This window comes from Gambusia affinis, linkage group LG08, assembly GCF_019740435.1.
Source record: "Gambusia affinis linkage group LG08, SWU_Gaff_1.0, whole genome shotgun sequence".
Lineage (NCBI taxonomy): Eukaryota > Metazoa > Chordata > Actinopteri > Cyprinodontiformes > Poeciliidae > Gambusia > Gambusia affinis.
Window position 1 is genome coordinate 30,179,169 of NC_057875.1, and position 72,089 is coordinate 30,251,257.

At 40.4% G+C, this 72,089-nt stretch overlaps 2 protein-coding genes and 2 long non-coding RNA genes across 5 annotated transcripts; 2 read left to right on the forward strand and 2 right to left on the reverse strand.

Moving 5' to 3' along the window:
- Positions 1–392: 392 nt before the first annotated feature.
- LOC122836085 lies at positions 393–3,399 on the reverse strand. The gene is made up of 3 exons (XR_006371401.1): positions 3,347–3,399; positions 1,812–1,944; positions 393–477 (listed from the first exon to the last, which is right to left on the reverse strand). It is a non-coding gene; the product is annotated as an uncharacterized LOC122836085 (long non-coding RNA).
- A 16,727-nt stretch (positions 3,400–20,126) lies between these two features.
- Positions 20,127–37,018, reverse strand: tes (testis derived transcript (3 LIM domains)). Its single transcript, XM_044125757.1, has 7 exons — positions 36,830–37,018; positions 33,549–33,634; positions 30,621–31,101; positions 26,921–27,460; positions 23,900–24,115; positions 23,642–23,800; positions 20,127–20,864 (listed from the first exon to the last, which is right to left on the reverse strand). The coding sequence occupies exons 1-7, from the start codon at positions 36,854–36,856 to the stop codon at positions 20,673–20,675; spliced, it is 1,701 nt and encodes a 566-aa protein (XP_043981692.1). The 5' UTR covers positions 36,857–37,018; the 3' UTR covers positions 20,127–20,672.
- Positions 37,019–41,903: 4,885 nt separating this feature from the next.
- On the forward strand, positions 41,904–48,743 carry cpa5 (carboxypeptidase A5). The gene is made up of 11 exons (XM_044125758.1): positions 41,904–42,009; positions 43,273–43,354; positions 43,466–43,600; positions 43,691–43,795; positions 43,899–44,000; positions 44,970–45,071; positions 45,157–45,267; positions 45,366–45,456; positions 46,558–46,757; positions 48,153–48,237; positions 48,438–48,743. The coding sequence occupies exons 1-11, from the start codon at positions 41,918–41,920 to the stop codon at positions 48,623–48,625; spliced, it is 1,293 nt and encodes a 430-aa protein (XP_043981693.1). The 5' UTR covers positions 41,904–41,917; the 3' UTR covers positions 48,626–48,743.
- Positions 48,744–60,941: 12,198 nt separating this feature from the next.
- On the forward strand, positions 60,942–66,803 carry LOC122836088. Of its 2 annotated transcripts, none has more exons than XR_006371403.1 (4): positions 60,942–61,011; positions 61,284–61,407; positions 62,288–62,491; positions 66,389–66,803. It is a non-coding gene; the product is annotated as an uncharacterized LOC122836088 (long non-coding RNA). The 2 variants fall into 2 exon arrangements; XR_006371402.1 differs by lacking the exon at positions 66,389–66,803 and adding an exon at positions 63,463–64,976.
- Positions 66,804–72,089: the final 5,286 nt, after the last annotated feature.

A 72,089-nucleotide genomic window follows, 5' to 3' on the forward strand; every position in this document is an offset into this window, starting at 1 on the left:
TTTGGTCTCTCTGGTGTCAGCAAACCTGCCTACATATTCCTGTCAACCAAACTGCCTGGTGGTAGGTGAGTCCTACAGGCTACTTAGGTGTACTGCAGGTTGGGATTTCTTTAGTTAGCATGGTAAATGTGCTACCAGACTGATGGTAGGGTCTGTGCCTAACTACCTTAGCTTCTGCTCTTCCTGCCCCGTTGTCTTCCTTTCTCATTATTGTCGTTTTGTACTGGTATCCCTTTGCAGAATGCTGGTCCAGTCCAGACTTGTTTTCCTATCAGTGGATCCAGAATAAAGGAATGAAGCACCAGCAAAGATGTCTCATTATTCCAACAACTCTTGAAGATTCATCTCTGTAGAAAACACATTCTCTCCTTGATGAGGAGAGCTACATGCCATTTGTGTGCTGATCTCCATGACGATGGAATTCATCTCCATGACGATGGAATTCATCTCCATGACGATGGAATTCTGTCTCTGTTTCTGGAGGGAAACAGAGACAGAAATGTTTCTGGATCCCTCCTCACGTTTGTTCCTTGAGACAGTCCAGTCTCAGACAATACCTTTGATTTCATGCTTGGTGTTTGACCTCTGACCTACACTGCCAACTGTGGGGCCTAGACATTTGTGAGCCTGTCCAGGTCCAGTCCAATCAGCTAAATTCACCACAAAGTGACTCTGTTTAATTGTAGAAACATCTCAGGGAGGATGAGTGGAAACAGATTGATTTTGAACTGCTTTGGCAAAAGACTTAAATAAATGTGATTTATTGATTGTCTGTTTTTAATAAATTTGCAAAAACCTCAAAATATTTTTTCCACATTGTCATAATGGGATATTTGAGGCTATAGGCTATAGGATTCATTTCATTTAATACAATTTAGAATATAATATCTATGGTCATCTATAGTCACGAGCTTTGGGTCATGACCGACAAAACGAGATCGTGGATACAAGTGGCAGAAATGGGTTTTCTCCGTAGGGTGTCTGGGCTCTCCCTTAGAGATAGGGTGAGAAGCTCAGTCATCCGGGAGGGACTCAGAGTAGAGCCGCTGCTCCTTCACATCGAGAGGGGCCAGTTGAGGTGGCTCGGCCATCTGGTCAGGATGCCTCCTGGACGCCTCCCTGGTGAGGTGTTCCTGGCACGTCCTACCGGGAGGAGACCCTGGGGAAGACCCAGGACACGCTGGAGGGACTATGTCTCTCTGCTGGCCTGGGAACGCCTTGGGATTCCTCCGGAGGAGCTGGTGGAAGTGGCTGGGGAGAGGAAAGTCTGGACCTCCCTTCTAAAGCTGCTACCCCCACGACCCGACCCCGGATAAGAGGAAGAAGATGGATGGATGGATGGATATAATATAATATAACAACATATGAAGAAAGTGAAGCACAGTGAAGACTTTCTGTATTCCCTGTAGATCAGGTTTCAGGTTGAACTACAAAATTTTTCTATATTATCTGTCATTTTTAGTTAAAGCAACTGTAAAGGACTCTGAATATTAATAAATGGGGAAGACAAAATGTATTTTTGATCCTCTCCATCTTTTCACTCTTATCTCATCTCAGAAATCCAAAACACTCAGAGGAACCAATTAGATCCATTTGCCATTTCTAGAAATACAAATAATGTCAAAAAGAAGACAAATAAATCTCTAAATAAAATGAATGCAGACAACTTTTTGTGCCAGGAAAATTGAACAACTAAGCAAGGACTAATAAAGTCATTACAACACTTGACGAAGATGAATTCCTATCATTTCATTTCCCTGCAAACACCTGATATGGGATGAAGCTCTGCATATTTGTGTTATTTGACTCACTGAATGTGAATCCAGCAGTTATCCATCAGTGGAGACAACCTCAGAGTTTCTTCTTCCCTCAAACGGGAGATGTGTGGATTTTGGCAGTTGGATGGGCGAGAGCCTCATTGAAGGTCAAAGAGCAAACAGAAAACTACAGTGATGAGGTGACGGAGAGTGGAGAAATTAAAAGTCAGATTTGAGTTTGGAGTGTTTATTTTTGGGGAGTTTTATTTTGAGTGGAAGACTTAAAAGCTAGAAATGGTTTTATTGTGTGATATCAGGGAATAAACACCACACAAAATACCCACTTTTATAGAGCTGCTCCCCCTGATGCCGATCAGTTCATTAGGGTTAAACTATTAGCTTCAGTTGCTTCATATTTGTTCTGTTCATTTCTATACAAAGAGTAAGATATGGCATGCATTATGCTGGTTTTAAAGTCAGTGAACATTTTTCCCTCAAGACCAAATGATTTTTATTAAAAAGTACTATCCTGTCATTATTATTATTTCTCTTTTTTTCACTAAAACGTCCAGTTTAACCAACCACCAGATAAAGTCTGCCTCTTTTCTGCAGTGAAATCTTTCCCAATTAGTTGCATTTTGTTGTCAACCATCTGTACAAACAGGTTTCTACTAAACCAAATTCACCAGTTTGCGTTCTAGAGCAGCTCCACCCACAAAGAGTAATCTGTGTTTTTGATAATTATTATTGTTATTTCTAACAGCTAACATGGAGTCACAGATATCATGTCTGTCAGTAAAATAAGCTCAGACTGCAGACTCCCGTTTTGTGGATGTGAAAGATGATTTGCCTAATTAACAAACTAAGAATCTGACACTGTCCATGCCTAGTTATGAAAAACGTATATTACTATAACTCCACATCCTGAACAAGTGGAGATGGACAACTAGTTTGCTTTCTTTTTTCTTTGAACATAACATTGATATCTAAATCATTCAGTTGAGTAATATTGATTGAACTTTATTTAATGAAGTTCAAATTTAAATTCAAGTCTAGCCTGGGGTTTGTGTTTCCACCAAGAACAGTTTGGAGACTTGGATTTGTTCAGGTCTCATACTATAATTCCCATAATGCATTCAGATTAGCTTTGACCTAGCAGCTTCAGAAGTCAAGTACTAATTCAGATTCTGTTCTGTTGCAAACACAAACACTGAAGTCTGGAGGGGATTTTTCTTATTGTATCCATAAGAAGAAAACTAATAACAGATTTTTTTTAATAAAATGGAAAATAGAATGCTTCTAGCATTTTTCACTCATACTCCTATTTAAGATTCAGTCCAACTGAAATATCAGCATAGCATACTGAATTTTAACCTGCACAGCCATTTATTTTTTAAGTCTAATGTGTTGCTATATGATCCTTAATGCAGTTATTTTCCATCTTTTGTGGCCTTCCACTTGCAGTTCAAGTCTTAAGATTCAAAATCTTTGATGTGGTTTGACACAGCTGATCTTAACAGACTGAAAAATGTGATTGGGTTTGTCTGTTAATGTTAGATTTTGTAGTACTTTGTGGTTTCTGAGCAAACCTCAAGGCTCCACTCTTGAGTCACTCTTCTTCAGCACCATGAGCTCCATTTCTAAAAAAATTGTTAGAGTGTTTGTTAATGACAAACCAAGACAAAAATCACTTATCTTTACTGCAGCTTACCCATTAAGGTTAAATATTACTTTGAACGTCTTGATTATCATGACTTAGCCTTTGTTTTTTTAAATTTCTTCCTTTTCATGTGATATTTATGTAACCTGGTAGTATTTCTCTTTTGTTATATTTACACAAAATGTCTTTGTCACGTTAAGACTGGAAGCCCCTCCTTTTTATTTCTTCTTCTGTGGTATGGACCTTACTAAGCTCCGCCCACAACCGACCCACGTGACCGCAAGTCTCACAAACAAAGCCTCGCGGCGCATTGTTTCTATGTAAACATGACTTGATTGCTACATAATTTCTATGGGATTTTCACAATATATCAGCTACTAGAATGGACAGAGGAACTAACAAGTTCATGTCATCATCTGGGAGGAGGTTACTGGTTTCTCAGTCACAAGCTGGTTGCAAACCTGAGGCCAGCAGGTGTCAGTCAGTTACGGTATTTCTGAAATTTGGTTAGATGACCTCAATATGAGAAGCTACAGAGATGATAGGAGGACCCAAAGATCTCTGTAAAGGTAAAGGCCAATCTTCTGAAGTTGGGATATAATTCATTTAATTTCACATAATTATTGTGGTAGAAGCCACTTTGTTTGTTAAAATTTTATGAAATATATTTGTTCTATTTGATGTTTGTTGTGAATGATGTATACTTAAACGAACGAGGTAATCAGTCCAACGGTTAGAAGCTACAGAGGCTGTAATGAGCCACAGCAAAGGTAAACAAAGGTAAAATAACCTTTGTTTACCTTTCTAAATGTAAACAAAGGTGAACAGGTGATCAACTCAAAACCACTCCTACCTTTTTACTCTCTCTCTTTGTAGTTTAAGCACACTTGTTACCGTGGCAACTGCCTGCGCCCCGCAAGACGAGCAAAGATTACGTTAAAAACAGAACATTCAGTCCGTTACCATATCAAGTTTATTTCTGGATTATTAATCGTTGCTTCTCTGAACACAGCGATGGTTGATTGACCAGCTGTACTTGGTGCTAGAGAGGCTAACAGGAGGAACAGTTTAGTCCAAAGCCTTTGCTGCTAAAATCAAATCTTTAGTGTATGTCAGATACACATTGCATATTGATCTGTTTAGCTAACATAAGACTGTGTAGCAGACAGGCTATAAGGTGTAGAAGTTGTATCAGTGCTGCCATTATGCTGTACTTAACTAACAGAACCGTGTGTTTGTGTGCATGTGACCACGTAGAATGGGCATCAGCCAATGAAAAGTGGCCTCTGAGGTAAGGTCCATTGTCTTTAAATTATTCGCGCCCTTTAGCCCCTCCCCTTTTGTCATGTCGTCCTGCCGGGGAGGTGTGTGCTGTTTATTTTTCTTGTAAATACATCCAGCTTATTTCTAGATCTATTAAGTTCATTGTTGTCATCAAAATTACAATATATGGATCCATTCGGCATTTAAGTGAACCTACAATCGCAGAATAGCAGGAGTTTTCTGTTTGTTATTCTCGTCAAAATTAAACCGAGAAACCAGAAATCCTGTCACAGCCTAATTTATAAATAAAACCAGGACAAAGCAGAAAAGATCCATTTACATTTATATTGTTACTGTTGTTATTCTGATGTATTTTGCATGTATGTCCTTTCTCTATTCCTTTAGATTCAAGTAAAGAACTACATTAAGCTAGAAAAATACACTTGCCTTGACATGTCTGGAACAAATGCGACTTCTTTAAGAGTAAAAAATGAAATGTAGTCCCTGATTGTAAGAACAAATCCCCATCTATTAACCTTTATGGTTGTACTAAGATAAGCCTCCATTATTTTAACCTCCCTTTCCTCTCACTGTGACAGTCCAATAGTGCTAGCTGAGATCCTCACTTGGGAAAAGACAAGAGTTTAATAAAAGGAGCCGACATTCAGATTTTATGACCATACAAGGCAACTTCACATTCCTGCCTCGGCCATTTACAAGCTCTTAAACCGGAGCTCGGTACTTGCCAAAACACTGGGAAGGAATTCTTATCACGGTGAAGTAAGGAAGACGTTTACTTATTTCCTTTTGACTATATGAAGGGAGTTATTGAACGTATGATAAGCAGGAGAAGGAGGAGTGAGTGTAGGGAAAAGGTTAATGTGATTAATGATGGTGGAAAGAAGAGGAACCGACAGTTACAAGTCAGGAATGAGACGTTTCCTTGGAAAGGCCCTCTGACCCTCACAGCTCTTTGGATCAAGTGGGAAAGTGTTTAGATAATGATACTAATCTCACAGGTTGCAGATTTTCTCCCTAAAATGTTGATCTTAAATTAACCTTAATCTGCGTTTCCTGCCATAAACGTCTAACCTCTCCTTTGCTCTTGTCAGCAGTGTTCATTTTACTAGTAGTGGCTCTTTTTGAAGACGTGTTTATCATTTCTTTTCAGGTTTTGAGGTCAGAGAGTCAATCAGTGTTTGCTTAAAGAAACTTTAAGCATTAAGCTCCCTGCAGCTCTGCTCACACAACCAGACATCTTCAGAGTCATAGTGCTGTTTCAAGCAGTAAGGTCAAATTTGCGTGTGTGATATTTTCCACTGTGCTGTTCAGCTCTGCCTGGCACTGAAATGGAATCCCCTCATTAAAACCAGATGACGAATCCCAACACAAAAAGCATTAAGTGTATGTAGGCGTGTGTGTGTGCGTGTGTGTGTGTGTGTATGGTGGTGGTGGGGGGTTGGGGGGGCGCAACTGAAATGTGTGCAGCGTGCAACCACTGCCTGTTTGACCAAATACAAACCAGTACTGACAGATATTACACACCCACACACACAGTTGGAGCATTTGTAATCCCAGCATTAATGTGGTGAATCAAAGCTGAGCATTACTTTTTTTAAATCAATAGGTTGAGAAAGAGTAACAAGAAATTTCTTACTGACTTGTGCCAGTTACCGGTTGTATCTTCTACTACTTCCTTTAGGGCCTCTGCCTTCAAATCCAGCATAAAGAGTATCTGGTCAGCTGGTCAGTACACTTTGGACACTCAAGAAGCTCAGGAACTCTTTTCTTTCTAAAAATGAAGGTGTCAGAAATCCACACAAAAACACCTTAGGACCAAACCTTTCAAGTAAATTTTTGTAAAATCATTTAAAATGGTTTATTTGCACATTTTTTAAAGGGGCAGCATTGTGTGAATTCAACATTTTTGAGCTTTACATCCTTTTATAATGTTATTCCCTCATTAAACAAAATACCCAGAGTGTTGCCATGATTCTTCCATTCAGGTTTGAGAAATCTTTTAATCTCCAATAGCAACCATTCAGCTGTGCTAAACGCCTGGTTGGACCCAGTGCTGCTTTCGAGATGCAGCTCCTCCTCAGAGCTGCAGTTTCAAAGCTCCTGAGCTTCAGTGTCTCAGAGCAGCCCTCCCCTGAGCCTCCCCCACTCAGCTCCTTCAAACTAGTCAGCAGCAATTAGCAAATAATTGGTGGAACTGTTCATCTGCTGAGCTCATTATCAATCAATCAATCAAATCTTTATTTGTATAGCACATTTCAGCAGCAAGGCATTTCAAAGAGCTTTACATCAAATCAAACACAAAAACACAATGCAACATAGAATCAACAATCAAAACACAACATCAAGTCAGATTCCGTCAATAAATTTGTTATTGATCACATTTCAAAACCAACTCTAAACAAGTGGGTTTTTAGTTGAGATTTAAAGGAAGTCAGTGTTTCAGCTGTTTTACAGTTTTCTGGAAGTTTGTTCCAGATTTGTGGTGCATAGATGCTGAATGCTGCTTCTCCTCGTTTGGTTCTGGTTCTGGGGATGCAGAGCAGAACCAGAACCAGAAGACCTGAGAGTTCTGGAAGGTTGATACAACAGCAGCAGATCTTTAATGTATTGTGGTGCTAAACCATTCAGTGATTTATAAACTAACAACAATATTTTAAAGTCTATTCTTTGAGCTACAGGGAGCCAGTGGAGAGACTTTAAAACTGGTGTTATGTGCTCTATCTTCCTGGTTTTAGTGAGAACTCCAGCAGCAGCATTCTGGATCAGCTGCAGCTGTTTGATTGATTTGTTGGACAAACCTGTGAAGACGCTGTTGCAATAATCAATGTGACTGAAGATAAAGGCATGGATGAGTTTCTCTAGATCTGGCTGAGACATTAGTCCTTTAATCCTGGAAATGTTTTTCAGGTGATAGAAGGCCGACTTTGTAACTGTCTTTATGTGGCTCTAAAATGTTCAGGTCAGAGTCCATCACTACTCCCAGGTTTCAGGCTGATCACTGATTTTTTGTTGTAATAACTGAAGCTGTGCACTGACTCTAGATCGTTCCTCTTTAGGTCCAAAAATAATAACTTCATTATAGTAGTTATTCCTCAGAGTGACACTGGTAAAAACATTAACAGGTTAACAGAGGAGTCATGTTGTGATGACTTCCTGAAGACAGAGTTTCAGAAAGAGCAGGAGCTTCTTAAAGAGACAGAGGTCTAATTTTAAGGTGGTAAATGACAAAGTCAAATTTATTTTAAGTCATATTTGACATATACAGCATTTTCACAGAAATGGAAGTAAAGTTACTTGATAAAACGACACAATGTGCCTGAAAAATACATAATACTGCCCCATTAAATGAGAGTATGCTTTTGTACAGTGTTTTTTTCTTATGCTATAAATTTGCTCTTACTAAGAATAGAAAACTGCAGTCTCTCCTTAAAAGCCATGCCCATTGGTCAGCGTTCATGCACGCTGTCCGCCTGCTGCACAGATGTTACTCCTGGCTCTTGCTGTTTGTACAGACATTAGCATTAAAGCTTTCTCAACTCTGACACGTTATACAAGTAACAAACACTAAACACACCTCATGCAAATACATCCTGCTGTGTGTCAGTTGTTATTACAGCATGGAGTATTTGTGAAAGAGGCTTTAAGTTCAGTTTATTTTTGTTCTGCAGTTTTATTCCTCTGACAAAATAAACATGAAAAGTTGTTTTTATAAGGTTGTGGCAGTACAAGTTAAGTGTTGTTATCTTTAAGTCCAATGTCTTCTCTGTTCTAAAAAACAAAATCTATTTTTATGTAAAGCAGCCTTCTGGATGTGCAAATGGAAATGAGTCTTACACAGAAAGTAATGGTGCTCTCAGGACAAGATGCTGTTCTGTTACAGTAAATGAAATATTGGACGTTGACATTTATTGTTTGAAAATAAATTGATGCATATAAAACATGTATGCTCCATTTTTTCCCCTTTTGTTCTAATGGGAAAATGTTGTGTAATAACCAACCATTGAAGCTTTTTAAATCATCATTTTCAGAGTGCCCTTTAATTCAGAGAGAGCAACATGTCATCATGTCAAGCCGTAACCTTGAGCTGAGCACTAAGTACCTCTGTGAGAATCCAGCTGCAGTATTTTCCAGTCTGCAGCCCAGAGAGGAGGACGAGGAGGAGGAGGAGGAGGGTTAACAATGGGAGGAAATGGAAACTTCTAATAAGAAGTTTGGCTGAGCTTCACATGAAGCGTCAGTTCAGGTTTTGTTTCTGGAAACTTATTGACCTGAATAAGCTTTTTTGTAAAACACAGCATTAAAAAAACTGTTGTCTCTTTGCTGTTTGTCTCAATAATCACAACTTCTGTGAGGTTTAGATGCAATGACGTTTTAAAATAAAAAAAGGATTAGCCCCTTTACAGATTATTTTAGATTTTTTACATTTGGGACGAACTGGCAGCTGGGCTTTGTACATTGGAATTTTCTGCCCAAAATTAGCATCTGTTCCATACGTTTCTCCAGCTGAACAGAAGCAAAACTGAAGTTCTAGACTCAACACACGGCTTCAGTTATTCAGTTATTAGTGATGAAAACGAAAGTTACGACTGTAACTATGGTTCTATTTCATCCCTACTGACTGCCAGAGGCGGTGCTTAAGGCACTGGGTGACGATTACCAACAGAGTCCTGAGGAATCACACACAGAAAAGAAACAACCCTGAAAACATGCCCACCTCACTGGGATGATGATGAGCGCTGGGATATGATCGCCTCCAATGGGTGAAATGCGGCCAAGTTAACCCTGTAAAACCTGTCAAAGGTATTTGGGGATGACCAGGAGGCTGCTGCACATACAGCCTCCAGAGTGACCTCAGTCAGCGACCCATGACACAGTAATGCACCTGGTGGAATGGCACCGTACACCAGCAGGGGGTTGGTGGCCCTGTGGAACGTACACTTGTTCTACCATGTCCACAATTCAACATGCAAGACACTGTTTGGAAAGGGCCTTCCTCTGGCGGGGTCCTGTGTAGCAAACAAACAGACTATCAGACTGCTGCAGAGAAGCTGTGAGTCTGACATATGCTTCCAATTCCCAAACAGGGCAGAGAGGCTCATCAGGCCCACCTGTATTAAAACGAACAAGCTGGAGGGGCACAGAGTGGCTCGCAGATGAGGCCACCTTAGGGAGAAACGTTACTTCAGGCCAAAGAGTAGCGCCAGAACCAGCTGGGTTCCAACGGCAACATGAACAGACAACGCATGTAATTCACCCACCAGCTTCACTGAAGACATGGTGAGGAGAAAAGCTGTCTTTTTTTGACATCACTCAAGGTTCACCTCTGCCAAGGGTTCAAACGGAGGAGATCCCAGGGCAGTGAGGACGAGAGAGAGGCCCACACAGGCACGACAGGGAGTGTGGGAGGGTGCAGACGTCCTGTCGCGCCTCTCACAAACAAACATCCTTGTTACAGCCTATCGTTTCTCCACTCACCGCCGTATGCCAGCAAGAGATGACAGCAACATAAACTTTCAGAGTGGATGGAGATAAGGCCTGAGAAAGCAGTGCTTGAAGGAAGGTTAAAATAACAGAAATAGGACAGTGTACAAGATCCTGATGTCCAGCATAACACCAGCTGCTAAAAACCTTCCACTTATGGATGCACCAGTCGTGTGGAAGGGCCCCTGGCATTAGTCATTGTATGTCTCCGTCATACTCTGAGAAGGAAACGTTGGGCCCCGTAGCAGCCAAACCCAGAGTTGGAGGCAACTGGGACTGGGATGCAGAATCTGACCCCCCCAGCTGTGACAGAAGGTCCTTCCTGTGGGGAAGAGGCATCAGAGAGCTGCAACAGAGCCTGTGCAGCAGTGGAAACCAGGTTCTCCCTGGCCACCGGGGAGCCACTAGAAGAACTCGATGCCCCTCCTGAAGGACCCTCAGGAGTGTTGGACCTATTGGGGGAAGCGGCGGAAAGGCATAGAGCAACACTCTCGTGCCAGTGCGTCCTGACCCAGAGGACTGACACTGTCTGCCAGGGAGAACCAAAGCGGGCAATGTGTCGTCTCTTCGGACACAAATAGGTCCACAGCTGCTTTGCCGTACCTCTCCCAAATGAACCCCACTACCTCCGAGTGGAGCCTCCACTCCCCAGGTGGTGGAGGTCCCCGAGACAGAACATCGGCCGGAACATTCTGCACAGCTGGAATGTGGGCTGCCTTTAGGGGGCAGAGGGGCTGCCCAGGTTAAGAGCTTCTGGGTCAGCCTCAGCAATGTTATTGACCATGTTCCCCTTGATGGTTGATATGAAAAACCACTAAAGTATTGTATGACCACATCAGGACATTCCTTCTGCGCAGGTCTGGGAGGAAATGTTGCAATGCCTGCTGCACAGCCTCCAACTCCAAGGTGTTGATGTGCTGCAGTTTAAAGTCTAAACCTAACCCCTAACCCAAAAACAGAGAATTGCTGTTTTAGGGTTGTGGGTGCATGTGTGTGTGCGTGTGTGTGACCGTTCAATATCAGGTATGGAGACATAGACCCAGTATGTCCCAGTCTTAACAGAGCTGATCTCTAAAAACAAGATTCTGCACAACAAAACAGCAACGAATTACAGAAGATAAAAACAGAAACTCTCCAATGAGGCTGTAAAACATCACAGCTCAGATATGCAGACCGACAGCATTTCCATCATGCCTAACTGAAGCAAATATTACCAGCTGCAAGATGGAAGCGTCAACTGCCTTATCATTTAATGCAAACAGTAGCCAGGAGACCAAACAGTCTCTTGTTAGGTTTGGTCCATAAAATATTAAAGTAACAGGCAGTACAGAAAAATCATTCTGCTTCTGGATGCAGGTTGACTTTTTCTGCTTTTTGTCCTTTGACTTGGTGAGTTTTTTTTTTTTTTTTTTGAAGCGGTCAGTTTTAATGGAAATCTTTTCTCTTTGCGCCACCTTTAGTCTGTCACACCTTCATCTGATCACGCTGAAGCTCCGCCCTCCTCAGGACTGCCTGATGTCACTGTGGACGTGTTTGTGTAAAATATGTCTGCTGATGTTCACAGGGTCGCTACTGAGAAAGAAACTTTTCTGTCATAAAACGTTTGTGAAAGTGTTGTTAGACAGGAATTTTCTCATGGAAAAAATAAGATTGAAAATAGTTATCCATTAAAACATGAATTAAGCGCCAAGCATATCATTAGAATTTCATGTTCTTTTTATTTAAACTAAATCCATTTCATTTTGGTAAAATCTCAGCATAAAAGACTGTTTTTTGGGGTCTTTTAGCTTAGAAGAAATTAACTATCTGTTAAATGTACTTTCTCATAGTACAGTAGGAGAATCATAGAATTGGAGCAATCTGTTTCAATCAAAATATTCCTTTTAAAAATCTCCCATTGTAGTTTATCTGATTAGTAGTAAACATTTTTTTTCTAAATCAAACTCTTATGTTTTTGTGTCCTTTGCCTTACATCTTTTGTTCCTCTAAATCAGGGGTCCCCAAACTGGGTCCCTGAGGGCCCGCCTCCTGCATGTTTTAGTTTCTCCCTGATTTAATGTACCTGGATCCAATGATGGCTCGTTAGGAGGCCTAAGAAGAACATTGACCTGCTGAAATGGTTCTTACTACCACCAGGGAGGATGACGGCCCTCGAGGACCCACTTTGGGGACCCCTGTTATAAATCATTAAAAAACAGATTTGAAAATAACCAGTGAAGAGAACAATTTGATTCATGTGGCTAAACAGATTTTTCAGCCACACGTCGTTTTGTAGCACAATCAAGTAACTATGTTACCTCCAGTTGTTATAAAAATGATTGATATATCAAACATGATTTGACTTTGTAATTCAATGTCTGAAAATCAGGCTTCTGTCTCTTTAAGAAACTCTTACTTTTTCTGAAACTCTGCCTTCAGAAAATCATCTCAGCTTGGCTCCTCTATTAAGCCTCCAGGTTTTTACCAGCGTTACATTGAGAAGCAGTATCTGTCCAGTCCCACCAGGTGTTTGCTAATTGCTGCTGGCTAGTCTGAAGGAGCTGAGAGAGGACGTTCATCTTTACACTCATACTTTACTCTATTTTCACGTCCCTTCCACAACTCTTTATGAAAGTCTCTACAAAGACTTCAGTAGTTCAACTATTGATTTTCCACACATTTAGTGATTTATGGATTTCCTCAAAATGAAAAAAAACAAAACATCTGTTTTACAACCAGAAATCCTGTCTTTTGATTGCATGCTTTCCATTTTAAAGAGAAAACCTTATATAGGTCAAGATGAGGAGCAACCGGGTTGGTGAGCCGCCTTCCTTCATGCAGCTTGTTTGGCTGAGATGAACATGATCATTCCTGTTGGCTGCTGGATCACAGCCTGCAATACCATGTTGGATTTATTGTGACATTCCATAAAACTGAATCATTCCCGCTCACTGACTCTTTGCTTGGAGGGAGGATGTGGGTGGTGAGGTGTCTGTGCTCCAGAGGCATTCATAACGGTGGAGTAAGAAGGTGTTTCTGCTCGTTTTCACCCAGGATGTCAGGAAGAAAGCTGGAAGCGTAGAGTTCGACTCTTCATTCAAAAATTCTACTTTCTTATGATGCTTCTGTCTTTTTTTATGATCATTCCTTTTTATGAGTCACGTTTAATGTTTCAGGTCATTTAATGAATGTTAAAATCAGATAAACACTTTTTAAACAATGGTTCCATTTATTAAAGGGAAAAAATGCCATCCCTACCAACCTGGTCTCATGTGAAAATATAATAGCTGCCCTTGTTAGAATAGAAGTACAAAACAGAAACAAACTGAAGGAATTCATCAAAGCTTGACTTGTAAAAATCACTAAAACCCCCCAAAATGGCCCTTGGATCCAAAATGGCTGACTTCCTGTTTAGGACCCAGATCCAACAGGCTTTTAATTCCATCAAAATAGAAAGAAATAAAACATTTAAATTGGGCCTAATTTTTGTGCAGAGCTTGGTGGATCTCTGGGCATGTTAAGGCCTTCTAAAAAGACAATTCATTTACAGAAAAAAATTATTTGGAAAAATAGAAGCAGCACTTCCACCGGCTTAAAAATGGCATCCATGGAAAAGGTAGAAAACAGTAACCCAGAAGAGAACAAAGGCTCAGTTCACATTTACCAAAAACAGCTTAGTAATTCACAAGATATTCTTGGAAAATGTTTAGTGGACTGAAGAGACAAAATGGAGGTCCACTTATGACATGGTGTATTTAATGGAACAATCAATTCTGCTCTCCATCAATGAATTCAAGACAAAATAGCAAGACAAAGAGCCAAAACACACAAACAAGCCCACCTGTAACTGTAAATATATGTTTTGGAATGGTCCAGTCAAAGTCTGGAGTGGGTGGGGCCAGTGGCCTCCACTGGGATGCTTGCAAGGCTCTTGGCAGAAAATGGGTAGAAAATATGAGAACCAGAAGAAAACGCAAACAATAAATACATGACTGAGCTACCAATGGGAGAGTGGCCCAACAAAAGAACATGATCACAATTTGAGTTCATCTACTGTGGTTATGTGTGTGTGTGTGTGTGTGTTTCTAATGCCTTGTGGGGACACACATGTTTGTGTGTGTGTGTCTGTGAGACACCCAAGAGTGAGCATGACAGATTGTAGGAAAAGGGAGAAGGCTGTAATGGGTGAAAGGAGGAGATGAGTGGATAAATCAACAATGCTGCTCTGTTTAAGAACTTTTTGTCTTTTTCCTGACATATTCATCAAATAGGAGTTGCACCCAAATCTTCACAAAAGACAAAGGTTGGACTTAATCCTTATGTAAACCTAAACTCGCAAGAGATAAGTGGAAACAGATTTTTTTTAATTTTCCAAAATGAAGTGATTAAACAACAAAGACTTTACTGCTTGTACTGCATCTTCTCCCACTGATGTCATTCTACCTGGATTCCATTTCCATGCAGCTTTCTGAAACACCTGACTGACTGATTTCCTATTAGTGTTGATGTCAAGGCTTCGGGAATTTTAAGAATTCCAAATATATTCCAAAATGTTGTTGATCACCTAGGATTTAATTATCAGTTGATTTGAGGAAAAGAATTTTGAAGTAGTTTCATTGTTTCATTATTCATCCACTTTGTGCAATGCAGCTGCACCACACTTACTCACAGCCTCTCAGCTAGTATCAATATCTGCTTTTGCATCAACCATATAATTGCACAACTTTCTATGTCAAGAATAAATTTGCTGAATAAATTAACAGCCCAATTTCTGAAAAACAAACTTTGGCACTAGGATGAGGTGTTTTTATTAATCATATCAAAATAGGTTCATCTCACAAAACTGCAATAGACACTTCTTTCGCATCACATGATCAACCAGATGCTGTCATGAAGACAATGACAGGAAATGGAAGGATGATGGCATGGCATGTTTTTAATAACTCATTGTGTGAACAAGCTCATTCATGTGTGATTTTAATTGAGTTTCTTATTTAACAGAAATACTGGAGTTGCTAATTGGCATTTTTTTTACATTAGCAGAATATTGAAAAAGTGTGCTAACGGTAGCTGCATTTCCATTGACCATAAAATTGTGCAGATTGGAATAATGAAAAGAAATTTGCTTTATGGAAACACTCCAATTTTGAAGAAAAAAAAACACATTCAGTGAAAAGGTTTTTGGGCTCAGATGAGATTGTTTTTTTTTTTTTGGCTGTAACAATATGTGCTCAACAAACGGATGTTAAAGGATATTTTAATTGCATTTCTTATTTAATGGAAACAGGAATTGTAAAAGTGTGTTTTCTCGACATCAGCGGAACATCAATAAAGTTTTGCAAACATTTTTAATGTTTAAACAAATGTAAACATTAAAAATATTTCTTTTAATGTTTAAACAGTTTTCATAAAAGACTTAACACATTGATCTGAAGCTGAAGTTTGAGTCTTCTGCCACTCCAAGAATGTTGTTACACAAACGGGTTCCCCTTATTTCTTAAGATGTACGGAGCTCTAAACTGCAGGACATCTAAATCCAAGCATGAAAACTCGCCAGCATTTATTAGAAAAGTTATTTCAATTGACATCACTGGTTAAACTCCAACTTTAGTCTTTCTAAAGGTTTTGCTCACCATGTCCTGATTTGGTTGCTTAGTGATGCTGTTGTTTTGCAGCAAGAAGGTCCTGGATTCAAATCCTGTCCTTTCTAGATGTTCTTCCTTCCAAACAAGAAAAGATCACCATAATGTTCATTATGCATAAATGACTCAAACAACTGTGATACTAATGCTCATATTTACTCAATGTGCTTTGGGATCTCATTAGAACTGGTGTGAAAAATGACTAATCTGAGTGTACTCCACTAAAATTTTACCTGGTGATGTAAAACTCCACATACCAGCCTGAAAGTAGGCGGAGCCAAATTACTGTTCATAATGTTGTAGAAAATCTTGGGAACAAAAGGAAAAACATGTTCAGTAGCTCCCTGCCTGCCCTGCAGCAGATACCTGCACTAATGTTAGTGTAACAGCAGCAGCTGCTCTCAGATTTTACATTTATCTCTTGCCCGAGTCAATTTCCGCTTGGGGATTAATAAAGTATTCATCATCATCATCATCATGTTACCTCGACTTTCCTGCAAGATCTGGACTTCAACATAAACCCAGACAAACCATGGGATTGGTTTTGAAAATTACATTTTAAAAAAAAAACTCAAAATACGTTCCAGATTAGCTTATCTCTCTTCATAACAATCTGACTCAGTGTTTCCACACTGGCTAGGGTCTGCAGAGATGCTGCCCTAAAGACAAACTGGGATGACTTACATTCTCCAAGTTGATTTGAGCATTTTTGTAATCTTACTGCACAGGATTGTGCAGGGGGGCGGGGAAGGGAACTTGAGCCCCTGCCCATTTTATCCTTGATGCCCCTAGTGCCCTTTTTGAGGGTTTTTTTTAATTTTTTTTTATCTGTGTGTCAGAAGCAACGCAGCTCAAAGCCTCAGTACCACCACCCGGTATATGAATCTACAAAAATAGAACTAGCTAAATATTACAAACAACCTGTTTTCCTCATTTTTTATTCCAGCTTTCAGTCGAACCTCTACACACAAATCCAAAATTCTTGGTTTTAATTGCTAGCAGGAGTTTTTGTTTAAGGATCTGTTTAGAAGTACCACCTGGTACCACCTGCTGACTGTTTGCTCTGCTTCTCCTTATCGTTTCTACCAGCCAGGTTAAAGTCGCTGCTGACGGGATCTGGGCTGGAGGTCAGTGGCTGTAAATAGAAATTACTGCAGAACCTCAAGAGTTAAAGGAAGATTTGGCCCAATTAGAGAATTTAGACTTCACAGAATAAACATCAGAGAAAATATTGTAGTAATTAGAACAGCAGCAAAAAGCCAAACATGCCACAATGAAATGAATCAAAATGTGTCCAAAGCATCGGAGGACTAACAGGGGTCACCGGGGGATTCCAGGTCGATTCCAGGTAAATTCCAGGTAGATTCCAGAGATGTGCATCGCAGCAGCTGCTCATGCAGAGCCGGTCCAAGGTAATATGGGGCCTTAGACAAAACCCCCCCAGTCCTCTGAAATCCGTCCTACTAAGAACCTCAGCATCACTAACATGTTTAAATATCGATAAGGTGAATCTGTGAGAGGGAGACCAGGTTTATTGGCCGAGTTTAAAATCAATCACTGATTATTGGTTATTTGCTGTGATGTATTTGTGAACAAACCTAATTCAAAGACAAAGATTACATCATAATGTAGCCATGGTAACAACAAACTATCAAGATGATTCTTTAAACTTTTACAAAGTAAACCTCCTAGTTAAATCCTAAATGTACTATTTATTTTTCTCAGCTGAATGCATTAAATAAAATTTAGTAACATTGTCATTCTCTATAAATGATGCTACAGGTTTAGATCTATGGCCTGTCTTACAATTTCTAGGGGCCCCTGAGTGTCTGGAGGCCCCTGAATGGCCCCTACCAGCAGCTACTGAGTTTTCTTTGCGTTGATATCCCAGTCTTATAATTCTAGGTCTCAGAGTTGCTAACATCAAACCCCTTTGAGCTTTTTTGAACTATAAATCAGTCTGCAGCCAAGTTGTTCTAGAGGTTAAATAGATATTATTAGGTATTATTAGGGCTTAATTAGTAAAATGGCAGCAAATTAGCTTATTTCATAACTTCATAACCAGAGACTTTCTCTCCTCTGATCTGTTTAACAGCCACAATCTCAGATCAACTCAGACCTTCAGTATTGTCAGCAGCAGAAACAGAAACTTTATATCTGTTGGGGAAAATATAGATTATATTTGCTTTGCGTTCAATTTCTGTGTGGTTTTGGGAACTGATGGTCTGACGGGACCACCCCCAGCTTTGCCATGAGAGGGTTTAGAAAACTTAGAGGATTATTTAGTTTTCAAGGTTAAATCCAGGTTAAAAATGTTCCATTTTATGCAACCTCCAGAAAAAATACAGCACCAGTTTCCACTTTAGATTATAAAGGTGGTTTGAACAAATTCGCTTAGCATGATGCAAATTCCAGTTAAAGAGTCACAATGCAAATTAAACTGCAGGTCATCGACATTCAAGCATAAAACAAATCACATGCAAATCTCACAGTCACAAAAGTCTTCTCCTATATTCTAATCCTGCTACGTTTGCCAAGATCAAAGCCAGCTCTTCTATTAGGTCAAATCAGAGAGCGATGGTGAAAACAGTCAAACTTCCAGCAACATGGAGGCAGGACGACAACAAGGAATGGCAACAGACTGAACTCAGAGCTGGGGAGGCAACTCGCTCTCATCAACTGACAGAGCTGTGGTTGAAAGAGGGGAAATAGCAGAGCACCTTTTAGGTGGCTGGTGTTTCAGACAATGGCCTCCTGAGAGATGGAGCTTCCTTGAATTGTATGCAGCTTCCACATTGTGACATTTTTCCACCTCACCATCATGGTTGCTGCTACCGTGTCTGTCAACGCTCTCCCAGTTGTCAGTCAGGCTACTGTCAAACTCAGTGCACATTGGTGCATCATAAAATGCGCTTTACAAGTTTTAAGCATGAAGAAACAACGCTCTTATGAGAGACATCAACTTTCATTGCAGCTAGATACTATGTCTCCTATAGAAGACCAATAATTTGGATATTACATGCGTATTGAGACCATGTGTATAAAATTTCCAGGAATCCGGCAATGAAAGTTTAATGCTCTATATAGAGCGCCCTCAAGTGGCCTGTAAGCATGAGTGAAGTTGCACCATCCATCCTCTTCAAATTAGACCAAACTGGTGTGAAATGTTTGTTCAGTGAAAATTGTCATTTGTGCCGCTACCATTTTAAAGATATTAATAAATATTTCCAAAGGTCAGACGTCAACCAGACAGTCCAAATTTGCAAGCAAATTTGTTACCAACCATGCTAATAATATTTCAGCTGCACTAACATAGTACAATTAATATCAGTTTTAATTGATATGTTAATGTGGGGTTAAGTGAGGAAACTGGAAAAAAATGTCTTAAAAATTATAACAGCACAAATGAAAATTTTTGCTACACACAGTTGACATCATGTCTTGTTAGGTTTTGGAAATGTGGACCGCCTTGTTTCATGACCTCTGGAAACAATATCCTTGAAATTATAGCAGCACAAATGAAAGTTTTTGCTGCACAAACATTTGACAACTTCACTCAGATGTCACCTGGTTATTATAAATGAAGCAGGTCGGGTTAGCGTTGGTTGGACAGTCTTTTGGACATACAAAGTTGAGTGAATATAGAAAGTCTGCATAGTGTAGCACGAGCTGAAGAACTGGTATTTCTGGGTAGTTGCTGTGACATTTAAACAGCTCTTGGATTAGTTTTACATCAGTGGTATATATGTGTATAAATGGCAATAGTGGTAAATTCTGTTGAAAACCAAATGATAAAATATCACTTATATAGACCTGTGTACACACTGAAAAGGCAAGAGATTTGTTTTGTAATGTCAGGGGCATGTTAGCGGTTAAGGATGATTAAAAATCAATCAAACTTTGGCTATGAGGGCCATTCTTCAACTGAGCACAGTAGTTTTTCTGTAAACATACATTTTCCCCTGTCTGAAATGTGCTGATTGTCTATTATGAGTCTAAGCTTGCTGTAAATCTTAGAATAATGAGTCCTCTAATGTTAAAAGTTATAATGGAAAATCCTCACCGATTCTATTTTGGATAAAACATTAATCAATAAAGATTGTATTCCACTTAGTAAAGAGCCTGCTTTAGTATCTGAAGGTTCAGTAGAACTTTGGATCCCACATGAGACAGTCAAAAGGAGTATTAAAAAAATCCTTAAAGTTTCTATGATTTCCTTAGAATGTTCTTTTGTTAGATTCTCAGTATGTGATTAAGAAAATATCTCTCTTCAAACTGCTGAGGTGAAGGGCTGTTTGCTGTCAGTTGAAGCTACAGAATACATGACTTTATGTTATTTTTATTCTAAGAATAAAACAAATAAACAATGAAACATCAGCACAATGTGGAGCGCTACAGTGCAGAGCGGAGTGTGGGATGACAGCAGACTTGTATTTTTCATGTCACTCATTGTACATGATAATGTGGTTTATAAAAACACTGCAGAATTGATTTAACACCTGTTACATGTGCACTCTAAATCAGAGATGTGGCAGTTCAGCAATGCTTAGAGCCAGAACATGATGCTATTGTCTACATTTTTACCACTTTCTAGCTCAGAGTTGGGAAGATAACGTAAAGTTGAAGTATGTAATGAACAGCTGGTGGTTTGGGGGTAGAATATGTCAAAATAAGGGCATGTAAAAACTGTAAACAAGCTCAGTGCAAGTCAACCCCGACCCCTTACCCTTAATTGAAGACACTCCTGCAGTAGCTTTCTATATTAAAGGGAACAGCCACACTAACATGTTAACCCAACTACAAGCCATCACTTCCTGTTCATCACTGTCCACTGTTGTTCTCTGTGCTCTGGAAGACATGGAGGTCAGTCTATGTCATGACTTTCTTCTTGCACTCCACGGAGCAGAACAGGCAGTTCTTCACTGGCATGAAGCGCTGGCCAATGAGGCACTTGGTGCAACCAGAGCACTTGAAGCAGTCCGGGTCGGCGTGCCAGTGGTGCTCGCCGTAGGAAACTCTCTGAGCCTCAGGCTCCACCGCCTTCTGGCATGAGGCACATTTCTGGGAAGAAGAAGGACATCATGACATCAAATCCCAGTCCTCCTCCTTCAATATTTCACGTATCTGGTCAGATCGCTAGGTCACATGCAAAGGACCCATCCTAATATTTACAAATGAGTATCGGATGGAAACGCATATACACGTTTTAAAAAAGTATTGCAATCATTATGTTACATTAATAGTAATAATAATAACTCCCAGCTGGCAGTAAGAGGTAATTCCCTTTATGTATAGGCTTTACCTTTAACATTTTAACAGTATATTAAATAATATGTCTTATCCAGTAACCTAAAATCAGCTCAATTCTGTTTAGATCATCCAATATACGCATTTCTAAAAGCCACTCTTCTGATTTGCTGAAGTGAATAAGATCCAAACAAATCAGTCAAAACCTCAGAGCTTCCATTCTGCTGAAGGTGGGTTCTGATCTGGGAACAGCTACACTAGCAGCAGAAAGCATGAGGTCTGTCTGGCTCGTTAAGCTGCAACATTCTTTAACATCTTCCTGTTTTTGTTAGTGCTAAAAGCTTTGGCTGATGAGCACAGTGTTGATGTTGTTGTCATGGTGCATGATCTTTCCTTTAATAAACACTTTCATTGATTTTCTACTTCAACTGCCTTATACATTAATGATTTACACATAAATCATTTACAGGTGACCAAGTCTGTAAACAAATGTTAAGCAGTAGAAATACAAACTGATAGCTTCGTGAAGGTCAAATAAACATCTAAAGACATGATTTTATTTAAATATTAACTAAAACTGCCCCTGACTGGAACCACCATAATGGATGGTCTATTTTAAACATCAACAGGCTTCATAAAACACTTTCAGTTCAGTAAAATTGATTTCTAGTCAATGTTTTTTAGATTTAATTGTTTAACTAAAACAAAGTTTACAAAAAGACTCTTTTATTTTATGTTCCTTAAAAGCAATCTGAATCAAACATCTAAGAAAAGCCTGACTGGTTCATTGTAGATTTTTATTTATTTGTTACCCGTCACAAATTTGCATTATCTTGTTCAACACATTGTAGTTCTTGGAATGGCCATTCATGGAGTAGAATCTCCAGATTAAATAATTCCATTTATTTAAAGAGACAGTATTATGCCTTTTCCAGCCATACAGTGCCATTTTATAGCTCTAACAAGTTAACTTCGCTTATTATAAAAATGCTATGTATATCAAATTATGACTAAAAAGACATCTGATTTTGTAATTTATCTTCTTAAATTGGGCCTTGGTCTCAGGTCCAGTTTCTTTCTGAACCGGTGCCTTTGGGAAGTTATTGACTCCATTAACCCTTTAACAACGTTTTTAACAGTGTTTCACTGACAAGTAGCTCCTATAATGAGCTCAGCAGATGCTCAGTTCCAGCAGATATTTACTAATTACTGCTAGCTAGTCTGAAGGAGCTGAGTGGAGGAGTAGTGGGGGAGGGGAAGCTCTGTGAGGTGGATGTTTGGAAGCTGGAGCTCTGAGGAGGAGCTGAGTCTCAAAGGCAAAGCTAGATCCAAGCAGGCATTTTGCACAGCTGAATGGTTGCCATGGAGATTAGATGATTTTTCAACATGATGATGAACATGATGCCCACGGCCCTGTGGTCGATGAATTTGTTGACTGGTGTGATAAAGCTTTTCTCTTATTAAATGTACAGAAAACAAAGGACGTGTATTGATTTTAGACAGAAAACCAATAACACAAATCAAACAGTAATCAAAGGTCAGATAGTGGAGACAGTAGCAAACTAAATATCTGGGGACTATTTTGGATAATAAGTTAAAATTGAATACCTGCCATTCAGAAAACGTACAAAAAAAGGGCCAGCAAAGATTATTTTGTCTAAGGAGGCTCACAAAGTTTCAAGTTGATAAATCATTGATGATCCTATTTTATAGATCGTATATTGAATCTGTGTTGACCTTTTCCCTCCTCGGTTGGTTTGGGAATCTTAGTATTAGACCAAAAAATGCCCTTAGCAGAATAATAGCTGAGTAATATCAATAAGATCTTAGGGGTTGATCAACACTCACTTACAGAACTGTGTAAAAAACAAATCATTAGGAAAACTAAAGTCATTATTGCTGATTCTTCTCATCCTTGACATGCTGAGTTCCAGTTTCTACCTTCTGGCATCAGGCTCAGACTTCCTGGTATAAAAAGTAACAGGTACAAGTTCTCTTTTGTTCCTACAGCAATATCTCTTTTTAATACAGAATAAGGTAGGGGGATTGCACCTGACAGTGTAGTAACTGTTGGCCAATAACGAAACACTGCTGTGTTCCTCCTTTTATGTCTTGATCTTTATTTTATGTGGGTTTTTTTTTTTATCTTTGATACTTTGTCTTTTAGCTTTTTATACTTGCTGCAATATCAATTGCCCAAATTGGGACACGAATAAAGTGAATCTAAATCTGAAACACGCATGAAAGAATCAAGGCAACATGATGACATGATGTAAAGTCACAAAGAGAAAGATTGGAGTCATTTAAAGATAGTAGAAAGACTATGAATATGGTTCCACTTAGACTAGCTGTTACCTCTGCTCTCTATTACAAACCAATTTTATTTAATTAACCATCTGATGTAGATAATGTCTCCATATAACCCACCATAAAAAAAAGCACAAAACATGTTCCAAAGTCCTGCAGTGGAGTGTTAGAGCAGCCATTGACTAAAACTTCCCAGAATTCCCCAGTTCTCTGTGTGTGCATGTGTGTGTTCCAGGTTAAAAATGACAACTTCTCCTGGAACAAAGTCAGGAGGCCAGACTCACCATAGCGTAGTTTTTCATGTAGCAGGGTTTGCAGATGGGTTTGTCGTTCTCCATCACATATGTCTCTCCAGCCAGGATGCAGTCACAGTCGAAACAGCAGAAATGCTTCAAATGCCAGTTCTGTCCCTCCGCCTGAGTGTATTCATTACTGAAGATCAGCTGTGGACACACACACACACGCACGCACACACACACAGGTGTCAGCTCCTTTTAAAGCAAACATACGTTTCCAATCTAAGAGCGATTGGTTGTCATCACCTCATCACAGCCGCCACATCGGGGCTTCTCACTGTCTCCATAGTGACGTCCGCAGTACATCTTGCCTTTCTTCCAGAAGTAAATCATGTCTACCAGCAGTTCACTGCAGGTGCAGCACACAAAGCACGCCGGGTGCCACAATTTGTCGTAGCCGGCCCGATCGGCATAGACGGCCGGCTCGCCCAGCAGCATGGGCTTCTTACAGTGATGGCACGACTTGAAAAGGAAAGGAGAAAAACGGTTGTCAAGGTGATGTAGGACATGAAAAGGAAATATTTCAAAGCTCCTGTAAGTTAAACTCAAGGCTTTACTGTGCTTTATTTTAAATGATTAGAATTTAAATCCCAGACTGGGAGCGTTAACGCAGCCTGTTGACTGTGACAGGTAGCCAATCAGAAAGCACGGATTCTCCTCCTGCTTTCTGAGGGGAAATTACAGAGGGGAATCCCAAACAGCTGACAGGGCGCAACCGAAGTGTCAGATGTTTGTCAACCTGAAGACATAAATAGGTTCTAATGGTTTTCATTCAGTCAGGACGTTACACTGACACTAGAGCCACATGCACTGCAGGTAGATTGTAGTAAAGCATTGATTAATGCCTGGTTTTCAAATTAGTTAACTGAACTGGTAGCCACTATTTTGTGCCCATTGTTGGACACCACACGGTTCCATCGGGTTCGGGTTATACCTAGGATTTCTATCGGCTAATGTTTGGTCTCTCAGGTTTTGAAAATGGGCCGACAGCTCTAAGATGGTGTAGTGTGAACTGGACATTACACTGAGGAAATGAGGAAGGGAGGGTCAGTGGAGAGCAGCGGAGTTGAACCTTTTTTCATTCAGTGTCATCAACAGAAAGAGAAAAAGGCCGGAAGAGACGATAACGCCGATAATTAAAATGAGTTTGACAGTTTTAATTTATTGTGTGATAAATTGATTTGTTGTTTATCACGACAGGCCTAGCAGCAATGTCAAGTTGTTTAACCAAAACTGTCTAATTAAAAGATTTCCTGAACCACTTTTTATTTAATCAGAAATGCAAAAGAAATGAAAGCTAAAAACATGGTTAATAAAATAAACACCTTATGCTGTATAGAACATTTTCCACTTAAAAATATTTCCATCTGCATCATCTGACTAGGGAGGGTCATATTTGAACTTTTCTTCAAATCTGGTCACATACCAAACAAAATCATTCTCAGGCCACATATGGCCCACAGACCACTTCTTGGACATCCCTCTACAATATGTTTACATCCAGAAAAAATAAAAAAATAATTTAAAAAAAGGAAACATGCTTATTCTGATCAATACCGCTTTGATTGTGTCATCTAAACATTTTGCTTCTTATGAGTGTAGCAGTAAAATGAGCACAAACTGCACAGCTGAGTTTGTGGAAGCAGGAGGATCTGACTGACTGTCCATGATGATGAGGTTACTGCTGGGAAGGCTGTCACAGGGAGAGTCACGGCTCCCCCTAGTGTCCAATACGGGAATAACATCAGCATTCTCCAGTGCAATATGTACTGATCACAAGCTTGTATTGATTTTATCGATTAGGATTTCATGTGTACAATCATAATTCTGAAAGCTTTCATTTTCAAAGTCATTTGGAAAATTGCGAAAACATTTTACCAGAGCAGACATGCGTACCAATGTCAGCACCGAGTTTCATACCAATAGGGCGATATTTGTGGCCGTGACAGCGATTAAAAAAATTATTTGGGTTGAAAATGGCACTCAGTTTCTTCACTGTAAGGCGTGGTGCCTCCACTCTAGTTTCCCCCAAAAAAATCAAAAAACTTTGGGTCACTCAGAGACAATTTATGGACAAACCGTAAATAGTATCGATGTGCCGTCTTCACTTTAGAAGAGAAGAGGGACGTATCTACAAAATGAAATTTAAATGACATTTCTAAGTGAATGTATGACGACACAGGAAGACCTCAAAAATAGGGTATTTTTAGGATTTAGTGACTGACTGGCCACATGCACAACAATAGAGCAGCTGGTGAGGTCTTTAGTGTTCTGGGGGTCGTTTTTTACTTTTTTTGTCGCCATGTTAACTCAGAATCCCACTAAAAATAATAGCACCCCTCCCGGGATCAAGCAATAGTAATACAATATTGCTTAAGATAAAGTGGTGACATGACAAAATGTTAAAGTGACAGTTTTACTCCACTGTATTCTATGCAAAAATAGTTAAACTTCTGTGTAATTTTTTATTTATTCAAAATTTAGTTTTAAAAATGTATACATTTTACATCAACATATGTTTTGTGTTATAATACTTGAACAAAGTTGTAGCAAAGACTATACTGATTAAACATGGGTGTTTTTTTTATTTGCTTTGTTTTTTTAAACCAAATGCCCATTACAGAGCATTTACATTTTGGAAATCAAAACATTCTGAATTTGCCTGGCAAGACTTTGTTTCATACCATATAAAAAACATCTTTCAGCCAGACGATGAAAGGTTAGTCAAAAGAGTCTTTAAAAGGAATTTATAGAAAATATTTTTACCTTGGATAATTTGAGGTATGAATGAGCCTGCCACAATACGCAATAAATCAATTAATTGTATAACAAATAAAAACAAAACCAATCATTCCTATTTTCATAATTTACAGTTTTTCTCTTTTCTACCAAAAACTGGAAGATAAAAGTCTTCAGTCTGCTGCTTTGGTCTCAAATAGATCCTTTTAAATGGAGATTTTTTATTATTTTATTTTTTTTACAGACTTCAGAAATCTTCTTGTTTCTACTGTTTTGTTTTTATATTTTTGATATTTAGAATGACTTCCAGCTCCAGTGTTACATGTTAATTAAAATTTAAAGTATGTGGATCTTTCAGAATATTTTTTTGTATTATTATACCATTACATTACTTGAAAATGGTCTCAAAATAACAACATTATTATTTAGCAGACAAGTCATCACCCAGGTAATTTATTACCATAACAGGTGTAAGCATGACAATGCTGTATAACTAAGGAAAATTAAAAACAAAAACAAATTCCTTACAAAATTCTTCTGTGGCAGTCCAGCGTTGATGGCTCCAGCAGTGGCAGTGGTACCCAGGGACCCTCTGCCTGGTCCCAGGCCAGCAGACTGATCGGTCCCTGACCCTGGAGTGGATCCAGATCCTGCTCCAGCTCCAAGTCCTGCAGGTCTAAATCCACCAACAACAGAACCTGCAAGAACTGGTCCAGAATTGGCACCACCAGCTCCAAGGCCTGGTACGTTTCCAGCTGCTACAGGACCAAACCCAGCACTCCCAGGTGGACCTCCAGAACCAGCAGCTGCTGCACCCGCTCCACCTGCCTGAATCTGAGCCACCTCCTCAGGCAGCAGGACATCTCCGACGCCCAAGGCCTCGTCCTTGCATTTACGGACATACTGCTGCATCTGCTTCACCTCCGCCGGGCTCAGGTCGTGGCACTTGGATGGGTCCTGGTCGTGCTCAGGCAGCTGGCGATCCATCTGCTGCCGGCGGTAAGCGGCCCCCTGTGTCCCGGCAACTGGACGCTTCTCAGGTGGGAGCAGTTCAATGTAGCGCACCGCCTGATGGAGGGGAGAAAATTCAAATCTAGCTCAAGTTCAAAATGTCTAAAGAGGGATGATTAGAAGACAGAGCTGGGGGAAGAAATTAAAGAACCAATCAGAGAGACTCTACAAAAACTGTTCTGCCTTGCAGCCCACAGAAAACCACAACATGGCTCTTTCAGATACAACTTTAGACTAAACAAAGAGGAGTAAAAACTGAGTAGGATTCATTAGAACAGCCATTACATTTTAGCTAAATATTCATAATAGAGCAAAACATTTAGGACCCAAAGTAGAAAGAGGTGATTTTGAAAAAACATAAGAAATTTACACATAGAGAAAAAACATAAAATAAACAGACCCAGCAGAGGGGAAACACCGTTTATTAAGCATAGTAAAATGGATTTGAACTAGGGCTGTTGTAAATGAATATTTTAGTAATAGAGTAATCTATCAATTATTCTTACAATTAATTGAGTAATCAGATAAAGAAACATAAAAAACTAAGACATAGGTAAATCTAACATAGCAGCAGTATTACTATTGCATATCAACATCAGTTCACTATTTCATATTTGAGCTTCCCTAACAACAACATTCCTGTAGTTTAGAAAATTAACCTGTAATAATTAGAGCTCACTTTCTAAATTAACCTGAAGAAAAGTTACACAAAAATCTGAAATTATATTTAATTTAATAATAAAGAGGCAGGCTCACAAATACTAAAAAATATCTATACCCAGCTTTTGGTTTATGTATTCATCTTCAGTCAATTTAGTAGATGAGCTCTCACCTTGCCCAGACATTTATAGCTTCTTGTTAGCGACGGGATTTGACACCTTTGTTGGTCACACTCAGAAACTCATCTACCAGCTATGTACTGTCATGGTGAGCTCCGCCACACAATTGTTCACACCAGGATGATATGAAATAAATTTCATCTGTAAGACCACAATTACGTTAATCATCTAATGCGCAGCCGCCCGCCGTGTTCAGTCCATCTGCTCACCTGTATAAATACACCTGCAGGGCTCTTCCTCGCTGTTCGCTCTGAACCGCCACCAGGCAGCAGCTCCAGGAGGAGGAAAGCTGCCGTACTCCAGGCATCGCGTCAGTCATTTTAAGGATGCTTATTGCCAATAAGCAATAGTTGCCAATAAGTTATTGGTCCCCCGAAAATGATGAAGACGTGAGATGAATTATCACGAATGAATAAAATCCTCCCAGGCCGAAATTTAAAACTGGACGTTATGCTGCTAACACTTAGCTTTCGTCAATAACTCAGGCAGAAGTGAGAGCGCTGTGCAACGCAACTGACAACCCGACCGGAACATGGTGCAGTAAATAATAAAATCTAGCTTAACGAAGCTTCGAGGCAGATACATTTTGTTCGAGGAATTTTAATAATCGAGGTACTCGAATCACTCGAAGAATCGTTTCAGCCTTAGCTTTAACAACTGATTAGATTCAACTCCAATTTTTAAGGACATGATTCAATTCTGAAACAATTTCTAATTCAAAAACTAACTTTTCTATTCAAACAGCCAAGAGATTCTGTTTAAATTGTGAGACTGACGATAGCAAAAGATTTCATTGCATTTACTGAAGACAATTCTATAAGGTTTCATACATTATCAAATTCCTAATTTTTACTAACAAAAATAAATTTGTGCATAAAATTCTTTAACTGAAATTATTAGTATCACATCAGCTTAGCTGCCTGGCTTTTTCTTAAATAAAAAAATGTAAAAGAAATATTCAAAATACAATTGTACAAAAAAAAATTTAAGCTGACTGAAATAATTTTTTGAGCATTTTGATTTGATTCAGAATTCCCAGGACTAGGAATTGTGATCTGTCATAGAACTGAATTTATTCATCACCTCAAAAACTGTTTTCCTGCGCTGAAGTAGTGAAAGAAGCAAAGTAATACCTAAAGAGACCACAGAGTGTCGCTGTTGTGCTATAAAAGTTACATTCCGAACCAACCCTACAAAGCAAAACACCATTTAAAAAAAATCCCTACTAACTTTCCATGGTGTTGCTCAAAATGAAATGACTCTTCATTTGATTTCAAATGGAATACCTCCAAGCCAGATGAAGACAAGACAGTTTAACAAGGAACCTCTTTATTTACCGCTTTGAGTCAAATCTAGTCTGCAAATCATTTTAGAATGGCTAGATGAATTACTTGCTGTATGTGAGGAGTTTTCCTATTTTTCTGAATAATGGTGAATAAACCCTATAAAAGGTGGGTGCAAAAAGAGGAATCTTTGGTTGGATCCTCCAGGCAACTTCGAGCCAAGATCGAGACGGACAAAGAACTCTGCAGCTGAAGAAAAGCCGGGGCCACAGATCCGAAGACTGTCCAGCGCATGGGGACCAACCTGTCAGCCCAGCAACATGTGGCTTCAAATCATACTTCTCTCATCAGCTGGGTTCAGACGGATGGAGTATGGCGCACGTCTGAAATAGAAAGTCTTCACATATCATCATCAGGCCAGTTCTGGGGTTCACAACGCCAAACTCCGTCTGTCTCTCTCAAAGGTTCCCTTTTTAGTTCGCAGTGTCAGCATTAGGGATAGGCTAGATGATTGATTTTACTTATTTGATTATTTCTGCTACTAAATTAAGCTGTATTGACCCTTGCAAAAATGCCTTACTAATAAAATATTTTATAGGTTGCTGATAGCCCAAAGCTATACATAAAACATCATCCTTGGGACTCGCCCGAGTCACTAAAACCAATCTGGCTCAGTACCAAGTGCAAGTTGTAATAAAGTGAAAGAGTGACCGTTAACAGGTGAGCTCTGTGAAACTAGTTGGCTGCAGGCTGCTGAGTTTGGCTAATTCACAGGGGGAAGAAGGGTGGGACACCTGGATGGAGGTCGTCAGAAACTAGGCGTATCTTTCTCGTGACCAGCTTTAAACGGACTTTACTTCAGTTCTGGACAGGGTAAATCCCAGCACATTTAGGAAACTCAATTCACCCGTTAGAGAGGTGGAAACACATCTACCTTCTCAGAAGAGGAAGCAGAGAGTGAAAAGTAGAGAGAGAAGGGGGTGGGGGATTGCGCAACAACAGTTCACAATTCTTCAGAGGCCGATAGAAAGACTTTTCAGAAACTGACCCCCTAAATCTAAACAGAAAAAGTTAATGAATGATTCAGAGTCTTACCAGATGCTTGTTGGCCACTGGTGGTGCCCACTCATAGGTGATGGATTTCATTGGAACATCTTTGGGGACTGGAACCACAGTGGCTGCTGTAGCATTGGCAGTGACCGGCACCTTGTTAGCCTTGACTGGAGTGACGGTGAAGTCTGTGGACAGAACCAGAGGCTTCCCCTGGGCTTGTGCTGGAGAGCCAATGGGCACTGGCCCAGGAGAGGTCACAGCAGGCTGTGCGTACGCCACTGTGGGGGAAGGAGGTACCATCGTAGAGGAAGCCATAGGGGGCACTGTGTAAGCAGTGGCAGGGCTGGGCAGAGTGATGGTCACCATGTTCCCTTGGTACCTGGGAATGCCATCTGTCTTCAGTTTGGCTATGAGGCCTGTGTACTTAGTATCTTCAAACAGCTTGCCAACCTTTTTGTTCTCCTCCAAGTTCATCGACACGTTGTGTTCTGCGAGGCCGCACTTACAGTTCCTACAAATTTTCCTGCACAAGAAAATAAGAGTGTTTAGTCATGTTAAAGGCTCCACACACTTCATATGGAGTCCTGCAGATGGCTCTCATTGATGAGTGACGTAAACTGCATCATTTTGTTCGCAGACAGACATTTGCCTTATGAATTTGACACCAAGCCTGGGTCGAACTATTTCAACAAAGATCTTTCTGAAGTGTTGTATGATTGGTCAGAAAATTGTTGCTGTGTTGTATGTGGTATTGCACCCAGACAGCAACACGGTTTTTGTAAGTGTCAGATACACGTTTTGAGGAACGTAAATCTGACACGGTGAGGTATTGTGTACAGTTCAATGATTCTTCCCTAAATAACTACTATCATAATTAGAGATGCACAGGTCTGCATCGGTCCTGATATTGAAAAAGATTCTAGATAGGGTATCAGTGACAATGTGCCCAATCTCTAAGGGCAGACCTATTCAATTTAATGCCATGCTATGAGCTCAAAGTGACTTAATGCTTTTTTGTACATTATATTTAGAATTCCTAATTGCACTTTCTGAACCATTTGTTGCAGCTTATTTTTACATGTTTGACCAAGGCAGTCAAACTATTGTTTTTGTCAGTTTCTAGATTTTTGAAATGTTTATGTAAATATGAACGTCCCAAAATCACATGACAACTGCTTCATACTACACTTCAGGGTTATCTTACTCCTCTGTGATATTGTTCAAATCACAGTGCCTTTAACAAGCCTCAACATAGATATCTCCATTCTTGTAGTCAACTCTGACATCATTTATGACTAGGCATGTTTGAGCTTGAACATACCAAACTTTAGCTGTGAAGAGGAATAATATATCAAATTGAACTGTGTTAGCTTTTTAAATAGTTTGATGAGCAAAGAGCCCCAAAAAAAGTGAACAAACATTTTAACTTGACAAGTCTTGTGACTCAAGAAAAGTAGCTCTAGTTGCTGTGAGAAGTATGCCACAGGCCAATAGTTTTTCTGACGACAAAGTTTGGCGATCCATCCAGGAGTGCTACAGTTTTATGAGCAGTGGTCTCACTCTTTGGGAATGAGTGACTTTAATGGTCTGCACAGTCAGAAGTCCCAGCTAGCAGCCTGGAGGGCTCTTACTGTTTTTAACTTCTTACTGTGGCTGATTTGTAGCTTTAAACAGAAAACCAAATTGAGCTGTTTTCTGGAGTTCAAAATTTACACCAAAACCTTCACTTTTGTTAAAGCTATACTAAGACGACATAAATATCTTAGGGGTGTCTGATTTCCATAGCAACAGGACACAATCAGGCTGTGAATTCCTGGTGCTGCCAGAGCACTTTAATTAAACCAAGGAGCAATGACATCACACTGACTCCATGAATAAAGCCTTTAGTTTTCCTTTTATTATATCTATTAGGCCATGGTGAAATATGCAGCAGTTTATTACCGAGTGACCATAGAAGCATTGGAAAGATGTCTCCCCATCATAAATTCCCATTTCCCACTTTGAGTGCAGACAATAAGTGAGTTGATTTGCATTCATGACTGAAAGTGAACCACATATTCAGAGACTTTACGACTATGCTGTCCATAAAAACAAAATTTTGTCTTATGCATCAACTGCCTAGTAATTAGTGTATGCTGTAAACAATAAAACAAAAACAAATTTAAATCGACAAGTGATCAGAAATGGAAGACTTTTAGATCGACTGGTGTGGACCACATGCTCAGAAAATGATCAATTCAGAGAACATGCCATATTTAGACATCAACTATTCAAGCTAACAAACAACACTCTTCTGAGTGGAAGTGAAGAAGGTGTTTAGGAGAGTCAGATATTTTCTACATTAATGAGGTCTTCAAAAGCCAACCCTGAACAACACAGTGATGAAAAAAGTAATGTCTCTATTTTCAATTGAGATATGTTGGCTCTTCATTCAGACTAATGAAAAAAGAGATAAATAAATAACAGGAAAGCTAAACGTATTACAGCAACGTGCAGATATCCAGCCATTGTACCTCTGGTGTCATGAACTGATAAAATATTTGGGCACAGAGTCAAAGACACAAACAGTGCTGTGGTCACCATGACAATGAAAAAAAAAAAAAAAAAAGCGCACAACCTCCCGCCCCCGATATTTACGTAAAAATATTAAGTGTTATTAGACGGACAAAACTTATTCTGCTGTGTCTTAAACGTTTACACCAACACTCAGTATAAGTAAAACCTTGTTATGCAGTGACTGTTGTCTCACAAACAAGATTCAACATCATTTCGGCTTCCAACTCTGATAATGAAGCAGAAAATATTTAACCAGTTAGCTTTTAAATGGAAATGGGAATCAGCTAAATTTGGTCAGTGATGTAGACATTAGAAATTGTGGCTCTTGAGTGAGAAAGCAGGACATTAAATTCCTCTGCTCACTGTGCTTGCTCTCATCATGTATCACTGTCAACACAAACAGATTGTGCAAACCTCCAGAAGTGCAGCTCAAATCCCTCGCATTTGTCCTTGCATTTTAAGCACGCTGCTCCGGCACCAAACTCATGGCCAAGAGTCACCTGGAAAAGACAGAGAGAAAAAAAACAAAACATCATTAATATTTAGACTTGACTTAATATTAGGTGAATTTAAAATGACTCAAGACAGATTATCTCAATAAGTTTTTAATGGACACAGATGCCAAAATGGACATATTTCTGACATAGCTAGTAATATTTTAAACTGCATTCCCCCTCCTGATGGAGGGTGATGATTTATAATTCAGAGAGGTATTTTGAGATGACATGGAAAAAGTGTCTACTGAAGGCTGACAGTGGATTCTTGGGAGTATCGTTTCTGGAAATGAACATATGGTGCTGATCCTGGAAGAGAGAGGCAACTCTGCAGAGCTCAGGTTGGTAGCGTCCTATTTTTGACCTAAACAAATGTTGATCATGAGCCTTACATTAATGAACAGACCTGCTACAGACTGAAAACTTTATTAGTTACATTTCCCCCTTTTCTCCAGGCTCTAGGACCTTTGACATACCTCAGGAAGTGACAGGATGTTTGCAGCCAAAGAAAAAGAAAAGATCTCAACCCGACTGAAGAAAAACAATCTGAACTTTTATCCCTTTAAACCAATTCTACTCTTAACATCTGTTTTTCTCTTGGAACATGTGTGTCAGCCAATGGTCATATGCACCTCAGCCCATTACTGCTGTTTATTTCCATATATGGGTAACTATTCAATGAAGCTCATCGCCTCATGAGAGCCTAGGTTGCACCCCTGCTGTAGAAGGGATTTTTAACCCAAAAGACACTTGCTGGTGAGGAATGCAGACATGAGACTGTTTGCAACAATGGCTTCCTCCTCATAGGAGAGTTCGAGCAACAGCTGCAAAAACTGCAATTAGATTTAAAACTGTCAACAGACCACTGGATCTAAGAGAGACTGAATTGTACTTATGAGCTTCAGATCCAAGCAAAACTTGCAGAAGACCAAACTATCGGGTCAAAACATGTGGTGGTCTAAATATTTATCTGAGCACGGTGAAAATGAGGAGCTGTTGGAAGGGTGTGTATGCATCTGCATCCCCATGCTTTGTTTAATGAGTGACTCTGCATGAGGCTAGGCTCACAGGGTGATTCACTCTAGAAATGATTTACTCCACCAGCAGTAGAAATGATCACAAAGTGTATAACTGAGGGTCACTGGTACCGTGTTTATACTGCTGCCGATGAGTCACGTTCCTCCAACACAGCGGTCTCTTTTTCCGTCCACTTGACAATGCTGTGCCTCTTTATGTTGCTCCATCACATAAAATCCCAACACACACACACAAACCCACGCACACACATGGAACAAGAACTGGGAATACTTTTGGAAGGCACTGGGAATCTCAGCTTGTGTAGCAACAGTAATGTGTAACACTCAAACTACATCATATAGTATCTTTGTATTCAAACTAGTTTCATTAAGGGATGGATGGACGATATTGACGGACGTTTGGTCAATATCTGATATGCCGACGTACTAAAACTCATTTGGTATTGGTAACAGATACCAATACCAATATTTTTTTCCCTATACCTACTTACTAAAACTATGTAGCTTTCTCTACTGTGGAATTAAAATACTGCATTATCTTTGTCAATTTGGCCTCCTGCCAAATGCAAATACTAAGAAGCAGGCTGAAAATGATGCAACACTTTCAATTTGCATTATGTTTAATGTCAAACTGTGGCTCTTTTCCACAAAGGCTCTCAATAATTTGGCTAAGTGTAGAATCAGTATATTTTTAAAATATAGATAACTGCAGATTTTATGTTTGGTTTTCTTGCATGGATTAAATACTTCATCAACAGAATGCAGGGCCTCCCCCAGAAAACCACAAGATAAGCCCAGTGGTAGGGGTGCATAATTGGTGTGCATCCTCTTGCACACAATTCCATGTGTCACCTATAAACCTGGCTTAATCCATCTTTGTATAAAAACTGGTGTATAAAAGAAACTATTTCAAATAAACAAATGGCACTTAGTCTGGTGGCCCGCCAGTACACTGGGAAATGCTGGACTGACACAAGTACAAGTAATATTTATTATTTTTTTCTCATCATTATGTTGGAAGTGCACGTGTCCTCTACATGGCTTGTGGTAAGACATAATTGAAAGTTTTATGGCTGTTTTTCAACAATGGATTTCTGCCTGACCAGCACAGCTAACATCTACCAGCAGTCTGTAGATTCATTCACAAGAGTTACAACCAGCCTCTTAGCTGCTTCTCTGATTATTGTTCTCCTTCCCAATTTCAATTTTAAGATGGAATATTGCTCCCTAAAACAAAACAGGAAAGCACTTTACAACCTAACTCTGCTTTAAACGTCTCCGCTAGTTTTTCCCCTCTTTGTCTTGATGAAGCTGCTTTCACCAATGTTCTCTAACAAACCTCTGAAACCTTCACAGAATAGCTGGATTTACACTAGCAAATTACACACAGATGGACCTTATTGACTAATCAGATGACTTCCCGAGGTACTGTAGGATTTAGATTTTAATTCTTGAGGCTATAAACGGCCTTGCACCTATAAGTTGTTTGCCAACCGCCATAAAATCAAAAAGAAGAAGATAAATGGCCTAAATAGAAATGCCAAAAACATTTATTATTGTTTGTAAAACATACTTTTTTCCGATTTATTTGAACATTTTTGCAATATTTTTGCGCCGACCTAAAACAGCATGCCAATTTAATGCACTGGAGTTTATATTTGTTGTGAAGAAGTTCAATAGCTTCAAATGAAGACATACGTCTTTAATAAACAGGTTGAATACTTTTGTGCCCTTTTTAAACCTTTGAAATTGTGTTTTCATCCACAATGAAACAAGAAAGCAAGTTGAAGTGTTCTGTGAACTCGCTATCAGTCACGCAGTCAGTTCCCTCACGAGTAATTTGACCAGGAAGGGGGGAAGTAACTGTTCTCGACAACTTAAAAGCTGCTTTCTAACTCCGTGAACCTAGCTGTACGATTTTAAAAACGACATTTAAACTAAGAGAAATTACTCCAAAGTGGTGTTAGGTGTATTTGAGTATGAATTTTAATTTGTTCCAGTCTCAAAGTTTGAGTCAGAAACGCCTCCTAACTAATTGAATCGTAACCCATTGGATCAGTACCGCGAGGTTTTGTCGCCACCTGCTCGGTGCTCGGGGCACCTTTCAGGGCGTTCCCAGCTGTTCACAAGGACAGAGGAGACTCCACTGGACGGGACAACTCACCTTCTTCATTTCCTTTTCTATCTCCATCTTGCTGTCTGTGTGTACGAGGCGAGTACTCAGTGTGGAGGAGCGCTCCCCAGAAAGGCACCGACAATAACAAACCGGAACAGAGAGATGAAACAGCCCCGCGCCCGTCTCCTCTCTCTCAAGTCCTGCTCGCGCTGAGCCACACGTGTGTAAAGCGGGACATAATCACGGGCGCAACTTCCGCTCAAATATTTCAGAAAAATAAAACAAGTCTTTTCATGAATTACGAACCTAAAATATCGAATACACGGCGTTGTTGGATATGAATGACTAAACCCACAAAGCGGCAGTTTGATCAAAATAAAGTAAAATACTTAATTTTCTGTGAAAGGTCAAAATTCTGTGATAGTGGGAAAACAATTATGTCATTCATCCCAAAAGAACCAAAAAACTTTTGTCTTCAAATTGTACAACAGAGAATCACAGTCCTAGTTCAGTCACTGATACACACACTTTTCCATTGGTCTAACTAACACAACTAAATTTAAATTAAACAAAACAGTGCATAGGAAATATTAATGATGAAAAAATAGTTTAAATTATTACCATTTTTAATATTATTGTTGTTATTATTCTTAAGAAAAATAGTTGTGCACAATTTAGTAGACACAGTATTTAGCAAGTTTGATAAATATCTGTTAAAGAGTTACTATCTCACACTTATTTCCTTTCCTAATCATTTTTGGTTTTTATTGTGAACGCCAGATATTTGTATTTCCGGTAGCATCTTTTTAGTCTTGAATATCCTTTCTTCCAAAGGTCCCGTTCACTTTTCTTCCAGCGATTGTGAGAGGGTGCTTCCGCTTTGCCAGATTTGTATCTAAACCTATCAGGAACAAAGACATCTTCAGAGGGGCGTGGTCACAGCATGGCAAAAAGAAATGTCCTCTTGCGCACTCAACCCGCTGATGAATATAAATTTATTTCCAAAATGTGACGTTTTAAAATAATACCAATGTATTTGTTGGCATGCTGACAGGTGATTCGCAATTGTTGCAGATTAAAACAAAAACTCTGTTCAAAGAATTCTAGTTTTAAAGCGCATAATCAAATATTCCAAAAACCACACACCCCAGCTGGCGTGTTTTGTGATGTTGCTTTTTCCGGTCATTGTTACAACTCACAGTCTACGATAGAAACATTCTGGGGAACAGCTGCTGGGTTGCCTCAGTGACAGGAAACAGTGGTGGTTAGCAGCTTCCTGTAAGTGCCTCCTCTGCCCCTGTCAGAGGAAATGACAGTCACGCCCTCACAAGTCATACATGGTGAAACACCGTTCAATAAGGAACTCTTGTTCCAGTAATGCCTGGCAAAACTTAGATGAGTGTGCAATCAAGAGTAAAACAATACATGGTTTTTACTTTTTTCTTTTTTTTTTACAAAACAAACTGAAAAGTATGTCGTACACTATACACTTTACAAAGAGAGTCCATCGGTGTGAGATTTCATCTGAGTATAAATGCAACTGGTCTGTGAACGTTTTGAAGATTTGTTGGAAAGCATAAGGAAATTAACAGAATCCCAAAGACCAAGGAACTAAGCAGGTTTGAGGTAAAGTTGTACATAAATTTAAAGTTTAGACATGTCATGCAATAGTTTCCAGGATTTCAATGATTCACAGAGCATATGTTCAATTCATTATCTGATATGTAAGGAGTATGGCATAACTGCAAACCTACTAACATGACAAGCCAGGCAGGAGAGCATTTGTCAGAGAAGTAACCAAAAGGCTAATAGTAACTTTAGAGGAGGTGTAGCAATCCAACATTCAGGCAATGTAAGCTATTGATAGGTCAACTATTGGTAAGTTTGGGGAAGAGAGGAAGGTGCACAGACATTGTTGAAAGACATCTGTAAGTAAGAAATCGGTGTGAAGACAAGCTAGCTTTATCAGCAGCCTTCTTCACTAAGCCCGCTCTATGTCATCTGAGATACAAAAGATCTTGTTAATTGTTGGGTATTATCCAGAAAGACGAGAGGAGAAACTTTCCACAGGCAGAGGAAACTGCATTAGTTTAGATGTTTCAGCAGACACACATTGTTTGGGATGTGCATGATGTGTCCAGGGATGATGTGCTGCAGCTGTAGACAGGAAGAGCATTCCAGAGGGCAGGGAGTGGAACACCAAACGCTCTCAGTCTGGTGTGAGGAACAGAGAGCAGTCCAGTGTCAGAAGAGAGAAGTGAAGTTGAAGACAGTTACACTGTACATTAGAAGAAGAATTATGCAACCGATCTGAAGGAAGCCTTGGACTGTTGCCATGGCACCAGGTGGGCAAAGTTTTGTAAATATTGGAGTCGCCCAAATAAGATGCAGATAAAGTAATTCAGTGGGTGGAAGCATGAAAGTGTTTCTACCATTTGGTGCCTAGAGATATGAGTAGATAATATGTGAGTGTGGAGTCCAGGTTCAGCAACTCTGATGAAATATCTGTAGGATATTTCTAAACTTCCTGAATCCTCTGTTTATCTTCTTTTTCTAAGTTTTCTAAGCACAACCAGGGAAAAGGCTTTAATGCTCCTGCAGGTTGTCTGAAAACATGCTTCCTGTCCCAGCAGTCCAGCCTTCTTTTTTTCTATTATCTTTTTTTTTTTGGATTGTGCTGTTGTTCAGCTTTTCCCACAGACAGCTATATTTTTATTTTTTCCACCCAAAACTGACACATTTTTAGATTTTTGAATGAACACATAGAGCCAATTGTTGTCTGGCTCAGTATTCAATCACAGAATCTATATTTTATTTTAACTATTTATTGCATGAGATGTATATTTAGTTATTATGTTAATGTTGCTTGTAGATAATATTTTTGCCACATTTACAAGGTTATTTGTTTTATATCTATTACTTTTTAACCTTTTGAAAGAGATGTTCCAGCATATATGAAATTGTATAACAAAACATGTTTATACTCTGCTAATAATGACTAAAGTTGAACTTGCCTCTTCTGGTTTTTCCTCACTGTCTCCCTTCAGAAACAAGCTTAAATATCCACAGTACCTGTGTTTTATTCAGGATGCTCAGTATACACACATCTACTCCCATGTTCTGCATCACCACTGGATTAAAATGTGGCTCAGAGTAACGAGACTAGTCATTTTCATAGGTCCAAGTCATTTTTATGACTCTCTGGAATCCTGTATCGTTCAGCCACCAGTTACTAGTTAGCCACGTAACTGCAAAGTCAAAAACCTGTTTTATCAGCGTGTGACGGCAGGTCATGAGGACTTCCTGTTTAGACGAGGACCAAGAACACCTTCTGCTTCTCTGCTACGTGAATCTTGCAGCTGCTTTTTTTTTTTTTTTTTTTTTCCCATTACACTATTTACTTATTGTAGCTTATCAGCTTGGCTGACTTAGTTTTGGGGGAAATAAATGCGGGGAAAAAACCCAACGCAAAATTTAAAAAAACAGGCAAGAAGAAATCTAAGACAAATTTCATTGGAAAAGATGTCAAGGATTCTGAAACATATATGACTGGAATAAGGCTGATCCACCACTTTATGAGTCGGGTGAAGTATTAACTGTTTATACAAAAAAAAATCTAAATAATTGAATCTTTATAGTTCCATCAAAGTTTAATCCTATCTCTGTGTGTAGCAAGATAAACTTTTGACATTGTTTTTGACACTGATTCTTGATTCAGGTTGTTTTCTGCAGTCAAAACACTTTGGATAACAAAGGCTACATAAACATTTTCACATCAGGCTGGGTCTAAAATTTAGAGACATGTCTCATTAGATGAAATTTAATAGTTATTTACAGGTGAAACCATACATTTTGTTTGCTAAATGCCAGAAACCATAGTGAGGGCATTCTATAGAAATCTAGACTTAGGATAAAATTCTTTTAAAATTAGCATTTAGCAAATCATATCATTTTGGTAATTCCAATTAAGAAAGAACAAGAAAAATAAATTCAGATTTAGGTTCAGAGATTGAGGAAAAATGTGTCTGTCTTTATTTAGTGTATGTCAATGTCTGATTTTGTCTGTATCTAAAATGATGTCAAATCATTTTAGAATAAACCAATAATTAGTTAGATTTTGTGTTTTGTGCTGTAATTAATCATTAGAATAATCAGCATAAGGAGTAATAAATTAATTACCGGTTATATTAGTAAATATTTTCAATATAAAAAATTTCACTTGAAATTTCAAGATAGTGATATTAATACAATACATAAATCTTGTCATCTTCTTGAAACTGATACAATCTACTGGAAGCCATATCAGTAAAATTAATTAATGGTCCAAGTTTTTGAATTATCATTTGTTACTTTAATAAACTTTAACAAACATTCATCATCTGCATAGCTTTTAATGTTCATAATCAAGTGGTGAGTTATGCACTTAAAAACACAGTTAATTGGTTCTTACTGAGATTGCATTTCTGCTGACTCAGACTGTATAAAATATTTTACCAGAATTTGATGCTGCTTCACTAAATTGAAAGAGAGGAAGCTGAGACAGACTGTGTACAGCGGTGGTTTAATACTGAGCAACACGTTGTAGCAACTATCCATCTATTTTCTGTTCACCCTTGTCCCTTAGTGGGGTCAGGAGGATTGCTGGTTCCTCTCCAGCTACGTTCCGGGCGAGAGGCGGGGTCACCCTGGACAGGTCTGTTGCAGGTTGTAGCAACAAAGGCCCACTGGATCGCTTTGTTGGTCCTCCACTCCGTTATGCGCACACTTAAGAATTTGAAACAATGACAAGGTTACACTAAATGTTTCACTGAAATGTCAGATAGAAGACAAATAAAAAGGTGAAAAAATAATGAAACTAAACGTTGCTCAGTAAACAAAGAAATAAATGACTCGAGAAGCTCTTAAAAGAATGACGGAAGGAAACATTTTTGCTACTTTAGCTGTTGTAAAGCATAAAATAGCTTATTTGCTTTGTGAAAACTGAAGAAATACTTCTCCAAAACAAAAAAAAGCATGCGAGCATGTGAAAGGAGGCTTGGGAACGGGAGCAGCCGGTGACACTCCTCTGACACAGGGCAAGGTCGAGGTGAGCACACATGACCCCGCACGCTTCGCCATAAAAGGCTAGCTTTGACCATGACCAGTTTCACACAGATGGTCACGATGAGGGGTCTGATCGCATTCACCGCTCTGTTTGTTGCTGTTCTTGCCAAGGAGACCTTTGAGGGGTGAGTCTTCACAGCATCACAGGGAACTACATATTTACCTTTAGTAGTCATTAGAAGACCTCAGGACTGAAGTGGTATGTCCACTGCTGCCCAATAAGACGTTATCAGCTGTAAAGGAGGTGCAGCCTATTTAACTGTAAATAATAATAATAATAATAATAATAATAATAATAATAATAATAATAAGGTAGATTCCATTTCTGGGAGGTATTTGATCAACTATGGAACCCAAGTACATGCATAGCCTTTTTCCGTTTCATAACTCTAAAGAAAATATTTCTCTCCTATGTACTTAAACATATGTGTATCCTTACCTTTCATTTAAGTATTTTTTCCTACATTGGAGATTAGAAGCCTTAGGGATGCTTAAATTTTATTTCACGGTATGTTGTGAAATGTTTGTGGTTGAGCTATTTCCATTTATGTTAATTCTGATTCCCATTTGCACCGGTTAATCTTAAACTGTCGCAGATTATGACCTCTAACTTGCTGATTATAGGTGTGATTTGTTGTCGTCATATAACCAAATTTTCTTACAGTAGGTGAAGCTTATAGTGAAATTTTCTCACCAGGAACTGATTGGTTGATTGATGGTTGTTAACCTTCTTGTCCTTTTTCAGAAACCTGGAAAACTTAGAAATATTTCATAGGTTACATTGAATTTAAATGTTGACGATCAATTAGTATTTGGATTGACTGAGGATACTGGTTGATCTGGTGTTGATCAAAAGACCTACCAAAGCTGAATTTCAAAGTTTTTGTTTCAACAAAATTTGAACAGGAGTTAAAATATCCCAGTTTTAATTAATATTTTTGGGCTAGAAAAAGAGAAGACTCTTTGACCTTATTTAAAAAAAAAAAACAGATGGAAACTGTTTAGAAGGTGGGACTTTGCCCATTTAAGCATTTTTTTCTCCATACCTAGAGTTTGCTCAACCATGCAGGATTCTATGCAGTTTGAAAGGAATGTAATTACTGCACATACAGAAACACAACTGTCCCTGACATTTCACATGCCTTCCTTTAGATCACAAGTTCAGTATGAAACTTTTGAAAGTTTTAGAATGCTTTCCCTTGCAGAAAAAAGTAAGTCAAAGTAAATTAAAGGCATCCAAAACTGCCTTTTTCTTGTAATAGTGGAGGACCAAGCATAGATGATATGTGAAGACTTTCTATTTCAGACATATGCCATTACTCAAGACAGAGGATGAGCTTCGTGATTATATTTTAGTAATATTTCCGTTCTTCTGCTCTCATTTATAGACACCAGGTGCTTCGCATCATCCCAAAGAATGAGCTCCAGCTGTCTCTTGTTAAGAACCTGGAGGAGATGATGGAATTTGAGGTTATTATATCCTACTGACATTAACTAGACATCATATTTTTGGTAAAGAGTATCCATGAATATTGTGAGTCTTCAAACTGTATTTGTACCTCTTTTAATGTTTCATTTCAGCTGGATGTCTGGATGGGGGTGACTGGTGTGTCCCACCCTGTAGACATTAGAGTTCCTTCTCACACCCTGGAGTCCTTCAAGAGTTACCTGGACAGCCTTGACCTTGACTACTCTACCATGATTGAAGATGTCCAGGTACCAGACCTTGATGTTCCCCTCTAATCTAGGATCACTGAATCATTTTTCTAAATAGAATATAACTATGAGTTGTATTTGCTCTCTTAGGCCATCTTGGATATGGAGAAGGAACAGATGGAGTCTGCTGCTCGTTTCGCTCAACCAAGGAACACTGACAGCTTCGACTATGCCAACTATCACACTCTTAGTGAGGTTCGTGTGCACATTTTGCACTAAGATGATTGTCATGTAGATAAGCCAGTACTGAGTGTTTTGAGCTGTTAAATGGAGATTGAACATTTTTCAATTCCTTCAGATCTACAGTTTCCAGGACATGCTGGTTGCTGAGAATCCCAACTTGGTCAGCAAGATAGTGATTGGTCAGAGCTATGAGGGGCGTCCTCTTAATGTGCTCAAGGTAAAGAATCATCTAGAGGATTTCCCTTGGAATGTTTAACATCTCCTCATGAGAGGTTGCCAGAATGTGAAGTAAAAGTGGTTGAACTGAAGTAGCTGATGGACTGGCTTGTAAAACTATATTTACTCCTTGAACTGTTTGACACAATGCCATTTTACCCCACAAACTTCAAAGGATTTCATTGGGATTTTGTGTGATAGACTAACTAAAAGCAACAGTGAAATTAAAAATAGTACATCCAGACATTTATGCAATGACTGCACCAGCTAGAGGAGCTGGTGGCTATCTGATTCAATGTGCAAAACACAATTCTAGAAATGTTGCTTCTTTATCCTAGGGTAACACGGACACACACAGATTAAAAGACTAGTAATGTTGACTCTCAAACCTAAGAGCAAGAGATGTTAATTTATCTAACAAGCATCAGTTTGGACTGTTAAAGAACAACTTAAGTGTGCACAAAGAAAAAGTAGAATCTTCATGCAGACTAAGTCTTGGTGCAAGGCAACACTGCTGAAAGCTCTGCCACAAGTAATTGAATTCCTGTGAACTGTAGTCTGCCTGCAATTTTAGGAATGGCAGCTGTGGAAGTGAACAAAGACATTCAGTGTCTGTTGGCCACACTTCCAATTTTTGGATTGACATTATCAGCCACCTCATTCAACTCAGAGTTGCAGAGATCCTGTGCTCAGGGTAGGACATCTCTCTACAGGACAACTATTGGTCGAACACTTCAAAAATCTGGTCTCGAGAGTGAAAAGATGAAAGATCAGTCCAAGTCAAGATCCAAGTCTATTTGAGATTCTGTCACAAGGCTTGAAAACTGATGTTCACAGACACAAACTCTACAGTCTAATTTAGTTTAGGTTTTAGTTTTCCAGGAATTGCAATGTTCATCTTCTAAAGTTTCAAAACAAATACTCTACCATCACTGCTACTGTCCCTCTCTTCCCATGTCCGACTCTTTAGTTCAGCACTGGTGGAAGCAATCGTCCTGCTATCTGGATCGACACTGGAATCCATTCCAGGGAGTGGGTCACTCAAGCCAGTGGGCTGTGGTTCGCCAAGAAGGTGATTCATTCTTGTCTCTATGGCTACCTGAACACCTAAATGTCAGTGTTTTCATTGACAATGTCTCCTTGGCTTTTGCCACTAGATTGTGACAGATTATGGAAAAGACTCGACCCTCACCACCATCCTGAACAACATGGACATATTCCTGGAGATTGCAACCAACCCTGATGGCTACTACTTTACCCACACTTCTGTAAACCAGTCAATTTATTTACCAAGACATCTTGAGAGAAACATTAGTCATGGACATCAAAAATCCCAAAACTCCAACTAATTATCATATGTTTTTAGAACCGTATGTGGCGAAAGACAAGGAAGCCCAATCCTGGATATTCCTGCTATGGAGTTGATCCCAACAGGAACTGGGATGCTGGATTTGGATGTAAAATCTTTATTTTCTATCTATTATTTTCAGATGCATGCTAGGTGACCTGTTTGCTCCCACTGAAATAAGGAATCAGATTTACAGTTTTCATCTTGGCCAATTGGTTGTCACAGGTTATTTGTCAATGCGACCACCAGGGGGCAGTGATGTCAGTAACGCGTTAATTTGTAATGCGGTACTAAGGTAGTCTTACTCAGTCTCTCCCTGTCCATCATTTCCTGGATGATCCGTCCCGCGGTGTCTTTGTTAATGTCAAGTTAATATATTACCTCTGAATGACGTCGAGCTTCGCGTTGCGCTCCAGAAAACTGCAAACATCTAGACCAATATGAACAGCACAATAAACGTGAAAACAGCCACGAATGAACGTGTCCATAGTTGCCAATAATTATAATGGCAACTTAATGCCACTATAATTATTAATATTAAGATAAGTGTCACAAATCTGTGCAGCCATCTGAGTTGTGGAGCTGCAGGAGGAGATCTGTGCGCTGCGACATCAAACGCAGGGCCGTAACGCAGAACCTGGACATTGGGGGGAGGGGGAGGGGGGATTAAAATCCTTCTTAGAGTTTTCCAGACAACAGTGGACCACAAAATTACTCAAGTTTTTTTTTTTTTTTTGTACTGTTTTTTTTTTTTTGTACAATCTCCTCTTCAGTTCAACCTTATCAGTAGAGACACATTGTTGATGTTGCCATTATAAAATAGCTGACAATTAAGAATTGACGAAGCTCAGTGTGATTTTCACAGGAGGTGGAGCGTTGTTGTTAGCAGCTGCTGAAAGTAACTAAAAAGTTATTTTTAATGTAACTTAGTTACTTTCCAAATCAAGTAGTCAGTAATCTAAGTTACTTTTTCAAGGAGTAATCAGTAATCCAATTAAAGTTACTTTGAAAAAGTAACTATGCCATCACTGCCAGAGGGTACCCAAAAAACATTATTTTGCACATTTGCACTGTTGAAAATTGCTGTACTGACTCACAGGCAACTTTATTAGTTACACCTGTTCAATTGGTTGTCATCACAAGTAAAGAATCAGCCACATGTAAGAAGTTTAATGCCTTAAGGTATCTGTGTTTGTCATGTACCTCCTAGTGCCTGGAGCCAGCAGCAACCCCTGCTCAGAGACGTACCATGGACCGAGAGCTAACTCTGAGTCTGAGGTTAAGTCCATCGTGGACTTTGTGAAGTCCCATGGCAACATCAAGGCCTTCATCTCCATCCATTCGTACTCTCAGATGCTCCTGTATCCCTACGGCTATACCAACACTCCAGTGAAGGACCAGGCTGAGCTGGTACAAAAAACTCCTCTGTGGCAGTTTTATTTTTTTCCACACTGTACTACAGTAAATTACCATACAGTTCTGTATGGACTTTGAAACTTGACCTAAATGAAAACTCTCCATGGAACTAAACATTTAGGAATTCTAGAGCACCTCTACATATACTGACATACTTGGAAAAGATGTCTAAAAAATTCATCTTGTATTTTAGTGGCATAATTTCACAATGTCCTAAACTTTAATTAAACTTTAATTAATTGATCAAGTTTATGTGTATAGCACATTTAAGTGCTATACAGGATATAAGCACAAAAATAAAAAGTCATAAACACAACATACAGTCTTCAAATAAGAAACTAGTCACAAATATTATGTTTTGTTGAGTGCCATCATCAAAATCATCAATACGCATCACATAATTCATTTATTAGCTAAAAATTCACCCTTTATTTCATTATTTAATTAGTTCAGTACATTTACTTATAGACACCCAACAACTGCAATATCAAGGATGTTTCATCTTTCCTCAGCCTTTTGAGGCTGATATCTAGAAACTTTTAACAACCAATCCATAACTTCCTGTTCCCCAGACATACAAACATGTATGTCTAGGGACATATATATGCTTCTTAAAAGCATACCTTGTGTTGATTTTCATAAGTCTGGAAATGGGAACAATAGAGTTGTGATTTTCACCAACAAAGCAAATCTAATTCTATGACAAAATGACTGACTCTTTATGATAAATGGAGGGAACCATGTGGCAGCAGCACAGATTCACACATAAGGGCTTTACTTAGTGAGAAGGAGAACAGGCACAAAAATGAACAAACAAAAGAAGTAAAGCAGTTAAGATTGAGCTTTTTTTTTGCAACAAAGACCTCAGGTTTGTCTGGTGAGAGTTAAAGATACATTTATAAATTCAACATCCACCAATTGAGCACGATAGAGGAACTGTAAGGCTGTGGGTCTGTGTTGCTGGAAACTTTGGCATTGCATTGCAAACTTTAATATACCAGGAGATTTTGGAAAACCTTTTCATGTTTTTTAAATCTATCAATAAACTGAAAATATATTGGCATCATGACCTTTAGCATGATTATAATCCAGAAGGTTAAATCAAAAAGGAATCATCACAAATCCCTCTCTATGTTCAAACCTTATAAAACAGCTGTTGATTTAGGAAACAGAGAGCACAAAATATTAACAGCACAACTGCAAATGTGTTTCTCAACAGTGGTTTTGTAAAAAAGAATAAATAAAGAAAACATTAAGACTTTTTACCATAGTATTTTCATCATATTGCTTAAGTGTAAAGGGTCCAGCCTGCAGAATATGCATCAGAATTTTGACAAAAAGATTAATGATAATCGGTGAAACGTAAGCAGAACTATTGTGTCTTTGCAGCACGCTCTGGCAGGGAAAGCAATCACTAACCTGGCTTCCCTGTACGGCACTCGCTACAGATACGGCAGCATCATCAACGTCATCTGTAAGTTTTAGCATCACAACCAACAGATATGGACTACTGTTAGTGTAAAGGTGTACATGTTTAATTAAGACATGCACATTGTAAAAGCTGAGCAAATGAAAGAAAATACACCATATCAATGTCCATGTTCATGAATTTAAGAAGCTGCTCTTTTAAATTCAATGGCTCTCCTTGACTTAAAATCTTTGTTTTAATCCCAGATCGAGCCAGTGGCTCTACTGTTGACTGGACATATGAACAGGGCATCAAGTACTCCTACACCTTTGAGCTAAGGGACACTGGTACCTATGGCTTCCTGCTGCCTGCCAGGCAGATCATCCCCACGGCTCAGGAGACCTGGCTGGCTCTGATGGCCCTCATGGATCATACCTACAAGAACCCATATTAATGTGGAGAGGACGGAGTTCCAACTACTGTCTCTTTTTCAGTGTAATCTTTGAGGTGAAAACAAAATCTTAACACTATAAAAAAAGAGAATAATATATCAATAAAAAACCACAACAATATAAACTGATGCTGTGTTTGTTTCCAATGCACTTTAAAGGGCTTTGAAGTTTTTCAGTTTCATACCAAATTCATACAGTTTTTCACAAAACGTGATCATCGGTAGACAATGGCATGTCCTTGTTTTATTATCACGTTTTCTGGAACTTTAGGACAAATTGTGACAAAATGCAGTTGAGAAATTTCTGAGCAAATACAGGTTTGGAAACAGATGACCTTGAACAGAAAGACGCTTTGGAAACAGCATGGCACTGGGTGATTATTTTAGGATTTGAGATCTTTATTGGCTGAAGTGACATGTCATAGGCAAAATCATTGTTGTTACAGTGTGTTTAAGTTAAATAAACCGGTACCTACGGTGTTTAAGTTAAGTTAAATGACATGCGTAACACTTCCACTAATTCACAAATGCGCTAATAATGTAACTGTCATGGAAAAATTACCATTTCCAAGCACCGTTCAGGTGAAATCACTCAATCACATTTATTCATATATTGTGCACAATACAGAGAGCTTGTAGGACAATCAGTAATGAAGCAAGTCTGGATGAAAAGCTCCGTCAGCTCTCCCAGGCACATACAACACATGAGTTTTATACCAAGGATAAACAATTAACACCAAGAGGCGAGACAGTCTGGTTCTGATGCAGCTGTAGAAAACAACTTCCAACCTTCTACATGAAACCCAAATGGTTCTTTTGGTGAGAGTTCATAAACATTTCATATGACATGAGTAGCAGATATGACCTTCTTGCAATTTTTCCATGACATAACAATTTTTAGCTAGGTGCGTTAGCATTTTTCTCTTAGCATCATTTGCTTAGCTTTCCCAAAATTATGTTTTCCTGGAAAAGAAAAAAATCTAAAATACCGATAAACTTGGCTGTTTTGTAAATGTTCAGGTGAAAGTTACTGGTGACTGTGGTTCTGTGGGCAGAGGAGACGTCTTGTGATTGGAAGGTTGTAGGTTCAGTTCCAGCTTCCTCCAGTCATGCATCGACGTGCCCCTGGGCAAGGCACTTAACACCAAATGGCCTACCGATCTGTGCATTGATGTGTGAATGTGACTGTAGTGTAAACGCTCTGAGTGGTCAAGATAATTGGAAAATTCAGTCCATTTTCTTTTGAATAAACTGAAGTTTTGGTTAGCAGAACTAATATTTATGGGTTTTAGTTAGTGATGCTCACCACTGCTGATATTTTTTGAGAAACTTATTTTCAGATTTTCAAGTACTGTTTATAAAGAATTCTTATTTTGCTGTTTAGTTACACCTAACTGTCTCAGAATATCTAATCAAACAAATGATTTTGCATTGAATCAAACAAAATCCTATTATTTTTACTTCACTTTCAATGAAACACAAGAAAGAAGGCATGCAAATCAAAACTGTTTTTTACCCCTCCTGGGGATCTTCTGTGGACCCTAGTGTTCCTTATATGAAAGTAGGCTGACAGGAAAGGGAGAAGAGATGCTGCAAATATTGTCAGGTCCAGGAGTCGAACCCCCGTCGAGGACTCAAGGCCTCCAAACTACGCCACCACAGCGCGCCAGTAAACCTTGTTTTGATAGCTGTGCATGAATGTACACAATGAATGTTCCCCAGATAAAAATAAAAAGAATATTGCTTCAAAATGAGAAACATGTTATTAAATAACAATCATGATGTTTTATATTTTTTTAACTTCTTTGAGAGGTTCTGGTTAGAAATAGTCGGTCTCACCTCAGCGCATGGCTCTGGTTCTGGAACCAGTCTCCTTGAGAGGGGCTGGACATACTTCCACTCTGGAGTTGCCCAGGGTGAGAGGCGTCGGGCAGGAGTGGGCATACTTGTTGGTCCCCATCTCGGCGCCTGTACGTTGGGGGTTTACCCCGGTGAACGAGAGCGTAGCCTCCCTCCGCCTACGGGTGGGGGACGGGTCCTGACTGTCGTTTGTGCTTACAGACCGAACGACAGTTCAGATTTCCCACCCTTTTTGGAGTCCCTAGAGTAGGGTGACCAAACGTCCGTATTTCCCAGGACTTGTCCGTATTTCACGTCCTGTCCCGGGCGTCCCGAGTTTTTTTTAGAAAGTGAGGAAATGTCCTGTTTTTTAAATTACCTTCATTGGACCATTAAATTTACGGGCACTAGAGCACTGCGCACGGCGCTGCGTGTGACGTAATCCATGAGCCGAGTCAGTGCGGGCAGCCCTGCGTGGCTGTCAGTACGCCAACAACATGCCAAAGCGCAAATGTATGTTTACCGACATTTACAAAAGAGTTTCCCCGCTTTCAGACCGGGTCAAGACAATTAGCTCATTTGTTAATTTATTTTTTCCAATAGCCTACAGAACAGACATTATTTTGTTCATTACTGAGGCAGACTATCATGTGTTATTGGGAGTTGAGAGTTATTGTTAACTTTTATTGTTAAGTGAGGGATGTTTAGATGAGACATTATTTCTTTCACTGTGCTATTCATTCATTACATTTTGAATAAAATCATCATTTGTTATTGGAGTTATTGCTGTTGACTTACTGAAAAGCATTTTTAATAAACCAACTGTAAATATCATGTTGTAGGATTACATAGGCCTATGTTAAGTGCATACCACAGACATCTCTATGCATGGGAACAGAGATCCCCTGCTCCAAGGTGTCCTGGTTTTCCCAAATGAAAATATGGTCACCCTACCCTAGAGGGACTGGAGAGTGCTCCTCCTGGGGACCCCCTTGTTCTGCTGGGGGACTTCAACGCTCACATGGGCAATGACAGTGAGGCCTGGAGGGGCCTGGTTGGGAGGAATGGCCCCCCCGATCTGAACTCGAGTGGTGTTCTGTTGTTGGACTTATGTGCTCGTCATGTTATGTTCAAGCATAAGGGCGTCCATATGTGGACTTGGCACCAGGACACCCTAGGCCGCAGTTCAATGATCAACCTTGGACACTCGGGTGAAGAGAGGTGCAGAGCTGTCCACTGACCACTACCTGGTGGTGAGTTGGCTCCGTTGGTGGGGGAGGATGCCGGTCAGACCTGGCAGGCCCAAACATGTTGTGAGGGTCTGCTGGGAACGTCTGGCGGAAACCCCTGTGAGACAGAGCTTTAACTCCCATCTCCAGCAGAACTTCGAACACGTCCCAGGGGACATGGAGTCTGAGTGGACCGTGTTCCATGCCTCCATTGTCGAGGCGCCTCATCTGAGCTGTGGCCGCGAGGTTGTCGGTGCCTGTCGTGGCGGCAACCCTCGAACCCGTTGGTGGACACCTTCGGTGAGGGAAGCCGTCAGGCTGAAGAAGGAGTCCTATCGGGCCTTTTTGGCCTGTGGGACTCCGGTAGCAGCTGATGGGTACCGGCAGGCAAAGCGGCATGCTGCTCGGGTGGTTGCTGAGGCAAAAACTTGGGCGTAGAAGGAGTTTGGAGAGGCCATGGAGAAAGACTTCCGTACGGCTTCGAGGAGATTCTGGTCCACCATCCGGCGTCTCAGGAGGGGAGCAGTACAGCACCAAAACAGTTTACAGTGGGTATGGTGTGCTGCTGACCTCAACTCGGGATGTTGTGGGCCAGTGGGCAAAATACTTCGAAGACCTCCTCAATCCCACCAACATGCTTTCTATTGTGGAAGCTGAGCCTGGGGACTCTGGGTTGGGCTTTCCAATCTCTGGGGTCGAGGTCGCCGAGGTGGTCAAAAAGCTCCTCGGTGGCAGGGCCCCGGGGGTGGATGAGATCCGCTCGGAGTTCCTTAAGGCTCTGGATGTTGTAGGGTTGTGTTGGCTAATACGACTCTTCAATATCGCATGGACATTGGGGGCAGTTCCCCTGGATTGGCAGACTGGGGTGGTGGTCCCCCTGTTCAAAAAGGGGGACAGGAGGGTGTGCTCCAATTGCAGGGGGGTCACACTCTTAAGCCTCCCTGGCAAAGTCTATGCGGGGGTTCTGGAGAGGAGGGTCCATCGGATTGTTGAACCTCGGATTCAGAAAGAGCAGTATGTTTTTCGTCCTGGTTGTGGAACACTGGACCAGCTCTACACCCTCAGCAGGGTCCTGGAGGGTGCATGGGAGTTCGCCCAACATGTGGTCTACATGTGTTTTGTGGACTTGGAGAAGGCATTCAACCGTGCCCCTTGGGGAGCCCTGTGGGGGGTTCTCTGTGAGTATGGGGTACCGGGCCCTTTGATGCAGGCTGTCAGGTCCCTATATGACCGGTGTCAGAGTCTGTTCCGCATTGCCGGCAGTAAGTCGGGCTTGTTTCCGGTGAGAGTTGGACTCCGCCAGGGCTGCCCTTTGTCACCGATTCTGTTCATTACTTTTATGGACAGAATTTCTAGGTGCAGCCAAGGTGTTGAGGGGATCCGTTTTGGTGGCCTTAGGATTGCATCGCTGCTTTTTGCGGATGATGTGGTCCTTTTGGCTTCATCAGGTCGTGATCTGCAGCTCTCGCTGGAGCGGTTCGCAGCCCAGTGTGAAGTGGCTGGGATGGCGATCAGTGCCTCCAAATCCAAGGCCATGGTCTTGAGCCGGAAAAGGGTAGAGTGCCTTCTCCGGGTCGGGGGTGTGTCCTGCCCCAAGTGGAGGAGTTCAAGTATCTCGGGATCTTGTTCACGAATGGGGGAAGAAGGGAGCGGGAGATTAACCGGCGGATTGGCGCAGCGTCTGCCGTCAAGCGGGCGCTGTACTGGTCCGTTGTGGTGAAGAGAGAGCTGAGCCAAAAAGTGAAGCTCTCGATTTACCGGTCGATCTACATTCCCACCCTAATCTATGGTCATGAGCTTTGGGTCTGTTTGTTATTATGCAATAGCCAGCCTCGCCCTCTCCTCTCCTCAGGGCTGACTACTGACCAGTTCTCTGTCTAACAGGTCCGGAAAATCTCTAAGACCTGGGTCTTACCCTGAACAAGATCTATAAGAGATAATCTGTTTAAACCGGTGGCGAAAGGAACTCGTCTAGCTCTAACTACCTCCTATCCAGAAATTATGACCCTTTTCAGTTAAGAAACAATCAACTGAGTAGCCCTCACAGCTGCATAGCTTCAATAACCACTCCTGTTAACGGTAGTTCCCTTCCTGTCATAACGAGCACTTGGAAACGGCTAGATAATATTTAGTGACTAAGATTTAAGTCCCAGGGTCATTATTTACACTCACCAAAGGAAAGTCCGAAGCCACCACATTACTGGAATCATGTATACGGGTTTTACTATAAATAGAACTGTGATTCAAATGACTTAATTAATTTCAATGTCCACAACCTAATCAGAATTTTAAAATATATGTATTTATTAAGCAAGCTTTAGCAGGGAAAATGACAGGCATACGAATTTACTTGAGATTACACCATACAAATAAAATCAATACAATTTAGATCAATTTAACCCTTACCTAACAACCTCCCTACACTGTCATCTATTTATCAAATAAGGCTTTGGGGTGCGGCACAACTCATACCCATCGGTGGATTTGGATCTTGGCAACAGAAGTCCTTGTAGTCCTTGGTCAGAGTCTTTATCCTTGAAACATAAATCCTCCTTGGTGTTGAAGCAAAGTGAACTGTCCGTTACATCCAATCGCACAGCTCTCTATCACTCCTGTGATCTTTGTTCAAAACCCCAAGTCTGTTGCGATGAATTTTGAGATCGTTGGGTCGAGCGCAGAGTGTTGAAATCTAATGAGGAACCAAGGCAGTGGGTCGGTGGATCTCGTCCTCTTGTCCGGCGTGAGGTGTTCACTTTCCTTGGTTCCAGGGTGTGGTCCTCTGCTGGTCTTCTTGCTGCACTTGTGTCGAGTCTCAGCGCCGGGGACGAAGAACATCGTATCACCTCGGTCTCATGGTTTTATACTTTTCTCCTACTTAGTGGGCGTGCACCAACAGAGAGAGAGCAAGAGCATTGTGCATCTGCTCGATTACGCAACCAGGCCCCAACCATCAACTCAGACCTCTGCCCTGGTGGCTGTTGAAGATTGCGAAATAATGCACCTGTGACACTTGTGCCTTGGTCACATCAACCCGATTGCGAACTAATGCACTTGTGACACTAATGCACTTGTGACACTTGTGACCTGGGTCACATCAACCCGGTCACGTAGGACACGACCCCTTTTTCCGAGAAGTCAGATTCCGAGTGACACCCACACCTTGCCATTCACCCACACCCTGACATTTCCTTACATAGAACATCAATTCATTGCATTTCAGCAACCATAGATTATTTGATTTTGGTTCATTTGCATTGGCTAGCACTGTTGCTGTGCTTATTTCATTGGCTGACTGCTTGGACAGATGATCTCATATCCATCACTGTCTTAGAGAGATTGTGTCCTGATGTCTGTGCTAATGTCTTAGGTTGCTTAACAACCTGTTTCCAAATAAGGCGTTGACCATCTCTGCTCTCCTGTTAGTTCCCCTTTTCCCCTTAACCTTTCACCTACCATCCACCTCCAACACATCAGTGATCTTTAATTGCAGTTACACCTTTTACACCATTTCAAGTTCAGAGTAAAAATCACATTTATAACTTCTTTAGCTTCTCTGATTTATCATTCATTTATAATGTTATGATAACCATAATTTATCAGTTACTCTTATTATAATCTTAATGTGAGTTATTACAAATGTTTTCAGTAAAGAAACCAAGAATAATTCATGATTTTTATTATTTGATATCAGTTACAGTTACTTGTTTTACCTGTAAGAGTACCCACTAATGCAAGTGTAAGTGTAAGTATTATTACAAGTAAACCAATATTAATATAAGTATTTTACTTTGAATCTTATCCAATTACTCACAATGTTTAGATTTCTTTCTTTAAAACTTTCATGCTAAGTAATAGTCTGAATTATTTTTATAAATCTGCAGGCTGGAAACTTACTTCCTCTTTTTCCAGGAAACCTGCTTTTCCTGTTTCATGACTCTCTCTGTCTTGACTATGATTTCTTATGATTAAATAGAAAAAAGTAAAATTAAAGCAAAGTTTGCAGGAGACAGAAACAACACACACAACCAAATTCATTTTATTGACTTTCAAGTCTACTGTTGGGTTTAGATGTCACTTGAGTGATTAATTTTAAAGATAACTTTATTTATTGTTACTGTTAAACTAAAATCTCCAGCATGGGGAAGAGGGATGATCTCGGATTTTCTTGACAGGTCATGACCAAAAGAACGAGATCGTGGATACAAGTGACCAATATGGGTTTTCTCCGTAGGGTGTCTGGGCTCTCCCTTAGAGATAGGGTGAGAAGCTCAGTCATCCGGGAGGGACTCAGAGTAGAGCCGCTGCTCCTTCACGTCGAGAGGGGCCAGTTGAGGTGGCTCGGGCATCTGGTCAGGATGCCTCCTGGACACCTCCCTGGTGAGGTGTTCCGGGCACGTCCCACCGGGAGGAGGCCCCGGGGAAGACCCAGCACACATTGGAGGGACTATATCTCTCGGCTGGCCTGGGAACGCCTTGGGATTCCTCCAGAGGAGCTGGAAGAAGTGGCTGGGGAGAGGGAAGTCTGGGCCTCCCTTCTGAAGCTGCTACCCCCGCGACCCGACCCCGGATTAGCGGAAGAAGATGGATGGATGGATGAACTTCTTTGTTTCTCTGTTTGAATCAATCAAATGTTGAGGTGATGGATTGAATTCTCTAAATAGACACCTATTGTTTCCTTCATTGCTAATCTTTTTATTTATATAAATATTGCTTTTCTTTATATTGTGCTGCCATGTCTTTATTTATTTTCATAGCCGCTATCAGGCTTGTTTTTGTTTACATTGTGCAGCCATGTTCCTCAATGAGTATTGCAACGTTGCTGGGTTTGTAATTTTTCTGTAGGTACAGTGGTTGTAGTGCTTCTTGCAGCTTTTTATGCTGAATGTTCCGGCCGATGTTCTGTCTCGGGGACCTCCACCACCTGGGGACTGGAGGCTCCACTCGGAGGTAGTGGGGTTCATTTGGGATAGGTACGGCAAAGCAGCTGTGGACCTATTTGTGTCCGAAGAGACGACACATTGCCCGCTTTGGTTCTCCCTGGCAGACAGTGTCAGTCCTCTGGGTCAGGACGCACTGGCACACTACTGGCCGAGAGTGTTGCTCTATGCCTTTCCGCCGCTTCCCCCAATAGGTCCAACACTCCTGAGGGTCCTTCAGGAGGGGCATCGAGTTCTTCTAGTGGCTCCCCGGTGGCCAGGGAGAACCTGGTTTTCACTGCTGCACAGGCTCTGTTGCAGCTCTCTGATGCCTCTTCCCCACAGGAAGGACCTTCTGTCACAGCTGAGGGGGTCAGATCCTGCATCCCAGTCCCAGTTGCCTCCAACTCTGGGTTTGAAGGCAAAGTAAAACAAAAAAAAAACTATGAAGGATTGGATTATTTTCAACTCAAGTGTTAGCCAGTTGTCCATCTTTGTAACAGCAACACATCGTCAGGGCAGCATAAGATTAGTTTTGTTCAGGGAAGTCATTGATATGACAATGTCGATATGTTCCTTCATTAAAAAGGTTATAGATTTACTGGGATGTCCAAAACATTTAATTTTTCATTCACACATTTCTGAGTCAAATGGGGACAAACCTGTAACTCAACAGGGTCGGGTTACGGGTTTTTAAACACCAGACAAATGCATGTAAGAGACTAATACCAAATGATAATGCTGACAATGAGTCAGTTGAAAAGAAGAACCCATGAACCATTGTTAAAAACCAAAATATTCAGACATGTTAAAATTAAAATAACACACCACTACTCCCAGATTCTGCCTCGTTTCCTGGATGGGATTAGAAATGTTGCTCAGAGTAACAAAACTGCTGATCTTTGTGACTCTGTATCATTCATGGTCACATTTCCTGACTTTCAGATAGATGACCTGCAGCGTTGCAATGTCTGAAATTAAACCCATCTTATCAGCCTGTGTTGTACTGACAGAATGAATGGGTGCTGACTGCAGGGAAAGAGAACTTCCTGTTTTGTTGTTTGCCAAAGCAGAATGTGTTGGAAAGAATTTTGATTTCAATTCATTTTTAGGAATAAAGGAAGCTGTTTAATTTTGTACTGCCGTTTCAGAACTAAGCAGAAGCTCATATCAAAGTGGATGTCCTTCAGTAGTTTTGGTCGATCAGGTAGGAACTGGCTCAGCACATGGACCAGGAACAAGAACACTTTCTGCTTCCCAGTACATCTATGTGAATCCTGCAGCTGTTTTTGTTCTCCGTTTCATTCTTTACACATCGTAGCTTATCAACTTGGTTGTGTAATTTTGTTTTGTTGCAAACAAAACAAAATCATTAGGTGAGAGTACACTTGAGACCGATTGTATTAGAAAATAATGTCACAGTTTCTCAAAGACAGGTAGTTTTTTTGAAGCGTATAAATAAAAACATCCAGGGGAGAAAATTGCATATAACTGTCAAGCAAAAGTTGACTCAGTGTTTACATGTTTATAAAGGTTTAGCCAAAACCAGATTCTGATGTAATGACATGAAATCTCACTGTTTGTTGGTGTATTGTAGAGACGTTGTTAAAACATGCAATACTTACAACCTTCATTTTGATTTTTATTAAGATATGTATGAAAACATGTCAGCAATGAACATGAACCCAACGTGACAAATCCCTGTGTTTACACGTCAGTCCACCAACATCTAGGACTGTGTGTGTGTTCAGATTGCACTGAAGCGTTTCCAGAACCAAAGGGGCGTGGCTTGCAAGTTGCAGGATTCATCAAAATAAAATGTGTGGGATTTTCCTTCATGATCCTCATGCAAGCCAAATGTCCACACGCATTTCTGCTGTGCTCCGTCCTCAGCATGTTAGTACCTGCAGTAGGTTCACACTGATCAACATATTTCAAAAGTGCTTCCTGAGGGGACAGATCCTAAACAGCCTTTGAAATGAACCAATAATAATTCATGATTATTAATAGAGTGCTAAACCTTCAGTGATTTAATGTGGGACTCAAATTTTAAACCTTTTCCTTTTGACTTGTTGTGGATCTGCCTCTGGCCTAAAAGGAAACACTACAAGATGAAAAGTTTGAGTTTGGAATTAATGGAGTTTTCTATTAAGCAGTTAATTTTCCTGTTATGTTCTGGGCTCATTAAAGCCATCAATGGGATTAATAAAAGATTATTTATAGTAAATATTTTGATGTATGAGGCTTGAAGTGTCAGGATTTTTATAACTGCCAAATGATAGTATATACATCTTTACAGGTTCTTGAGAGATCTTCTACATTATTCAACAGTCCTCCACATACAGATCAAAATTATGTGGAAATACAACAATGAGGTTATGAAATAAATATTTCATTGGAATCTCAACTTGAATTCAAATAATAGGTTGAAAAGAAAAAACTAAAAGTTAATAAAACTTCTCATTGCTTAGTAAACCAGAAAAAAACCTTTTGATTTCAGGAAATGATTTGAGAAGTTCTTAGAGAGAATGAAGGAAAGAAAATATTTTTACTTTAGTTTTCGGAAAGCAGAAAATAATTGTTCTTGTTCACTACAATTTGTTTTGTGGAAACTGAAGAAATACTTCTCCAAAACAAAAAAAAGCATGCGAGCATGTGAAAGGAGGCTTGGGAACGGGAGCAGCTGGTGACACTCCTCTGACACAGGGCAAGGTCGAGGTGAGCACACATGACCCCGCACGCTTCGTCTGATCGCATTCACCGCTCTGTTTGTTGCTGTTCTTGCCAAGGAGACCTTTGAGGGGAATCTTTATAGTTCCATCAAAGTTTAATCCTATCTCTGTGTGTAGCAAGATAAACTTTTGACATTGTTTTTGACACTGATTCTTGATTCAGGTTGTTTTCTGCAGTCAAAACACTTTGGATAACAAAGGCTACATAAACATTTTCACATCAGGCTGGGTCTAAAATTTAGAGACATGTCTCATTAGATGAAATTTAATAGTTATTTACAGGTGAAACCATACATTTTGTTTGCTAAATGCCAGAAACCATAGTGAGGGCATTCTATAGAAATCTAGACTTAGGATAAAATTCTTTTAAAATTAGCATTTAGCAAATCATATCATTTTGGTAATTCCAATTAAGAAAGAACAAGAAAAATAAATTCAGATTTAGGTTCAGAGATTGAGGAAAAATGTGTCTGTCTTTATTTAGTGTATGTCAATGTCTGATTTTGTCTGTATCTAAAATGATGTCAAATCATTTTAGAATAAACCAATAATTAGTTAGATTTTGTGTTTTGTGCTGTAATTAATCATTAGAATAATCAGCATAAGGAGTAATAAATTAATTACCGGTTATATTAGTAAATATTTTCAATATAAAAAATTTCACTTGAAATTTCAAGATAGTGATATTAATACAATACATAAATCTTGTCATCTTCTTGAAACTGATACAATCTACTGGAAGCCATATCAGTAAAATTAATTAATGGTCCAAGTTTTTGAATTATCATTTGTTACTTTAATAAACTTTAACAAACATTCATCATCTGCATAGCTTTTAATGTTCATAATCAAGTGGTGAGTTATGCACTTAAAAACACAGTTAATTGGTTCTTACTGAGATTGCATTTCTGCTGACTCAGACTGTATAAAATATTTTACCAGAATTTGATGCTGCTTCACTAAATTGAAAGAGAGGAAGCTGAGACAGACTGTGTACAGCGGTGGTTTAATACTGAGCAACACGTTGTAGCAACTATCCATCTATTTTCTGTTCACCCTTGTCCCTTAGTGGGGTCAGGAGGGTTGCTGGTTCCTCTCCAGCTACGTTCCGGGCGAGAGGCGGGGTCACCCTGGACAGGTCTGTTGCAGGTTGTAGCAACAAAGGCCCACTGGATCGCTTTGTTGGTCCTCCACTCCGTTATGCGCACACTTAAGAATTTGAAACAATGACAAGGTTACACTAAATGTTTCACTGAAATGTCAGATAGAAGACAAATAAAAAGGTGAAAAAATAATGAAACTAAACGTTGCTCAGTAAACAAAGAAATAAATGACTCGAGAAGCTCTTAAAAGAATGACGGAAGGAAACATTTTTGCTACTTTAGCTGTTGTAAAGCATAAAATAGCTTATTTGCTTTGTGAAAACTGAAGAAATACTTCTCCAAAACAAAAAAAAGCATGCGAGCATGTGAAAGGAGGCTTGGGAACGGGAGCAGCCGGTGACACTCCTCTGACACAGGGCAAGGTCGAGGTGAGCACACATGACCCCGCACGCTTCGCCATAAAAGGCTAGCTTTGACCATGACCAGTTTCACACAGATGGTCACGATGAGGGGTCTGATCGCATTCACCGCTCTGTTTGTTGCTGTTCTTGCCAAGGAGACCTTTGAGGGGTGAGTCTTCACAGCATCACAGGGAACTACATATTTACCTTTAGTAGTCATTAGAAGACCTCAGGACTGAAGTGGTATGTCCACTGCTGCCCAATAAGACGTTATTGATTTAGACTTGGTTCTAGTTTCAAATCATCACAATTGTTTTCTTTTTCCCGCATTTCTGATCTGTTACATATCAAATAAAGTTGAACATTGAATGCCGAGCAGAAAATCTACAGATTCTCCATTTTTCACTTTTCACTGAGATAAAGCTTTTTCTGTCCTCTCAGCTGCAGCTCTCATGAAACACAAGATTTAGACTTGATTCTAGTTTCAAACCACCAGAACTTGACACGTTGAAGGCTTGAAACCTGACCAACACACAGAACAGGAGTACAAGGAGATCAGAAAAAGGTGATTTATTACACAAATGACAAAATGACTGAATGTGTGGTTCTTGACTATGGGCTCGTCGAGTCTCGAGGGGCAGATGAGAGCAGAGGTGAGAACAACTATAGAGCAGTGAAAATTACATGAGGAGACAGGGCAGCTTACTTGTTTGGGTGAGAAAAATCCACCAGGGGGGACACACTGTGGTCACTGGGGTTTGGTTGATTCTGTCTCTGGAGCGTGAGCTGACAGAGGGTTCAGACTTGCGTTGGAGGGCAGACAGGTAGCCACAAGGACAGTGGAGTGAAGAAGAGCAGTTCATTGCCATCGGTGGATGAGAAAACCAGAAGATCTTTTCAGAGAGAGTTTACTTGAGGAGGTGGGATTCTCAGGCAACACAATGGGTAATATCCACGAAGGGAGATCCAGAAGCCGAGTAGCTCAGACTGCACAACGGGAAAGGTCCAAGGCACCTCAGAGAGTTATCTAGGAACAGAACAATAGGTAGATATTGACTGGGGACTTGCTAGTAGATCACAGAGTCAAAGCTCAAAGGAGCCCCGAGTACCAGGATAGGTTAACCCTCAACCTACCAGTGCTGGCAGACTGCTCCTCCTATACTCAACGCTGATGACAGCAAACAAGTTGCAGGTGTGTGAAGATCCAGGAGTCAGGCCCTCCAGATGATTAGTGGTCTACAGGCTCCATCTGGTGGTTAACAAAGAGAAGGCAGCAGACAAGGACAGTCCCCAAAAACCCCAGTTTCCAACAGAAATGTTGATTTTAAGCATTCTGAGCTTTTAAATAACAAATAAGGTTGAACATAGAATTCAGGGCTGCAAATCTACAGATTGTCCATTTTTCACTTCTTAAATCCATCTGCTCTTTCTGGTTTTTTCCTCAGCCTTCAAAACCATCAACCCACTTACTGGGGAACTGGATTCTGGACTTCCTGACCAACAGACCACAGACTGTCAGGATCCACAACACCATCTCCTCCTCCATCTCAGGGGATGTACATCCTCTGATGTAGTCCACCTCTACATCCTCCACATCCTCTGATGTACAGGGGATGTACATCAGCTGTGGAGGTGGTCTCCAGCTACAGGTACCTCCATCCATCCATCCATCCATTATCTTTACACCCTTCTTCCCTAATGGGGTCGGGAGGGTTGCTGGTTCCTCTCCAGCTGCGTCCCGGGCGAGAGACGGGGTACACCCTGGACAGGTCGCCAGTCTGTCGCAGGGCAACACAGAGACATACAAGACAAACAACCATGCACACACACACTCACACCTAGGGAGAATTTAGAGAGACCAATTAATCTGACAGTCATGTTTTTGGACTGTGGGAGGAAGCCGGAGAACCCGGAGAGAACCCACCATGCACAGGGAGAACATGCAAACTCCATGCAGAAAGACCCCGAGCCGGGAATCGAACCCAGGACCTTCTTGCTGCAAGGCAACAGCTGGAGTACTAACACCTCCCACCTGGTTGGGAAGACCCACCAGCATCTCTACTTCCTCAGGAAGATGTGAAGAGCTGGACTTGGGAACTCAGTCCTGAGGAGCTTTAATCACTGTGTAATTGTTAGGTCTAAATTACCTAAACACAGACACAACCAAGAGACAAGAGTCAGAATTGAGTTTTACCTGCAAGGAGAACACAGTTGAAACCCAGTTACAGATTTCGGCCTATGTTCTGAAGCTTCAACTGAGTCTTACCCTCCTTTTATTAGAATTGGGCACACCCTAGTTACAGACAGTGGACAGCCCTGAAGGAAGGGGGAGCAGAAAACAGCTGCACACTCCCATGAACACAACTCATTTATACGATCTTCAAATGCGTATTTCATAAGATAAGACTATAGATTTGCAGTTCCTCTGCGCAATCAATTCCGGAATGTCTCGTTCATGGTATCCTCCTTTTCACTCCTCAGCAGGCCGCTTTCAGAGTTTCTGCAAACACTTCAAAACACTCAAAGCACATCACTAAAATGTAAATACAAAGGTAAATGAATGGATGGTAATATAAAATAAAGGCAAAGCAAATAAATGATAATAAAATTCTTCCAACAGTAATGGAGAGCGTTCTCTGTCTGCATCACCATGTGGCCCAGCAGCTGCACTAGTGCTGAAAGGATGAGTCTGCAGATGTTGGTGTAGGTGTTCAAGGCTGCACAGAGGACTGTGGGGAGCTGCCTTTCTTCCTCACCTCAGACCTCTACACAGCACGATGCAGGAGGAGGACGCTCTTCATCAAAAAGGACTCCTATAGGGGAATTTTTTTGCTATAATCCAAGTTCACACATGTTCAGTCTAAAAGCAGGATTTCATGTCATTTGTTCTCAAAACTTTAATACTTTTATTTACATGTTCATTTTAAAAGCAGAAGTTCATGTCTCAAAACTTGTAACACTTGTATTCAAAGCTTCTTCTCGTAATCAGATTTAGACTCTGCTCGGACTCTCTGCTCGCTTACCAAACATGGCACAGTCGTGGCACAGTCACCTAGCAACCTCTCAGCCAATAGAATGAGAGTGTTGTGCTGGGTGTGCTTGGTTCCTTCTAGTGGGTGTGTCTGTGTGGCTGCTATTGATTGTAGCAGAAGCCTCAGCACTGCCACTGCCAGATATTTTTGTTCATTTCAACAGACTATTATGTGAGATCTCGGGAGACAACGTTTTATAAATTCAGCACTGTACTGTATTTATGTCCACCGTCAAAAAAACAGCTAATATTATCTATAGTGCTTGGTGTGATACCGGGGTTCAGCCCTATGAATGCTAACCAAGATTTTGTAAATCTTAAAAAGTTTTAATTATTCCCTAACATTGATTTAGACTATGTGACACAAAGTGGCAAAGACTGTTATTTATAGGTAATTGTTTCACTGTCTAAAGTAAGATAGATTCTGATTTTATTTTGAAGGTTTTATAAAGACATGATGTGAGGAAGAAGAGGGAAACGTGTTTAAAGAGAGACGGATTCACTGCTGATGAATCTCAGCTGCTGAATCTCTTAAGCTACAACTCCTCGGCTGGAAAACATGAATAAAACTTATATAGATATTATGTATATACGCATGTGTATATAAATATGTGTAGTTTAAAACATGTTATTCAGTATTAATCATTATTTAAAGCTCTTTCTTTCTCTATGATTGTATTATTTTGTGTTTGTATAAATATGTATTGATATTACTAAATAATATATTCCTTCACCCAACCAAAGACAACAAAGTCACAACATATCTAGCTCTTGGATTATGGCAGGAAATTCCACCAAGCGATCAGAGTATTTTGATCAAAGATTTGCTCTGAGCAGAGACTCAGTGTGATTGTGAGAGGTTTTTAGTGCAATCATTACAAGTTTTGAGAATAAAGACATGAAGTTCTGCTCTCAAAATATACATGTAAGCAAAAGTATTAAAAGTTTTGAGAACAAAACACATGAAATCCTGCTTCAGATAGAACATGTGTGCTTTTGGATTATGGCAGATAAAATCCCCCATAGAGTTTTGGGCCTTTGTGGGAGTTGTTGGATATGGTGAAATAATGATTCCAATCAATAAAGTTTACCTGTATAACACATTTCAGCAACAAGGCAGTTCAAAAGCTGTACATGATAAAAATACAAAAATACAAAGACATAAAACACAAAGTCAACAACTGAGGCATTACATTTTGTTAGGTGCCATTGTTACACATCAGAATATTGAAGTTGTATTTATGTTTCAAATGCAACTCTCAACAGGTGGGTTTTAGACTATTGTCATGGTTGGGGTTACGCGCTTGACCCACATGCAGAAACACAAGGAATCAGATAAATCAAGTTTATTTTCTTTTCAAAAAAAAAGGAAAAAAAAAACAGAATAATATTTTGGTTGGGTAAATGTTTTCTTGGGGAAAACTGGATCGGAATCGTCTCAGTGCTGGAGGCAAGGAAGAGGAGAGGTAAGCGTAATGTAGGCTGGATTCAAACTGATTCTGGAACGGGCTTACTGAATGAGGTGAGGTTCATCCGCCAGGGGGTTTAACTCAGGTTGGGTCTGGAGCCTTGGATGCTGACGGGAGGGTGGAGGAGACAGGTCCGGACCCGAAGGTCGGAGGATCTTCAGCGGTGACGGACAGGGGAGTTCTAGCGTCACGAGGAGGGAAATCCACGGGCCAGGACGGGGTTCACAACGGTCGAGTACTCAGCGTCACAAAAGTGCACCTGGAAGCGGGGAAAACAAGAAAAGATTACTGAAGTTGGATTTTCGGATTAAACTCAGAGAAGTCACTCTGGGGCTCTGGGTACCATTACTGGTCAACACTCTGGCGCCGGAGAAGCCGCCGCCCGCTCCTCTTATGCTGGCGATGATTGTGCCAATTACGCACCGGTGTGCGAGAACCGCCCTTCAACCAACCGTAATCTCCTGGGCTCCTCCTGCTGGGAAAAAAGGCTCCCCACAAGACTAGACCTCCAAACCCAACAACTACATTTAAAAGCACTTAGTGTTTCGTCTCTTTTACAGTTTTCTGGAAGTTTGTTCCAGGTTTGTGGTACATAAAAGCTAAGTACTGCTTCTTCATGTTTGGTTCTGGTTCTGGGGATGCAGACCAGAACCAGAACCCGAGGGATCTTGTAGGTTGATACAACAGCAGAGCTTTAATGTATTCTGGTGCTGAGCCGTTCACTGATTTATAAACTGACAACAATATTTTAAAGTCTCTCTCAGTGGAAGGACTTTAGATTTGGGTGATGTGCTCTATCTTCCTGGTGTTAGTCAGCAGGAAGAAAGCTCCAGCAGCAGCTTTCTGGATCAACTGCAGCTGGAAGATTGATTCTTTAGGCAGATGTTAGGGAAATTGTATTATTGGTATTATCAATTATTTGTTGTTTCATGTAGCCTTATAGTTACACCTTTATAATGTTTTTACTTATATGCTTTTACTTCATTTAATCTTTATACTAAAAAAGAATGCTTCTGTCTGTTGAATTACTTTGATTCCTTCCTGAGGCCTTCCTGGGAGAGAGCAAGAAGGTCTCTCTGAAGAAAACCAGTGATGACCAGGTCCAACAGGGTTTATCGCTCAGCAGAAACCAAGGCCTTCCTGACCTGTTAGATCGCTATAAAACTGTCGCCGTGAAGATGTACAACTTGCTCTGTTTTGCCCTGTCTGGAACAGAAGAATCTAGTGTTTAGGTAACCTGTGTCTAGATAGTGATTGTCATTAGCACTGCAACTATGTGATGATTTGTTTTCCTCGCCCTTTGAGAGTTGGAGTGTCCTATGTGATAGGGATCCTAAATGCTATAAAAAGAGAGGAGGCAGGTGTGTTTTCAGAGCGGTAAGAGATTGTAACTGAAAGCACATCTCTGTCTGTTTTCCTCGCGAGTACAAAGAATCTAACTCTCTTGTCTTTCTTGTATTTGTTTAATTTGTCTTTAATAGGTGTTTAAACCTGACAGCAGACCTGTAAGACACTGCAACTAAAGATAAAAACGTGAATGACTTTCTCTAGAGGACATTAGTCTTAGAAATTTTCTTCAGGTGATAGAAGGTCGACTTTGTTACTGTCTTTTTGTGACTTTGAATGTTCAGGGGCCTCATGTATAAAAAATTACTTTCACCTAAATTCACCTAAATACACTGAAATCTGATGACATTCAGTTATTTAGATCAAGAAGTTTCAAACCCCATCTTTTTTCATGATTTCAATATTTTGTTGTTTAAATGTAAACGATGAAACTGAACCGCATTTATCCTCATACAATAAGCTAACACACACACAAAATAAAGAAAATAAAAATAGAAGCATGTGAAAAAGGGCTGCAGAGTGGTGCAGTTGGTAGCACTGTTGCCTTGCAGCAAGAAGGTCCCGGGGTTGATTCCCAGCCTGGGGGCTTTCTGCATGAAGTTTGCATGTTCTCCCTGTTCATGGTGGGTTCTGAATGGCTAAGAGTCCACTAGTGGAATGTTGTGTTGCACTGTCTTTGTGTGACTATAATCTAGAGCAAGGGTGGGCACTCCTGGTCCTGGAGGGCTGGTCTCCTGCAACTTTTAGATGTTTCTCTACTTCAACACACCTGAGTCAAATAATGAGGTCATTAGCAGGACTCTGGAGAACCTGACTGCACCTAGGAGGAGATTCAGCTGTTGGATTCAAGTGTGTTGGACCAAGGAGACTCTAGGAGTTGCAGGACACCGACCCTCCAGGACCAGGAGTTCCCACCCCTGGTATACAGGATGTTGGGAGAATATATCAGCATTCCTCTCTGCCAGCTTTGTAAGAGTGGAGCGCTGGTTCTCGTCCTCGACTGCATCTTTACTCAGGTCAACACAACAACTCGATATTACCTGAGTCAGATTCAAACATGTGTCTTTAGACCTGCTTCCATGGCTTTGGCCCTGCTTTTTGTCTGAAAAATCCACAACACCATCCAGTAGGGACACATTGGCTAGTTGTGTGTGTGGCTTGATGGTGACTGGATGTTGAGACAAGTTCATCACTCTGACAGGAGAGCATCCTTGTTTCATACTAGCAAGGACCTTGGCCACCAGGAGGTCTTGAGGAAGCTTCAAGGAATGGTGGCCCTCAATCAGTGCTGTATAAGTCCTTCTCTGTGGGCCAGCGGTCACCTTGCACATTCCCCCAGGGATGTGTATTTTGTGGTCTGTATACACAGCCGGACCCACTCTGTCCTCCACATTATAATGCCCTGTGTCACCCACCTCCAAGAGGGAGGTGTACCATTCTGGATGGCTCTCTCTGACATGCTGGAGAAATTATTTGCCATAAGTTACTTGCAGATGGGTTCTGGAGGCACGGAGGACATTAGTTCCTATCAGCAGAGGGACAGACAGGCGATATTCTGAGACCTCAACCACAAAAACTGGCACATTTTTAAACTCTTTTGCCAACACTTTCAAGTTAATGCGTAGAACACCATGGTGGGTTACACTCTGACCAGCTGCACCTTCTATAGGTATCTGAGAGGGCTGTAACTTCTGTTTTTGAAGGATTGGGTGGCTGCACCAGTAGCTGTGGGTAATACTGATTACCTGAGAGCCAGAGTCAATGAGCGCTCCGCACTTCATTCCACTGATTTCCACCTCACCTTAATTTCTAGGGCCCACTAGTGGAGTGCTCTCTCCTCCATCAGTCATCTTTATGTCTTGTGGCTGGGGGTCTGCCTGCTCGCCCATGGTTGCCCCGGTGACCACGGACTCTACTCGCTTAAAAGCTGAGCTAGGTGGGGATTATACCCATTCACTTTACTGGGATCTGGTAACACTGCTCTGCAGACTCTAGCTATGTGCCATTGTTTACCACATCTGTGGCATGTCACAGTTCAGATTTGGGCTCAGATTGGAGGCCCTATGGGTGCCTGGACTTGTGGTGGTGGGGCAGGCAATGGAGCATTAACTCTTGATTCAAGGTAAGTCAATTTAGTCATTTGCTCTGCTTGGCAAAGAGCTAACTTTTTAACCAGTTCTGTAAGCTCTGACACACGGGTGGTCTCTTCCACATTCACAGATGGGCTGCTGCCACTTGCAGTGTGGATCTGGGTGTGAGCTCGCTTTGATTTGTGGAATGACTGGAACTGTTTAGTTTCTTTGGTCATGTCTCTGAGCTCAGCCTGCAGCTCTCGGAAGCTTAAGAGCCTGAGCATAAGTGGAGCGATCCTCATGTATACCTCCTCATCATTAAGACTCCTTCAAAACTGCCAGGTGAGTTTGCAATCTCGGTCTGGAAATGGCTTGCCACCTCTTTGACTGTCCTCTACCGCTCTTAGATTAGCTTCCAGTGATATGGCATATGAGCAGGCAGACTCCCCTGGTCTTTGGCTCCGCTCGTAGAAGTCAGCCAGTGGATCTAGGGAGCTCTGTGTGTCCCCATACTCAGCCCTCAGTTCTTCAAAAGCCATCTCAGGGGTTTGGTTATGTAGAGGTAGGTGCAGGACTAATTTCCTGGCCTCGCCACTCAGATAACACACCACAGTGGAAAACCGCAGGTGTGGCGGGAGCTCAATCGCTACCCGGAGATATTGCATGTCCCAAATCCAATCCTCCACCAGCATCCAACTATCACCATTACCGGTGAATATGGGAACACCTCTCACCTGGTGGGTCTGCAGGAATCCGCTAAACGCAGCCCGGCCGTGTCCGTGGAACAGATCTGTATGGTTGTGAGCTGTGTGATTCATAATTTGTGGGTTAGGCTTGTTTAGATGAACACCCCATGGACCACTGGTCGATGAATACAGTGGAGCTTGGGGCACAATGGGAGAGCCAGCATAACCAGCGGGGTGCTGGCTCACTGGCTGCTAAAAGTCTGATGGATATGGATAGATGGCTGGAGCAGCAGGCTGCTGCATAATCCGGCTCTCTGTCATAGCCTGAGGTGGTAGGGAAGCTCCAGTCATATGCATGCCAGTCCAAGGTGTAGAAGTATATTGATCCACATAGGGTGACAGAATTGGGGTTGTGGGGGTGGGCTGTGTGTTCACTCCTCCATCATGGGACTGGGGAACACTGTAGCTGCTGGCCATGAAGCCCTGTGGGTTGTTTGGTTGGCTCTGGCCTCACTGCTGGTGGTTGGTTGCTGGCATCAGCTGTTGCTCCTCCTCCAGGTAGGTAGGTGTGTGGCACCCCTGGGGAGTTGAATCTGTGGCTCAGTACTGGTCCAGGGGTGTGTAGGTGGCTAGATGTTGCTGCAGAGGGTATCTGCATAGTCATCATTTTCAAAAATCTTTTTTTTTTTTTTTTTTATGTAGAAAAGTATGTGTATGTCCCCTTTTTAAGTGTTTAATTGTGAATTAATAAATAGTTTAAATTTGGCACAGTCATTTTGAATCACTCCCAAAATTCCAGTTAAACTTATATGACCAGCAGGAGGGGGTCTTTTTAAACAAGATGCACCAGAACACTGAATAGTCTACAATATTTTATTGAAACAATTTCATTAAAACATTTTTCTTTTTAAAAACATGGCTTCAGGCCTTCTACTCAGTTCCTGGAAAGAAAAGGGATCATATGAAATAAGGACAATTTAAATTATTCCAAAAAATAAATGAACAAACAAAACATGCAATGCAAAAGAAAGAAAATTAGTAAATCGAAACAAATGCATTAGTAATTTCAATAATAAGCAAACAAACTAAAAGAAAAACACAGGCACTTCAAACGGTGGAACAAATTGTTGTCGCCCAATTTCAAATGCCTTTCGATGGGGCCAGAGGAGTCACGCCCCGTTCACTCAGTCTGTCCAATCAACAGGTTCCGTCCAGAGCGGCCCAAACAAACACCGGCAAAACAAGACAGCAGAGCGTCCAAAGCGCTGCAACTTCAAGACAATGCTAAACCAAAAAAACTTATTATAAAACCTGTGGATTCAGGTCAAGTAAATGAAAAAATCTAAATAACAGGTATCTTACCCAGGAGTGGAAACGCAGCCGACCAGGGAGGAAGCGGGTCAGCAGGTGAGGACTAGATGGAAGCCGATTATGATGATGATGATGATGAATACTTTATTGATCCCCAAAGGGGAATTTCAAGGTCCCAGCAGCTCAAGACATTACACACAACATACACTACAATTCACACAATATACCACAAAAACACTAAATCACCAAATTAACACAATTACAAGACCAACATTGCTAAGAGCTAAAAATACTAAAAAACACTAAAAATTAGTGGTGTTACGTGATGAGCCGAGGCTTCGAGGCGTGTGTCAGTAATGGAGGGGGCGTTTCCGTAAAGCGCGTATCAAAGCTTGCTTCATTTAGGGGAGGAGCCGAAAACGATGACGTCCGAAGCCTCGCTGCCCGGCTGTACCACGTGACTGCTTCGGGAAGTGGCTCAGATTTTGGCGCGGGGTTTGGAAACCCCACAGGCTCCATTCAAAATGTGGGTTGTTGTAGGCGAGTTGCGGTCAGTTGAGAGAGTGGATAGAGTTTTGATAGTTTGGATTGTGGTTATTTAGTTTGAGACAGGTAGGGAGAATATATATATATATATATATATATATATATATATATATATATATATATATATATATATATATATATATATATATATATATATATATATATATATATATATATATAGAAACACTACAACAACCCCCACCCACTAGGGCAGTTTCACTAGGAAGTCATAGGAAAGCACGGGCCACCACACGTCGTCCACAACTCCTCGTCCTCTGAGAGAGATAGATAGAGAGAGAGAGAGACAGAAACAGAGACAGAGAGACACAGATACAGAAAGAGGGAGAAAAAAAAGACAGAGGCAAAGAGAGAGAGAAAGATATATAGATCTAGAGATAGAGAGAAACAGAAAAATAAAAAATAGATATTTACAGATAGAAAGAGATAGATACATACAGACAGAAAAAGAGAGAGAAAGAGAGAAAAAACAGACAAAGAGATATATATATATATATAGAGAATATATATATATATATATATATATATATATATATATATATATATATATATATATATATATATATACACAGAGAGAGAGAGAGAGGGAGACACAGAGAAAGGAAAAAAGAGAAAATCCTATCCTGTCCCACAGCTATCCTATTTTTATTTTGAATTTTAATTCTAATATTAAGGATACGTGAGTTTTCACCACTTGATTTAACTCGAGTTACCTTGAACTCCAATACCATCATCACACACATCATAAGCAGATTTGCTCTGGAATA

Bases quoted from the DNA above. Each gene is read 5' to 3' on its own strand.
- tes (XM_044125757.1), bottom strand. From the start codon at position 36,856: ATGGAGATAGAAAAGGAAATGAAGAAG. The intron at 24,116-26,920 runs GTAAGGAATTTG...TTCCTTTTCAAG, and splicing joins GACTGCCACAGAAGAATTTT to TCGTGCCATCACTGTAAGAA. The intron at 20,865-23,641 runs GTGAGTCTGGCC...TCTTCTTCCCAG, and splicing joins ACATGAAAAACTACGCTATG to AAATGTGCCTCATGCCAGAA.
- cpa5 (XM_044125758.1), top strand. From the start codon at position 41,918: ATGACCAGTTTCACACAGATGGTCACGATGAGGGGTCTGATCGCATTC. The intron at 43,601-43,690 runs GTACCAGACCTT...TTGCTCTCTTAG, and splicing joins CCATGATTGAAGATGTCCAG to GCCATCTTGGATATGGAGAA. The intron at 45,072-45,156 runs GTGATTCATTCT...TTTTGCCACTAG, and splicing joins GGCTGTGGTTCGCCAAGAAG to ATTGTGACAGATTATGGAAA.